Here is a 72,089-nt window from a genome sequence, read left to right as displayed (position 1 = left end):
GGATTCAAGTAGACACCAGTGATCATGAGTGAGTGCCATGATTGAGTAAACTTTTACTTAACACATCTGAGACCCTATCCTGACTGAGTGACAAGAAGACAATGTTTTTCAGTGAGACACATAATAACAGTTCATAAGGACGTAAATAATAAACTTATCTCTTATCAGCAGATTTGTGGACCAGGTGCTGCCAGAGACCAATTGATTGGCCAAATAGCCAAATCTTCAGGGACTTTTAGAACTCTGGAAGAGATGGGGAGAGCCGGAGATGAGAGGGTAGCTCGTTCCATCTCATCACTGCGAGGTAGGAGAAAGAGCGACCTTCGCATCTGCTACCTCAGATTCGGGGAGTGAGGATTTGAGGGTTAGAGAAAGGGAGGTGGAGCAGAGGTGTCTAGTGGGCTGATGGAAGTTCAGGTGGTGGTTAAAGTTGGCAGGTCCACATTTGTGTAGGGTCTTGTATACATGGGTCAAGAGCTTGGACTGGTATCTTTTCTGTACAGGGAGCCAGTGGAGTTCCTTGAGGTATGGGTGATGTGGGTTCTTTTAGGGAGATCCAGGACAAGTCTTGCTGCGGAGTTCTGATAGTCTGTAGTCATCGGGGGAGGTGAGCTGTGACCTCTGCGCAGAGAGCGTTGCCATAGTCCGATCCACATGAGAGGCAGTTAACCCTGCAAATGACAGGTCATCAGATGATAATGATGCAAGGGATTATAATTCTAATAAGGATGAATATGTTTTAGATATCTCTTATGATGCAAACATTGATGAAGTGTTGGAAGTTGCAAAACACTGAAAGACCAGATGGGTGATAACCTTTTTGATCCTCGTGACATTAGACACCCAAAGGGAAGTGATTTGTGGCCTTCAGACCACATTGCTGAGTATATTTGGCACTGGATAAGGAGACCCTTGGAGAGAGAGGAGCAAAATATTAGGCGCTCAGAATGTTCACGACCAATATTCAGTGATAAGGTCACTTTGACTCCAACCCTAGACCCGGACTTAATAACCTACCTATTTAAAATGGGAAGAGATCCCAGAAAAGGTTTGGAGAGAGCCCTTAAACAGTGTAAGGACAGATTGTTAGATGCCCTTGGTCTGTTAGCAAGAATGTTTGACTAAAAAGAAGGCACTTATTTGAAAAGGAAGGATCTGAATATTGATTAACTTAGAGGTTGTTGCCAATATTGGCAGAGAGAAGAATAGCCGTTTTGATGTGTATTAACCCAAAGTTGGGCAATTTGGCAAAGAAAGAGCTAAATGAAGATGCAAAAGGCCTTTTATTTGGTGAAGGAATTGTGAAATCTTTGAGCAAATTTGTTCAGACTTTTACTAGTATTGACAATGCTCATTTTACCATGAACAGAGTATTTTACAGAAATAGTTTTTCTTGGCAGAAGGGAAGGAGAGGGCAAATTATAAGTCCCAAATTTCCGTATGCAACTCCAACGGGAGTTAGGTAAAAATCAGAGGAAGCCAAGGAGTTTTCTATCCCCCAAAGGGAAGCTCTGGAAGATATTGTTCTAATAAAGGACAAGGACAGTCTTCCAACCAGGGTTCGTAAGTATGATTTTTCCAGTAGAGAATTAGGATAAAGGGCGGAGAAATTTCTGAAATTTGAATCAATTTGTAACTTACAGATATTTCAAAATTGAAGGAATGCATTTACTGAGGGATTTACTTCAAGAAGGAGATTGGATGGCAAAAATGGCTCTAAAAGATACATATTTCACTATTCTTATGGGGAAAGAGAGCCAGAAGGTTCTAAGATTCAGATAGAGAGGAGAATTATACCAGGTCCTGTGTCTTTCATTGGGGCTGTCTGCAGCCCCTTGGATTTATACAGAGCTTTTAAAGCCAGTAGAGTGATATCTAAGACAAAGGAGTATATGAATGTAAATTTGGTAATATCACAGGATGTGGAAGAACTGAAAAACCAATTGGCTGTGATGAAGGAATTGTTAGAGTATCTAGTTTTTTTTTGGGGTGAATCTGGAGAAATCTGTTTTAATTCCAACCCAACATTTGGAATTCTTATGTTTTCTGGTGGACATAAATTAATGTCAATTATTTTTACCAGAGAAGAAGATAAAGAAGATAAAGCAACAGGTATCAGTTCTCTTAAAGAAAGAGAAAATACAATGAGGGAATTAACACGTATAATTGGTCTATTACACTCTTCAATACAAGCAATTTTTCCACATCCGTTGCATTACCATGCACTTCAATGGTTAAAGACAGTGGGGTTGCCTAGAGGCCTTTGGTATTGAGACTAGATAAATTTAAGTCAGGAAATGAAGGTGGAATTACAATGGTGGAAAGAAAATTTGGAAGCATGGAATGGAAAGGTAATATTTGGAACAAAAGAGGATTTTGTTCTGGAGACAGATGCATGAAGTTTAGGTTGGTGAGCCTATTGTTCAGGACAGAAAACGGGAGGTTTATGGACTATGGAGAAGAGACAGAGGGGGTCATTCCAAGTCTGGCGGGCGGCGGAGGCCGCCCGCCAGACTTCCCCCCTCCGAAATACCGCTCCGCGGTCGAAAGACCGCAGAGGGTATTCTACGTTTTTCCCTGGGCTGGCGGGCGGTCGCCAAAAGACCGCCCGCCATCCCAGGGAAAAACTCCCTTCCCACGAGGATGCCGGCTCGTAATCGAGCCGGCGGAGTGGGAAGGTGCGACGGGTGCTGTTGCACCCGTCGCGTATTTCACTGTCTGCCAAGCAGACAGTGAAATACTTGTAGGGGCCCTCTTACGGGGGCCCCTGCAGTGCCCATGCCAGTGGCATGGGCACTGCAGGGGCCCCCAGGGGCCCGGCGACCCCCCCTACCGCCATCCGGTTCCCGGCGGGCGGACCGCCGGGAACTGGATGGCGGTAGGGGGGGTCGGAATCCCCTCGGCGGCGCAGCTAGCTGCGCCGCCTTGGAGGATTCCAAAGGGCGGCGGTACACTGGCGGGAGACCGCCAGTGTTGCCGGTCCGACCGCGGCTTTACCGCCGCGGTCGGAATGCCCTTGGGAGCACCGCCGGCCTGTCGGCGGTGCTCCCGCGGTCCTCCAACCCGGCGGTCATTGACCGCCAGGGTTGGAATGACCGCCAGAGTCATATAAATTGTCTGGAACTGACAGCAGGGTTGTTTGCCTTACAGAGTTTCAGGAGACAGTTGAAAGGTCATGCTGTTCTGCTAAAAATGGACAATGTTTCTGCTGTAACTTATATCAACAAGTATGGAGGTACCAGGCCAGATTTAGCATGAGAAATATGGGTATTCTGTTTGGAGCACCATACAATTCTGCAGGCAGAGTATTTTCTGGTTCTTTTCCAATGTAGTAGCAGATTGGAAATTTAGGAATTTAGTATATTACATTGATTGGACGTTGAAGGAGAATTTATTTCAGAGAATTAAAAGGACATGGGTTCCTTTTGGTGTAGATCTCTTTGCCTCCAGGCTGACTTTTCAATTATAGAGGAACATGAGCTGGAGACCCGATCCATGGCCGATAGCAATAGATGCTTTCATGCAGGATTGGAGGAACTTACAGGGTTATGCTTTTCCTCCGTTCTCGATGATTCAGAGACTGTTAGTTCATGTGAAAAGACAATAATGTCAGATTGTTTTGTTGACACCGTTTTGGAACACCCAACCTTGGTTTCCAACAGTGTTGGAAATGGCAGTCGACTTTCCATATTTAATACTTTCATGTGAAGGTCTTTTGATGGGAATAGACCTTGTGGAGCCCCCTTTGGTTCAGGAGGGTTTACGCAACCCTCTAGTATGGAAAGTTTCCGAAATTCAGGAAGATTGTCAGGTCTTTCGGGAGCAGCTACAGGTTTACTCAGTGAATCATGGACACCAGGTACCAAGAAAAGATCCAGAGAGGCAAGGTCAGTATGGGTACGTTGGTGCATGGAAAGGGATCTGGATCCTATACAAGCTGATGAAAAAGAAGTAACAACTTTTTTTAGAAAAGGTATATCAGGAGGGTCTGTCATACAGAACTGTTAACTGCTGTAGATCAGCAATAGCAGCTGGACACTGTTTATTTCATGGAATCTCTATTGGTAGAAGCCCCTGGTATCTAGAATAATGAAAGGAATTAACCTAAAGGGACCTCCAAGATCAAACTTTCACTCTTTGTGGGATGTTGATGTTGTAGGTAACCTTTTTCAAAGTTGGCTGAGCAATAAGTATTCAGGACTTCCAGAACTGTCTTGGAAATTGGCAACTTTATTATGCCTAATATCGTTCAGGAGGGTATCTGATGTTAGAGCTTTGGGGTTTTCTAAAAGATTTTCTCAACCACAAGGGATACTTTTTTAAATCTGTAGAAGAACAAAAACTATGGCCCTCATTATGACCCCCGCCAAAATCTGACCGCCTGGTTTCCGCCCGCCAGCCCAACGGGGATCTCGGCCGCAACACAGGAGCCGGCTCCAAATGGAGCCAGCGGTGTTGCGGCCGTGCGACGGGTGCAGTTGCACCCGTTGCGCTTTTCACTGTCTGCATGGCATACAGTGAAAAGCTGCATGGGGCCCTGTCAGGGGGCCCCTGCACTGCCCATGCCAGTGGCATGGGCAGTGCAGGGGCCCTCAGGGGCCCCGTGACTCCCCGTACCGCCAGCCTTTTCCTGGCGGTTCAAACCACCAGGAAAAGGCTGGTGGTCGGGGACTCGTAATCCCCTGGGCAGCGCTGCAAGCAGCGTTGCCCATGCGGATTATCACTTCCGCCGCGGTCAAAATACACAAGATTGCACCGCTAGCCTGTTGGCGGTGCAATCGCCAAAACAGCCCTGGCGGTCTTTGACCGCCAGGTTTGTAATGACCCCTTATGTCTAGTACAATATTTCATCCATATTTTGATCCCATTCCAGATTTGTGTGTGGTTCGGTGATTGAAAGAATATGAGTCTAGAATATTGGACAAGAGGTGAGGCAAGGGTGCGTGCTTGCCCCGTTTTTATTCTGCTTCTTTATTAATGATTTAGACAAATGCCTGAAAGAGGCAGAAATAGACTCCCCAAGGGTAGGCGTTAAAAAAACTCACCAGCTCTTCTTTATGCCGATGACTGGGTATTGATGTCAAGGACAGGGGCTGGGCTTCAAAAGCTTTTAAACAAATTTGTTTCCTTTATGAGTAACTTGGGTTTGAAGATGAAGTCAGCTAAGTCCCATGTGATGGTTATAGGTGATGCCCGTATGACCCTGAAATCATACCATATTCAGGGGGAAAGGTTGGCGTTGGTCCAAACATTTACATACCTAGGCCTCCCTTTTGATAGCAGAAGTAATTGGTCACATCTTCTTGATGCTAGGTGCTTGCGATTTGTTCAAACCATGGAGGCTCTATTTAAGTTTAAGGAAGTTGGGATCTAGGCCCTTGGACACCTTGCTGGCCGTTTATGAGGCACGATGCTGCTCAACAGTAACTTATGAGGCTGGTGTGTGGGGCTATAGGGATGTATTAAAGTTACAAGTGAAATAAGATGTCTTCCTGAGAAGGCCCTTGTCAGTTCCCAATAGTTTCCTAGGCTATCTGTGTCAGACAGAGCTAGGTATCTGCACTCTGCAAGATTGTATTGGGCTGGTCCCAGTAATGCTGTGGCACTCACTTTGGGCTAAAGATGAGACCTCTCCTAACCAGGAGATAGTGCAAGATTGCCTACTTTTAGAGCAAGCCCAAAGGATGCCATGGCTCAAATATGTGAAGGGACTTTTGGTAGCTGTGGGCAGGGATGACTGTTTTTTTCCCCAACAAATTTGGCACTGGTATCTAGACAGCAGTTTAAGCTAGATCTTTTGAGCCTGCTTTTAGCATGTAGAGTGTCCATTATGAGGGGTAAGAGAAGGACAGAGTTGTATTTCCCATTGGTCACTTCAGAGGGCATCAAGCCTTACCTACTATTTTCACTGGAACCTTATTAAAGGTACTACCCCATTAGATTTAGGTTTGGTATTGCTCACTTTTCAGTAGCCTACCCGAGCAATGTGTATTCGGAGTCTGCCCTCGATACCTGTCCCTGTGATTCTGATTTCCCTCAGTCTTTGTTGCTCTTTATTTTCTTCTGCACTTTATAGTCTCTCCCTCAAAAAAAGTTTTTAATACCGCTTTTAAAATATTTTAACATTAAGAGGTGCAGACATGTTATATTTTATCTTCAGCTTTTACAGTCTCAATATATATGCATGAGCATTTACAAGTTTATTTCTGCTGCTGTGAAACTCAGAGGCCTGGTGGGGAAGTGACTGCTGTTTGATTGTTTATATATGAATTGTCTGATGAATTTTAATTGATTTTCTGCTTCTAATATCTTAATTTTGTATTGTCTTTAATGGTAAAAAATGTTGGCTGATTGAGAAAAGAGGAGTGCAGTGGAAGAACAGTTGCTTATATCCTATGTTAAACCACTTAAAGGGGTTTAAAGTGCTACTACTGCACATTGGGTGAAGTCAATTATGAAAGAAGCAGATGTAGATTTAACAAAATTTACAGTTCATTCCACTAGGGGTGCGATGGCGAGCAAAGTATTCATGTCAGGAGGACGATTGGAAGATGTGTCAAAGGCAGCAGATTGGTCAAATGTTGAAACTTTTAGGAAATTCTATTTTAAAGCTGTGGAACATGTTTCAAGTTACGCTTTGAAAAGTAATGAACATGCACAATGCTAGCCTCTTGTTTTGACACAAAACTGTGATTATTAAATGTTAACTGAATAAAGAATCGAGATTTTATTAAAGTCAAGAAGGCTATCTTTAGCCTACCCACACTTCACAGTTGGGAGGGGGTTCCTAGATGGATGGGGAGTATAATGTATACATTTCTAATAGGAGGACTTGGTATGTGATTAATGTATAATATTCTAGGTAAATATAAATTGATTATCTGGAATAATAATATAATCATCTTATGTTTCGTATTTCATTATGGAAAGTTAATTTGAAGAAGAAAACTTGTTGGAATACTGTGAAAACTTGATGGAAATTCAAACAAAAGAGGAAGAAAATGGAGGAGAGGCTACTTTTGTGGAACTGAAAGTTCTTTTAATTGGGATGTTTCAAATTTCTATTTGACAAGATTAAAAGGGCTGCTCAGCAGCAGTAAATAAAAGATTTATGCATAGTGCATAGGACTAGCCTCCTTGTCGTTAATAAAATCTCAATTCTTTATTCAGTTAACGTTTAAGAATTGCAATCTCTTTCAAGATTTCCTGAAGCACATATAGGTCTGTCTTGTGCTCAAGGCTGAGGCCAGGGAAATTGACAACCTGGAGTTGGGGCTTCAAAGGTCCAGTATCCATACTTCACCCATTTGAAGTATCTATGGGTGATCAGATGTGAAGCCACTGACCACATGACCCTGACAGGCATGTACTGAGGAGCTCATCTCTGCAGATAGCCTGGCCATTTGCCCCATTAGGGCCTGTGTTAAGTGCATAGAATTTGTAACTTGAGCCTCATGTCCACTGAGAGCTGAGGAGTGCTTTGAGGGTCAGTAAAAAAATGACTGCCCATCCACTGTCCCAGGCACATTCTGACCACCTGATTTTAACTTTTCTGTCTGTCATTGAGTTTCTTTAGGAGCTTGGTGTATATGATGTTACATAACCTAAGTGTGCGAGTGTGAGGGTTCCTGCCAATTCTACCTGGTAATCACTGAAAATGGGCTTTTGTGTCACTGGTGTAGAATTGAAAACGTGCCTGCTACTGCTCAAGGATATGTTTCAAAGGAAGCAAATAGACATTGCAGAGTAGAAAGTATAGGCATGAAACTTGCGGCAGTCCACATAACCCTGAGCATGAGAACAATTCCACTGACTATACTCAAACTTGACTATGACTAAGGAACAGATCCACACTAGGGCAACAGGACAACCCATCATATTCCTCTAGTCTTCTCAACAACATGCCATGGCTTGTGGTGCAGTAGACTGCTGAGATTCAAGGAGAAGAGTTGATTTCTTGTTTCAATCCCAGTTAGTTAAGAGTTCTCCTCCAATACTACCCAAGACTAAATGAATGCCCCGTTGCAGTCCTGACCCTAACTGATGGTTTTGAAGAAAGCAGTTCAGTTCCTCGTATTCCAAATGCTTCCTTGTAACCTCCCTTTTCACAATCTTACTACAGAAAGGCCAGTTGAAACTTGGTTGGTAGTTAATGAATATCTTCAAATATTTTCTTGGTTTCTTTGGAAGTGTCATATGATGGCTTCGAGGCGGGAACAATTTCTTTTTAGTAGTAGGGTGGTAATCATGAATGGAAGTCAGTGCTGGCTAAATGAGTTTTTGCATAAAGGTTAACGTTAGATGTATATTTTTTAATAAACTTAGGCTCATATTTATACTCAGTTTGCACTGAAATGGCATAATTTTTATTTATGCTAATTTAGCGCAAACTTAACTCCATATTTATATTTTGACGCTGGACCTGTATAGCGCCAAAATATTGGAGTGTAAGTCATTTTTTGGATGTGTGAAACCACCTTGCGTCAATGAGATGCAAGGTGGGCGTTCCCATCCAGAAAATTACTCTAAGGCCCTTTTGTCTTATTTATCCTCCCGTGCAAAAATGGTGCACAGGACGGAGGCGGGCCTAAATAATGGCGCTAAGCCTACTTAACGCCATTATTTAACGCCTGAGTCAGGGCAGGCGTTAGGGGACCTGTGGTCTCATTTCCATGGTCAAACACCATGGAAAGAGTCCACAGGTGGCCTCCCCAAGCCCCAGGAACACCCCCACCCACACCAGAGGGACACCACAGGATGGGGGAACCCCATTCCAGGTAAGTAGAGTTTTTTTTTTTGTAAAAGTGCCATTGGGGGCCCTTAACTGGCCTCCCTACATGGCACTTGTACCCTGTGCTGGGCATTGAGGTGGTGGGCATGACTCCTGTCTTTTGTAAGTCATGTGGTATTGATGGATTTGCATCAGCAAATGATGCTAGGCTGGTTAGAGGCAGTTGTTTTGCCTCTAACCAGCCTAACGCCATTTTTTGGTGCAAACCCCCTTCTCTCATACCGCCACTCCCACCCGGCTACCGTCACTTTCTTTTTTTTACACTAGCCCACCCTTTGTGCCAGATTGCACCATTCCATTAATTTGGTGCCCGGCTGGCGTCCTGGAATGGCGCAAGCCAGCGCTATACTTTTTGATGCAAAACTGTGCAAAAGGAGTTTTGCATCAAAAAGTATACATATGGGCCTTAATATTGCCTCCTTGACCAATGGCTAAAACAAATAATATGCAGTCAAGGCCTTTTAATGGTGGGCACATGCAAAGGGTCAGTGTTACTGAACAAGAACATCAGATTCATAATGAATTTGGACACACAGAACATCAGAAGGCCTTTGAAGTGTTTGTCAGGCCACAACACAGTGTTTTTCAAGGTGTCCAGATTCACAAGCTACTCCTAGATGTAGGGCAAAGTTCATTTCTTTGGTTTGTGGACTCACCAGTGCTGTTAGCAAATCAGTAATTGATGGCTTCCCTACAAGCTTCATATAATAGTTTTTCATTAGAGGACCTTATTTTTGTTAGTGGTGGATTGGCATTCAGTGTCACAGCTAGTTCATTTCAGTCTTCTTAACATTTAACCTTACCACTCCATGGTGTTCTTGTTGCTTGCTTTTATTTCTTTTTATACACAATTGAGAGAGATTACATGCTATTAATTAATTGGTAACATTAAAGTAGCGTACAGCAGCTAAGAAACATACATTTTAAATGGTTCAACAGAAAAATAATATGAAAACTAAAAGGCCCACATTTGAATTTCAGTGAGCCATTTGTGCCTACCAGTCGTATTTCTGACACCACATTTAACAAAAACATTGTGCATTTATTTTTTAGTGAATTATTAATAAATATTAACATGAACGTTTTATTTATAAGTAGAGACAGTAGAAATAAAATGTATTTTGAGTAGTAAAATAAATTCGAATTAAACACACTTATATTTAATTAAATAGCTTTCATAATGTGTGAAAATAAATGTACGTTTAGAATTGCATTGACATAATATGAATGATGCTTCAATAAACATAATCTGTTTGCATATTTGAATTGAATTTATGGGTTTGCAATAGGTTTTGTTAAAGTATAAACTGTATTAAATGTGCTTAGGCTTTATTAACGTGACTAGACCTAAAAATCATCATTTTGCAAGCAGCAATGGAAAATTTTATTTTAACTTCAACTGTACCCCAAATTATTTTCTTTAGGCTGCAAAATGTAATGTTGAATGTTCCATCATATTCTAGGGAAATGCATGTTTCAGAATTAGTTATTTTAACAAGATTTGTTCTAGCTGCTGAATTGCACAGGATGATTCATGAAGCTTATGTGAAAGAATATTATCTTAGTTTATTGTGTGCCATGGGAAGGGAAGTGTATGTTGCAGATTATTAGAAAATGTAATATTTTAGTAGAACAGTTTGAAGTCATAGTAAAAACAATGGACATTTGCTGTGAACTTTTCATAAAGTATCAGAAGTTACGGTGTCAATTACAATGATTGGATGCTGAAATCAACGCCCAGTGTGTGCCTCCCAGATGGACCAATCAAAGAGATGTTGGCTATATTAATTAGTGAAGAACTTTGGAACAGAAGTCAGTCTTTCTCAGAAGCTGCTCAAAGTCAGTTCCCTTCTGAACCTGCTTGATCATTGTCAGCTCTCCTTAAGTCTGCTCTCTCATTTTCTTCTCTGCCTTTCTAGATGACTTTTCTCATCATAGCCTTAGCTGCCCTGTTCTGTTGTGTGGTTCAGTACTAATAAGGCCAACTAACTCTGAACTGCTAATTTGTCCTGTCTGCAGCTCCTGTTCTCCACTGTCCTGATGCTGCTGTCAACTGACGCTGGAAGAAGGTGATTGTTCCTGTGGAATCATTCTGTCTGCTTTCCCATGAGGAGAGGTATAAATAAATGTGTTTCCATGTTTCCCTTTTCAGTTAGCAACTTACACCAGCATAATTTTCATATTTGTCCTAGTCAGATGTTTTTTTCCAAATTATTTTTGTCTTCTTTTGTTTTTGCTTTTGCCCGCATGTGTTAGCCCGCTCCCACACATGCAAGTTTCAATTCTGGTTAGAGTTAGGAATGGCCCAGCTCTGATACTGATTGTTGAATCTGCATTTTGATGTTCATTGCTGTCACAATCATCTGCTAACAATGTTCATATTGTGTTGTTGCTAATCAACATTATTCTCTTGGAATGTTTAACTGTATTGATGTTGAGCAGGTTGAAACTTTTCAGACGTTTTGGTCAGCCTATAATTTTCATGTATGTGTATAACTTAGTTCTGCACACCATTTATGTGACATTGATTTTGGGACGGTAATAAAGCTTTGAAACTTCATTTGGTTTGGGGTTTGTTTTAGTGTTGAAATATTTATGGTGCTTATTATTGTTTATTGGGTTTATGTCATTCATTTGTGGGTCGTTTGATCCTAAATACTTACTTCATCATCAAATCCAAAGATTCAGTTGACCTTCAAAAGGGTGAGAAATTGTTCTAACACAAGCTTGTCCAATATGGCTGATATATTATGATAGGCATTCTCAAGAAAGACATTTGATCTAAAAGCATTCAAGAGATTTACACTATAGGTTGCTTTGAGTTCCTCATCACACATATTTTAATAGCCCCTGACAGAGGCGGATAGTGATATTGAGTTTTTGTGAGCCATATGAAGTTAGAATGAAGTTAGAATGATGGGATGAAATCAAAGAGTGATCTGAAGAGGATTACTGTTCACTGAATCATTAGAGGTTTTTGTATTGGGAGTGAGCACTGGATTCACGATATTGACACTTATGTGTTGGGCTTAGCAGTGCTGGATTATATCCAACGCCTGCATATTGTTCAAGGAGTTCTGTTGCTTGTTCGCTTTAGGTATACACACCCATGGGCTGAAATTGTCCCTGATCAGAAGTTCCTTGACATTGGTCTGCAAATGGAGGGTCAACCAAGGAATTCATCAAAGAACAAAGTGCTATGTATCACTACACAATGCAACACATTGTCAATCACCGAATTGTCAAATTCTAAGTACCACCAAAAAAAATCAAAAGCACTTACTAATGCTCCAAATATAGAGCATCAGATAGGATCCTATGGAGGAAGAATTATTTGTTTACATTTATAGATCACTCATTCTTAGGTACTAATCGACGTTGTTTGCCTGAACTCCCTACCCATTCTTTCAGGGTTGAATCTTCCCTGTATTCCTTTATCAAGAAATATTAGACTGGTCTGTTAGCACCGATGCCACATTCCATTCCTTTATTCCCTAAGTGACTCTCCTGCCTAGTCTTCTGAAAAAAGTTAGTTGGTGCTTAATGCAATGCAGAGAATTGCAAATATTTTTTAACATAAGTAAAAAATCGCAAGATGATGAGGATGCCATACTTAAAGAGGATCACAGCATAAGACTAATTGTCAATGGACACCTCATTTGTTCGAACAATTTCCTCATCTCTTCTGCTCGTCTTCCATGGGGCCAAGCAGATAAATTTAACAAGCATTGCCAAAACCAATAGGCTATGTCTCGCCTTTGGCAATAAAAAAAGGTTATGATGATGTCACTTTTTTCCTTTTTATTTGCTGACATGACAGAGAAGAATAGGGTGGGTGATGGAAGCAACATGGAGGGCATGGGACAGGAAGCACGACGGAAGAGGTTGGAGAGAACAAACAATTGGAGATATAGCAACATGGAGTGGCCAGGGGAGAACCATCTGTGTGAGAAAGCAACGGGGAGAGGACACGAGATTTAGAGCAACAAGGAGGGGCAGGGAAAAGCACACAGGAAACAGTGAGCAACACAGAGTGTAGTAGAAACGAAGTACATGGTGGATACAGCTGGACAACACGCTCTCATGGAGTGCTTAATCAAAAAGAAAAAAAACATTGTTTGAAAAGCAAGCAGTGGTTCCATAGATGTCAGCCTCTTCACCATCTCCTTTGATTAAAAGAGATGGTAAAGCGGCTATGCCCCCTGGAAGTGGCAAACACAAGGTCAGAAAATTGGGACACGAATAAGAGGAAGGCAAATGAGAGTGACAGAAAAACCAACCAATGGTAAGCAATTGCCATGCTTCAGGGACCTGTAGTTTCCTAGTAAACTCACAAAATGTATTTCGCAACCAGACAACTGCTCTGTTTGCTAGGCTCCACCTAAACTTCACTCAACCAGCTACTAGCATGATGCCAAGTTTGTGAGGATAAATTTCCTGTTTAATTTTGTGTTATCACTTATGGCTTGAAGCAGCTTACCTCAACACTTGATTTCACGCCAGCATTTGTTGGGAGGTGGTAGTGCTTATTTCTTTTTTGTGTTATGTTTCAATCACTTGTTAAAGCCAATGGAAAATGAGCATGAGCAATGTTTTCCCCAGAATTTGATAATTTCTTAGATTTATCATAATACTTTTATCCACAATGTTGAACAAGAAAGAGAAAGTTAAAAATAAAGTTCTGATAAATTACACTTTCATTTGTAGGATTAAAAAAAATCTTTTAAATTCAACTAAAGTTGATGCAGCACTAGAATGTAAGGTTGTGCCACAAAAAGAAAAAATGCTTTTTTGCCAATGCTGAGCTACATTTTAGCAGAAAAAATTGCAAATATGTATATGCACACATGGGTCATCATGCATGCTCAGTTATGGTCATGGAACTACAGCGGCCCAGGGTGATGACGTATAAACTTGAAATCACCACCACACATGCACATGAAAATGTACAAATTATTCCAAGATGGCAATTTAGAAGAAATAAATACAAATAGAAATTAAATGTGCATGGAAGCACATTTTACAAAATAAGTAGCTTGCTGCTAACAGCAACTTCTAGGTCCTTCAAAGAAGATTTTTTTAAGAAGCTACAATGAAAGACGGGGAGAAATGGTGATTGGATGGGTGGTGTGGGAAAGGTAAATGCCGCTGAGTGGCACGCTTAATGTGCAGTACAGTCGGTGGAGCAACAAAGAAGGGGCTGGGGGCTTAATTTAAAACAGGCATTGGCAAAGCCAAATGGGTTTCACCTTCGATTTTTAGGGTGGAGCACAAAGCGCTCTGCTCCTGGTGTAATCTCTCTGTGGGCTTTTAACCACGCCTATGTCAAGCCCATCAGTTTGGTTGGTTCGTGGGCTTGCCTTTTAAAATTAGCTTGATTTAATTAGTGAAAAGAATGCATACGTCATGCCTTTTCTGGTGTTTAGCCCGCCTCGAGCACACCGGCCAACTACTGAAACCATACAAGGCTCCAAGTTTTCCGTATGGTTTCTGCACTATTTTTTCTCTTTATTTCATAGGCAGCGTGATTTCGCTGGGCAGTAGTAGATGACATTGACCCTGTTACATGGATATTAGCACTTTTGCCAGTTATATGGATATTTGCACTTTTGCCGGTTACCAGGATAATTGCACTTTTGCCGATACGTTTCACTGTGAGCAAACTTCTGTTTCCTTTTGTGTGTTTGCTTTGCGTTCGTGGCGGCCGTCGGCTCGCTTATGTGAAACTGTTTTACTTTTCGGTTTATGTGGCAAGAAAAGTCCGGTTAGAAGTTTACAACTCTAATAGCTTTAACTCAAGTAAACACGAGACCCATTGCATTGCAAATGCTTGTTCAAATTGTGGTTGCTTTCGTTTTGTATTATAGTTTTGCTGTTCACTGGTTCATACTGGTTTTTAGGTTGAGCATAGCAGCGCGCAAGTGCTGCTTTTCCAACATATTGGTATGTATCTGGGCTTTTAACCACACCCACCACACGCCTATCGCTAACACTCTTTCATGGGCCTCCTTTGTTTTCGCTGGTAACTGCTTTACGTTTATCCCTCCTTAGGGCGGATTTGTTACCGCCTTCGCCATCGACCCTGTTACATGGGAAATTGAACTTTTGTCGATAACTTTGACTGCGAACAAACTTCTTTTTATTTTTGTCTCTCTCTTCTCGCTCACGGCAGCGCTTTGAATCATCTCGCTTATGTCAACTGTTTTACTTTTTTATTTTCCGTTTGTGAGGCAAGAAAAGTCCAGTTAGGAATTTACAACGTTAATAGCTCTACCTTGAGCAAACGTGAGACCCATTGCATTGCAAATGCTTGTTTCTTTTGCATTCAATGTTACTAACTAGATTGTAAATCTTAGAAAAGGTTAAAATAATGTTTCTTTTAAATTAGATAAACCGTTAATAGTTGTTTATGTTGTGATGTATGCTGAATTAATATCTCAGGGTTCCAAACCTGTAATTTGCACCTTTTTTAATATGGCATTGTCTTATAGTAATGTAATGTGTAGTTAGTAAAGTGCCACTGCACCTTCTGCACCATTCTAATCATGCCCCTTTTAACAGCAAGGTAACCGGAATTGTGACTGCCTGTTTAGTAGTAAAATATAGCAATATTTGGTGTTTGGAGGAGCTATGACAACTTTTTGCACCGGTGCTCCTGCACCTGCTACACCATTGAAATCATGACCCTATTGCATACAAGGTAACTGCGCTTATGACTGCCTGTTTAGTAGTCAAATATATCAATATTTGGTGCTTAGAGGAGTTCCAAGAGCTTTTGGCCCTGGTATCACTGCACCTGCCTCATTACTAAAATCATGACTCTAGTGTCTGCAAGGTATCTGCACTTGTCGCTGCCTGTTTCAAATCAAATCAAATCAAATCATTAACATTTATAAAGCGCGCTACTCACCCGTGCGGGTCTCAAGGCGCTAGGGGGGAAAGGGGGGGTTATCGCTGCTCGAACAGCCAAGTCTTTAGGAGTCTCCGGAAAGCGGAGTGGTCCTGGGTGGTCCTGAGGCTGGTGGGGAGGGAGTTCCAGGTCTTGGCCGCCAGGAAGGAGAAAGATCTCCCACCCGCCGTGGAGCGGCGGGTGCGAGGGACGGCAGCAAGTGCGAGGCCAGCGGAGCGGAGGGGGCGGGTGGGGACGTAGAAGCTGAGGCGTCTGTTGAGGTATTCCGGTCCCTTGTTGTGGAGGGCTTTGTGTGCGTGGGTGAGAAGACGGAAGGTGATCCTTTTGCTGACTGGGAGCCAATGCAGGTGTCTCAGGTGTGCGGAGATGTGGCTGTTGCGGGGTACGTCGAGGATGAGGCGGGCCGAGGCGTTTTGGATGCGTTGCAGGCGGTTTTGGAGTTTGGCTGTGGTCCCGGCGTAAAGGGTGTTGCCGTAGTCCAGGCGGCTCGTGACGAGGGCGTGGGTCACGGTTTTTCTGGTGTCGGCGGGGATCCAGCGGAAGATCTTACGGAGCATGCGGAGAGTGAGGAAGCAGGCGGAGGACACGGCGTTGACTTGCTTGGTCATGGTGAGAAGAGGGTCCAAGATGAAGCCGAGGTTGCGGGCGTGGTCTGCGGGGGTCGGTGCGGTGCCGAGGGCCGTGGGCCACGAGGAGTCGTCCCAGGCGGACGGGGTGTTGCCGAGGATGAGGACTTCCGTTTTTTCAGAGTTCAGCTTTAGGCGGCTGAGCCTCATCCAATCTGCGACGTCCTTCATACCCTCTTGTAGGTTGGTCTTGGCGCTGGCGGGGTCCTTGGTGAGGGAGAGTACAAGTTGGGTGTCGTCGGCGTAGGAGGTGATGATGATGTCGTGCTTGCGTACGATGTCGGCGAGGGGGCTCATGTAGACATTGAAGAGTGTCGGGCTGAGCGATGAGCCTTGAGGTACGCCGCAGATGATCTTGGTGGGTTCTGAGCGAAACGGAGGGAGGTAAACTCTTTGGGAGCGGTTAGCGAGGAAGGAGGCGATCCAGTCCAGGGCCTGGCCTTGGATCCCGGTGGAGCGTAGGCGGGTGATTAGGGTGCGGTGACAGACGGTGTCAAAGGCAGCCGAGAGGTCGAGGAGAATGAGGGCGACTGTTTCACCGTTGTCCATCAGGGTTCTGATGTCGTCTGTGACTGAGATGAGGGCGGTTTCCGTGCTGTGGTTGGTTCGGAATCCGGTTTGTGAAGGGTCGAGCAGGTTGTTGTCTTCCAGGAAGGTGGTCAGCTGTTTGTTGACGGTCTTTTCTATTACCTTGGCTGGGAAAGGTAGAAGAGAGATGGGGCGGAAGTTTTTCAGGTCGCTTGGGTCAGCCGTAGGTTTCTTTAGTAGGGCGTTGACTTCAGCGTGCTTCCAGCATTCGGGGAAGGTAGCAGAAGAAAAAGAAGAGTTGATGACGGTCTGGAGGTGCGGGGCGATGATGTCGTCGGCTTTGTTAAAGATGAAGTGCGGGCAGGGGTCCGAAGGGGCGCCGGAGTGGATAGAGTTCATGATGGATTTGGTTTCTTCCGTGTTGATGTGGGTCCAGTTGTTGAGGGTGATGTCCGGGGAAGCGGGTTCAGTGGTGTATGGTTGGGTCTGGTGTCCGAAGCTGTCGTGGAGGTCGCTGATCTTGCGATGGAAGAAAGTGGCGAGGGATTCGCACAAATCCTGTGAGGGCGTGACGGCGTTGGCGCTGGCGCTGGGGTTGGAGAACTCTTTGACGATGCTGAAGAGTTCTCTGCTGTTGTGGCTGTTTTTGTCTAGTCTGTCGGTGAAAAAGTTCCTTTTGGCAGTGCGGATCAGGTGGTGGTGTTCGCGTGTAGCGTTCTTGAGGGCGGTCATGTTGTCAGCGGTGTGGTCCTTGCGCCAGGCCTTCTCAAGGGCACGACAAGTTTTCTTTGATTCTTTGAGGGTGTCAGAGAACCAGAGAGGTTTTTTGGTGTTGGTCTGTCGATGCGTGCGTTTGAGGGGAGCAAGGTTGTCAGCGCAGTTGGAGATCCAGTTTGTGAGGTTGAGAGCTGCGTCGTTGGGGTCGGTGGTGAGGGTGGGTTGGTTGGCGGCGAGAGCGGAGAAGAGTTGCTCTTCAGGGATCTTGTTCCACTGTCGATGAGGGATGGGTTGAGTGCGGAGGTGGGAGGTCTCGCGTCGGAATGTGAAGTGGACGCAGCTGTGGTCGGTCCAGTGTAGGGCAGAGGTGTGGCTGAAGAAGACGTGTTTGCTGGCGGAGAAGATAGGGTCGAGCGTGTGTCCGGCGATGTGGGTGGCGGTGTTCACCAGTTGTTTGAGGCCGAGGTTGTCGAGCAGGGTGGTGGTGTTGGGGTCGTTGTTTTGTTCCAGATGGAAGTTGAGGTCGCCTAGGAGGATGTAGTCCGGTGAGGCGAGGGCGTGCGGGGAGATGAAGTCGGCGATGGCGTCGCTGAAAGAGGCGCGAGGTCCGGGAGGACGGTAGACGAGGGATCCTCTGAGGGTGGTCCTTGGGTCGGTGCGAATCTGAAAATGCAGGTGTTCAGCGGCGAGGGGGGGGTCTTCGGTGGAGGTGGTGACGCTGATGGAGTCTTTGAAGATGATGGCGACACCTCCTCCTACTTGGTTGGTGCGGTCTTTTCTGGAGATCTTGTAGCCTTCGGGGATGGCGGTAGCGATGTCTGGAGCAGAGGAGGCGTTCATCCATGTCTCCGTGATGAAGGCGACGTCCGGGGCTGTGGAGTCCAGGAGGTCCCAAAGTTCAACGGCGTGCTTGTGGACGGAACGAGCGTTGATCAGGATGCACTTGAGGTGGTTGATGGCGCGTGGGCTTGTGGTCGTGGTAGTTGCGTGGTGGAAGATGCGTTTGCAGGAGTTGCAGGCGAAGGGTCCATGGGTGCGTTTGGGGTGAGCTAGGAAGCAGGTTTTGGAGCGCCCTGGGTTGAGGGCGTGGAGGGTGGTGGGGTCGTAGCGGATCAGCGGGGCTTGGGGGAGCTGGGGACCAGGGGTCGTGGCGCTGGGCGCGGGCCAGGCGCGGACGGGCGCAGACGGGCTTGCCTCTGGCGCGCCTCCGGTGCGCCAGCGGCGTGCCCGCTGCGCGCGCCTGCTGCGCAGTCGCGCAGCGGCCGCCATAAGAGGTAGGAGGGAGGGGGGGGGAGATTTTGACCCCGGTGTCAGCGCACCTGCTCCACCATTCACATCATGACCCTAGTGCCTGCAAGGTAACTGCACTTGTGAATGCCTGTTTAGTAGTAAAATATTGCAATATTTGGTATTTAGAGAGGTTGCTAGAGATTTTGACCCCGGTGTCAGCGCACCTGCTCCACCATTCACATCATGACCCTAGTGCCTGCAAGGTAACTGCACTTGTGAATGCCTGTTTAGTAGTAAAATATAGCAATATTTGGTGTTTAGAGTTGTTCCGACAACTTTTGGGCCTGGTGCCACTGCACCTGCTGCACCATTCAAATCATGACCCTAGTGCCTGCAAAATAACTGCACGTGTGACTGTGTGTTTAGTAGTATAATATTCCAACATTTGGTGTTTAGAGGAGTTATGACAACTTTTAGCCCTGGTGTCATGGCACCTGCTACACCATTCAAATCATGACCCTAATGCCTGCAAGGTAACTGCACTTGTGCCTGCCTGTTTAGTAGCAAAATATAGCAAAATCTGGTTCTAGAGGAGTTCTGACTTTTGGCACTGGTGCCACTGTACCTGCTACACTATTCAAATCATGACCCAAGTGCCTGCAAGATAAAAAACAAGCTGGGGACAGAAGCAACGGATGAGCTTGAGGACAAGGAGAGCAACAAAAAGAGCTTGGAGGAGGTCGAAGAGGGGAGAGAGAGCAAGAAAATACACAAACTCTCATAGTTTGCTAATTGCTAAATTAAAAAGTAGCTCCCTGAATATGAGCTGTGGAAGAAGAGAAACCTCCAATTAAAAGAACAGTAAAGAAGAGGAGGGACAAATGCAAGAAGAGGAAGGAAAGCTATAAAAAATTTTTTTTTGCAGTTATATACAATGTAAACCTAACCCAAAGGCTTTAGAGTGCTTTACACGAGTCCCAGATTACAGTACACAAAATCTGATTTTATTTTTAGGCCCAGGAAGATTAAGGCCCTTATTATGAGTCTGTCGGTCCTGGGACCGCCAGGCTCGCGGTGGTTGTCGGACTGCCGCCAAAGCAGCGGTCCGGCCTTCACATTATAACCATGGAGGAGTCGCCACAGTCAGACCGCCGGCAACACCAGGTTGCCGCTGGTCGTCAGCCTGGTGGTGTTGGCGGTCTTAATATAGTAGGGCATCGCTGCAAGCAGCACTGCCCTGGTGATTACGAATCCCCTCTCTGCCGGCCTTTGTATGGCAGTTACACCACCATGCAAAGGCTGCCGGAGATGGTGTGCCGGGGGCCCCATAGTGGCCCCTGCACTGCCCATGCACTCAGCATGGGCAGTGCAGGGGCCTTCATGGACATCCCCGTCACGCTTTCCACTGCCTGAATTACAGCCAGTGAAAAGCGTGACGGGTGCTGTCACACCCGACGCACCGCAATTATGAGCCAGCGTCAATGTTGTGGCCTGTTTCCTATTGGGCCAGTGGGCGGAAACAATGATTCATCAGTTCTTTTGTTGGCAGCTCTACCTGCTAGTCCACATCTCACCCCATCACCTTGAAGCAAGAATAAGAAGCAAGCAAATGAGACTGATGAGAGCAGTAATCAATGATAAGCAATGGGCTGTGCCATGGCCCACTATAAGCATTATTATGCACAATAGGTCTTCGGCAACAGACAGCATTTACAAGACCCAACAATTCAAAGAAAATGAAATCAGAAATGAAAATGTAAATCAACAATGTTGGTATGCATGAAGAGAAATGTATGGATAGTATGGAAATTAAATTAGAAGTTATCAAATATGCATAATTGTATAGCTGGAAGTAAAAGGTTTATAGACCCAGGAGATATGGATCTGATAATTAACTGCGTCATCTTATTAAAAGCCAAGATTGTGTGCTGAAGAAGAAAAATATCTGAGCATAGAAAAAGGAAGGCACTCTGGTCCTCAAGACAAGTGGCTCAAGAAGTGGCCTGACATTTCCCATTCCCCCAATTTACGGAAAGCAAGGGTACCTGTAATTCTGGGGGCAGGTAAAATCTGCTACCAATCCCATCAGAATTAAGTGGCATTAAGAGACTGGCAGATGACTTGCTCCACCAGCCTTCCAGTTTTCCTGCCATATATGACAGAGTGCCTCCCCAATTGCGGAGGCGGGGCGTTTAGGACCCAGGGCCATTGCGGCCCCAGCCCCATAGGCCGACCCAGCATTGCTGGCCAGGTGACTTCCGCCTGCCTGTCTCGCGAGACGGGTGGGGCGAAAGCAATTCAAAGAAAGAGAAATCCAGGGGGCGCGAGGGAGGCGTGCCACTTCCGGACCGAGCTGCAACCCTGGGGTTTGGGGATATCTAAGTACCCCCGAGTAGGCTTCAGCCTTTCTGGTGGATGCAGTGTGGGCGGCTGGACGCTGACCGTTGTGTTCTCCCACCCTCCCATTCCTTAGATATAAACTTTAAAATGGGTGTAGTATGGCATGACAGGACATACTAAACACTCCATAAGCAACTGAGGGGTACCCAAAGCAGGGTACTCTGTATAACAACGAAGGTAGGATCCTTTAGTCCTCTACCAACCGACAGATGTACACACCAGCTTGGGGGTTAGGGGGCCCAGATCGCTGGGCTGGGCATGGGGTTCCCGCTACTGACCACCCCGCTGCACCCCCACGGCGGATTGGTGTTGGGGGGGTGGAACCTGGAGCACGAGGACAAGGTACGGTCAGGTGTTGGAACCACCACCCCCCCAAGAGATACAGGTGATGTACGGTTCACCTGTGTGGTCTAAAGGTGGGTTCGGGACGCGGCCGGATCCTTGGTTGGGTGTCAGAAATTGAGTAATGATTTTGATTTACAGGTTATGCGTTTTTTCCTTTTATGAGTTATGATATGATTTAATTAATCTTGCGCAGTGTGTATTAAGTGAGTGTAATCTTTTAATAAATTCTCCCAATGCCAAAGACAATCAGACTTCGTCGGTTTACGTTTGCCGAGTGTTGGGGCGGGGGCCTACTGGGGGCATCCGGGTCCTATAGAGTATCTGCCTCAGCAAGTTATGCCATCAGAAAAACCCACACCTGCATCTCACCGGGAACTGGGCCGCTGGCTTGTCGGTGTGAGGCAATGATTACATCTTCCGGTTCTGACATACAAGGCTTGTCAGTCTTGGGAATTAAAGAGAAGAAATGCCCTCAGCAGATAAGGAAAAAAAACTCAAAGAGTGTCAGGGGCATTTCTTTTTTGTGTTTTTCTGAAGCAACCTCCTGTTTGGGTGTTAGTTTCTGAAAAAGCAAAAACTGCTGAGCGGGCCACCATAACATTGTGGTGCAGGCCGATGGCACTGCAGTTTCACACAGTGCTTTAAATGGGCCGGTACTGTCCGGTACTGAGTACCGGCACTTTTTTATTTTGAGAAGGGAAGTACCGGCACTTCTCAAGAAAACCGTAATACTTTTAATTGGAGAGTACCGGTACTTCTCGGAAACAAGCAGGTACTCTGGCACAGAGTACCTGCACTTTATTTTTTCCATTTCAAGCACTGGTTTCACAGACAAAAGAAGAGTCTTTGAATTCGGAGGGGGTCTCCTGCTGAGCTGGTGGGGATGGGACCTCTTCCACTCAAGAGATTTGATGTCTCACCACTACATGGAAAATAGCCCCTTAGAACCTGCGAGGCCTGGAGGAAAACTGAAACATAACCTTTAGATGGATTTATCTTTAATAATTGAAAGGCCTCTATAGGCTCACAGTATGTTATTATCTGCAGCCAGCCTTAAACAGAGACTTGTGAGGCTCCTGGAAGACCTGACCAACCAACGAAGAGCCCCAGCACGCGCACCACGTTACCCACGCGCACCGCCTCACCCCACTCAGCTGGTAGAATGCTGAAGAGTTTCAGTCACTAACGGAAATAAATTGTCTTAAGACTCTTCAAAGAAAAAAAATCTAGTGCAACCAGATGCTTTTTTTCCGCTAACTTTTATAAGCCTCGGCGGAGCAGTCAGAAGAGGAATAAACCCGGAGCTCAATGACAGTTATGGTGTTTTTATTGCGCTTCCGGCTGTGCGCACGCTGCTCCAGAAATGCGCTTGGGCTCATCGCGGATCTGCAGTAAAAATCTGCATGGGGGGCCGGTGGGAGGGGGGCCTGGCAAGTGCTGCCTAATGAATCCTTTCGTCTCTTTCGCGCTGTTTTATATCTTCTGTAATCAATCACGCGCCAATATGAGATGGAACGCAGAGGCGACAAAAAGCGAAAACCGCGGCCCCCTGAAAGTTTTTATTAAGAAGTTGAAATAGAAATTGTATTTTATATAGCGCTGTTAACTACCCCCGGATGTTGCTTTACAAGAAACAATTGTAGCTATTTGTTGACAGTTTTGGCTTCATGTCACCATGTGCATGTCTATCATGTATTGTAGTGGGACAGGCAGGTTGCGGGCACAGATAAGTGTGTCAGATGGTGAGTATACCATATGTGCGTGGTTACATGGCCTACTGAAACTGTTTTAGATCACAAAAATGTAGTCTCTTTAGGGTGCACTCAAACTGTGCATTTAAGGTAGTTCCCCCGTGAATTGATGTTGAAAACGTATAACATGTCAGTACCAGGCGTGAGGGCTTTGAATGATGCGTGAATGCTGTAGGCATGCACGAGGTAACACATATCAGTGCACGATTAGGTGTGGGCAAGGCCTTGTGTGATGTGCAGGGTAGCATCACTTGTATATGAAATGTTGGGGCCGTTTCAACACAGAGTCTTTGTAAGTGCATGGCACAATTGGTTTGGAAGGGGCAAGATGTGTGAGCATCTAAGCAAACTTAGACGACTTTGGAGTTAGCATGATGTGTCGGCTGGGTTGGTTTGAACAAAGCCTGATGACTTAGTACCGAGATGGATGTCAATTTGGCACATACAGTGCTCAGTTTGTGCCAGTGGCTGCAGGTGGGGCACACCGGAACTCATTTTGGGGAATCATCAATTATTTTCCTTCAACAGACTTTGATCCAGAGCAAGAGAGAGAAAACACATAACAGGGGAAAAAAGGAGGAAGAGAAAGACAGAAATACAGTGACAAAGGGAGAGAGCAGGGATGACAAATAACCTGAAAGAGTGAGATATAGAGGGTGTGTCTGGCGGTGGATTAAAGAGGCATGATGTGGAATCAAGACTATGTAGCCTTGGTATTCTGCACATGACCTTCGATAGTGCTAGCTGTGGGCTTCTTAGCTAAACTTTTGGCCCAGCAAGTATTCTTTTATAAATTCAGCACTGGCTGGACACTATACAGTGCCCAGCCTTGAACCAACCAAAGCTTTGAATTTTGTATGAGAATCTCCACCACGGGCAGGCTTCTATAATCACTGGAAAAAGGGCTAATAAATGAAGGTCTAAAGTAGGGCTGCATCAAAGACGCTTGGGTCCAGACTGTTTCATAAAAAATCACCAAAAAGGATTCAAATAGATGTGTGGCACATATCTGTAAAAGGAGCTCTGTGCTAAGATCAGTTAAAGTCTTAAAATATTTATTAATAAAAGAAAAAAGAACCACAGAATTGGTCGACAAGGAGGCCCCCAACAACCATAGAAAAGGGAGAACTACTAAGCAAACACAAGACACAAATAAATAGTATTTTACAAACAGGGTTTCTTTTGGAATCACACTGTTACTGTATATGAAGTGAGTACACAGGTGCTGGCGACTGAGATTATGAAAACCGAAGAAGGTAACTTCCAGTTGTTACTATGTAAACTTTTCAGCTGAGCATGCTAATCAGCACTTTTACATCTTTTTTCCCAAGATTTGAAAAAGAGGCTTTAAGTGGTGTCATAGACAGACACTTCCCTTACGCAGTTAGAATGGATTAGAAAACATGGACGCAGTAATTATAGTTAAACTACTGCCATTTACCGTACCTCTCTCTTGGACTCTTTAAAGGCGTATTTAGTAGAATAGGCCATCAACTACTTGAAAAGATAGAAAAAATATAACCAGATAGCAAAACATACATTCTCCACAGTTTAAATCCTCTCACTTCACTGGAGCAGCACAGTATGGAATATTGAAAGAAGATTATCAATTAGCAATAAGCATTATAGGTTTTCCAAATGAAGTAGTGCACAATTACAGCTTCAACTTCGCCTAATGTCCACATTCCCCATGTCCAAAAAAAAGTTTCCACAAGAGTTTATACACTCTTTAATGAAAAGGAGACTTTGCTTGGTTTATCTTGCGAACCTTGTTTTTCCAAAATCATTTTCAAAGTTAGCAATGTCCTTGAAATTGGAGAAACTTATGAAAAAACTTTAGAAACATAAGCAAAGTGAACGTTGCCATCTTGTCTCACCCTAAAAAGTTTGCACTTGCAAACTCTGAGAATTATGTATAGGCCGCACCCCTTCAGATTTCGTGGAATTATGACTCAGAGCCTCTGTGGGCCTGTACCCTCCCCTGCTCTCGCAATACTTTGGCAAGGGAGCTAGCAGGTACGATATGGTTCCAAGGTGGGCTTCCTGACCCTTGTCTCGCCAGAGTGGGGCTGGGAGCGGGAAGCAAAAGGGGACTGTGTGAGTGAAACATCACTTCCAGTCATGGTGTCACAATGGCAACAGGCTAGGTCTGCACACGTCGGCTTCACCATGGCCTTTTTCACTTGGTCATTGCAACAGTGGGACCGGGACTGCTACGGGTCTCTGCACTCCTTTCTTAGGTAGCAGTGGGTGGTGGAGTGAGAGACAGCAAGTAATAATCTCAGGGATGAATAGACTCTCTGACAAAATATTTCATGCACAGCATGGGGTGGGTGTGAGCAGCAATCCCTATTCCACAAAGGACAAACACATCGGCTCCGAGGACTTAGGTTACACTTTACCAGCGGAGCCCATGGGGCTGTAGCCACTGGTCTTGCACCTTGGGGTACTTTTGGCAGCACGATTATACAGGGGTGGGGCCAGCAGCAGGGTAGCAAGCAAAGGGGGGGCTGGGACTGCCACTCAATGATGCAAATGGTTGCACCTGTGTTGTCCAAGTAGAATAAGGATAGTAAATCCTCAGTTCTGCAGCATTCATTCTTTTGTAGAAATCACAAGCAATTATTGTAAATATAGTTCTGGTCAAATGTTTGTACCCCTGTACACATGACTGTTTTTTTTCATTTAGATAATGTATTTTGTGTAATTGTCATCAACAATCTACTCATGATTATATAACATGGATCTGCTTTGCTATGCTTAAAACTTATGTTTGTGGTTTCTTCTGAATAAACATGACCCGTTATCCCAAGCAATACTTGTTTTGTCATTGACTCAGTTGAGTTTGGGACAGGGTGAGGTCCAAACTCGGGGTCTCTGGGTCCTATTAGAATTAAACAATTTATATATCCAAAGCATCACAGAACCATGACAGAGCAGGTACCTTGCTACTCTTAGGTTATCGCAATATCCTGAAATGGATACAAAAATCGAGCCAAAGAATGAGCTATAAACTGAGACGAAACAACCAATTCTAAGCACAAATCTTAAAGCAATAAATGAGCTGCAAGTGATACTGCACCATCCTAGACTAGACTAAAAAATGGAACAGACGAATGAGCTACAAGTTTTGCTGTAACATCTTACGCTAAACACAAATATGGAGCAGACAAATGAACTTCAACTGGTATTACATGCTATACTAGTCACAAAAACACATCCAATTAAAGAGCTGGAAACACTGTTCATGAGCATTAGAAAATCAGCACCTCAGTCTTTCAACTGAAACTATTCACCTTACTTTCAGAATTTGTCAGACCTAAGAGGTCATTTTGCACCATCTATAGGAATAAATTAATTAATGGTGCATATCAGGGCCCAGATTTACTAAGGCTCTGCACAATTGCAAAATGATGTGATGTGATTCAAAGCCATACAAAGAGACTTGCTGGAATTTACTTAATAGCGCAAAAGGTATTTTGAGTTGGAAAGGTGGATTTTGAAGCACTACATTACTTTGCATTAAGGGGGATTTACTCAGGCGGATCTGTGCAAACACCAATATGTCTTGACGCAAAGCCTGATTAACTAAGATGGTCGACTAGGCTTTCAGTCTTTCAAAAACAAATGGTTGCTTGAATCTGGCATTAGCAAGGGGAACGTTTTCACTTCTTCAAAAAGCCTACTCCTGGCATAAGTGCCTTTGTGTAAAGCACACACCCAATGCTTGGGATTCTTCTGAAATGTGTCTGGACATAGGAAATTGTGCTTAAAGTGTATGCTTACAGTACGAATCCTATGCTAGAAAGCACACCCGCTGCTCATCACCATGGTACAAGGCTCTGCATCGCGCAATGCAGTCTAAGTAGAGCACTAGGGGATGAAAGCAGCAGCAGGCCAGACTTAGCAGATATGGCTCTGTGCTATGTAGTCCACCTTGTGCAGTGCATCAAATTCAGTTACTGTGTTGAGTGAAAAATCATAATATTCAAATGCTTTTATTCACTATAATACTTCTTGCCCTGCAATATACTGAAGCACTAATCCTCTAGGTAGATGAGTGATGGACACCGGGCAATTATCTTAACTCAATATTCAGCTGCAATGGACTCAAGACACCATCCGAGTTCAGGTGACTAACTGGACCCATCATTGTCATTGAATTAAGTCCTGCGGATGTGACATTAGTCCTTGTGCCAAGCTGGAGGCCATAGATTCACTGACACGCTGTAAACATTTGTGTTTGTATATTTGTTTTTTGATTCTCCCTGATTTACACTATTCATTTGTTCTGAACAGCTGAAGAAAGACGCCTCCGACTTTGAAACCGTTCATTTTTCCTGTTATTGTCTAATATTTACTTTTCACACTGCACAATTTCTTCCCTTTGCTCTTTCCTATCACTCGCCTCTTTGCCTGAATGTTCCCTTCTTCCAATTAATTTTTCTTTCACTATTACGTCACCATTTTTTCTTCTTTATCTCTTTTGCCTTTTACTTTCTCTATTTTTAATATCTTCCTTTTCCAAATTCCTAAACAGTTTTCAACTTTATATTTTCTCCTTTATATGGTTTCAGAATGAGATTGCTCTCTGGCCTCTAAGACCATGAGAGACCTGTGGGGAGGGTTCTTCATCGTCTCCTCCAAACAGGGCACAAATCGGGGGTACATGTAGGTAGACGGCATCCGCCCACTATTTTCACAAGGTGGACGCCGTCCACCCTGCCTAGAAGTTGGGCCCCATCTAAATATGCTGAATTCATCCCGGTGTAATTTTCAGACATGGGGCAAATTCGGCAGCACCTGTACATTGTCTGCTTTCGTTCTGAACAGCAACCTGCAAGTGGGGAGGGATCTTTATTATTTTAAATTCCAGCTAGGCCCAAAACAAAGGCCAAAGTTAAGTTATCCATCATGCCTCATTTTGTTTGAGTATCCTGTCTAGGGGCTACTTGGAGCCTCACACCTAAATGGAATGGAAGGGAAGCAGAAGCACACAGCATGGTTTTGACTTTGTTCAGTCCCTGCATATGAGAGACGTGCATGCATTGTAAGAATGTCAGATGTGTTAGTCTGCCCCAATATTTACACAAGTAACAATTTAAATACTTCTATTTCTTTTATAGCGCTATTCATCCCAATGAATGGTGTCAGAGTGCTTTACATCGCAAGTACACAATATACATTGACAATAAATCATACATGTGTAAATAAATGTACAGGATGTGTTACATAAAACAGTGAGGGTTACAAGGTGTAGAAGTCACATGTTCACGATAGCCCACTGTGCTACCTTAGAAGGATTACAATTTATGATCTGCAAGTAACAAAAAGATCTTTATGTTAAAAGGAGTAACCCACTTAGCTAGCTAGATAAAATGAAAAGCTGTCATCTGCATGTTACATGATGTGCATTGCTGGAGACACATTATGCCTCTATGCTACTTTGATTCAAAACTGGGGCGAGACAGAATACAAATCTCTCTAGCAAATGCTTTAACCTCCGGAGATATCTTACCATTATCACTGCTCCCTGAGATTTACTGGATAACCAAAGATATCTGTAGCAGGGGTTTAACCCCAACAAATATTTAAAAATGCAGACTTTAGAACCAATCAAGCAGAACAGATTTATTGCCACATTTCTCCTTCCTGACAATTTCTTCATGGCACAGTTTTTAAAAATAATGACTTCATCTATGAGTTTTTGATGCAGGGCAGCACACCAAGTCACTTTGCTGTGCTGCCCTGCATCAACAGAAAAGGGCAGGAAAGTGCTGTATTAAAGAAATACTGCACATTCCTGTCCCTTCTGCCGGTACACAAATTGGTGCCTAGTGCCAAGGCAGGCACCCTTGCATCATGGTGCAAGGGTGTCTGTCTTGTTGGCACAGTAATTTTTGTGCAGGAAAGGACACCTTCCTGCAAAAAAACAATAAATTGAGGCGTTTTCCTCTTTCTATGTGTGCTGAAGAATGCTGCAAAATGTAGCACACATAGAAAGAGGAAAAAACGAGGAGAAATAAAGACATTTCTCCTCGTTGAGCCTCCCCTGGGGAGGCACACGTTTTGATGCATTCCCGGGTTTACAGATCCTTGTAAATCTGGGAATGTGTCAAAACCTATGGGTGTTGCATGAGAATGCCCACCGCAATGCCCATGGAACACCTCCTAGATGTAGAGTAAACCAGCGCAGCGCTTTGCTCAGCCTTACCTTACTCCATATCAATGAGGCCAAGCAAAGCTATGCAGAGTGGCTTTGTGTCGCCTCATAGATATTATTGAGAGGCCTGCATCACTGGAGCATCATTAAAAGTGAGGCTCTGGCGGCTCTGGCATCTTTTAAATGATGCCCCAATTGTATAAGGTGAGGCCCAGCTATGGTGTCCCTTTTTTGGCACACCCTCGATGCAAAATCTCACTTTTTCAATCTCGTAATGTTCTCAAATGTACTCATGATAGAACTACTTAACATATGCTTGAGGTTTTAAGATCTGATGTCACTTCCTTTGAGGTCATGGGGTGTGATGCCGCTTTCTGTGATGTTACTTCTTTGATGCTATGTGCAATGTTACGCACCGTGATATCACATGCCTTGATGTCACTTGCATACTGCCTAACTTATTTAGTACCCCCCATTTCTTTCTTACGCAGTATTTGCTCTTGTGGACAAGGCGGTAAGATTTAAGGAGCGTCATTTTTCTAATGATTCACTGTAACTTCTGTTGTATCTTAGTTTTCATATCCCACGAATTGGCAGCAGTGTCGTGTTTTGTTGCTGTTTTTTCAAGACGGCGCACATAAATTGTACCCGAGAGACGAGGTGCGATGTAGTAATGTCTTGGCTGTGGGAGACGGATAGAGAACCAGAAAACAGGTAGACAAATGTTGTCTACCTGATGTGACTTAACACTGTTTTGGGTAATTGAAAAACTAGGCGAGAAATGCTCCCCTATTGCATTATTGCCCTTTTCAGCGATGAGCTTCCTGTGCGTGTGGAGACTTGAACTGTATAACTCTGTAAACTAAAGTAGGCCCTATTTTGCGGGCAGGGCTCGGGTCGGCAGGGCTGCATCTTCAGTTTCTTTTTGAAGGACCAGGTAGTTTGCACCCGAGTACTTCTACGGGGTGTGAACCCGTAGGCTGGGTCTTTATTTATATGTGAGGGGAACGTGGGGTATAGCATCACCACCTCCAACAAGGTCATCTGTGCACAACGTTTCACGCCTTAGATGTTGATATGATAAAATGCATACTGGGTGCTGTAGTCTTGGTTCGACTAATTGTATAGATGCATCTGCTAGCTATCATATACCACTCCGCCCCCTACTGGAATCGTGGGGTCATGACAACAAGAAGTGAGGTGCAAACCGTGGTGTCTTACTGAATTACCGAGTTAGTCTCGGTATAGTCAGTGCTTTAGATGGAAAAATAGAAGTGCGGGTACTCTGTACCAGAGTACCTGCTTGTTTCTGAGAAGTGCCGGTACTCTCCAATTAAAAGTATTAAGTTTTTCTTGAGATATGCCGGTATTCTCCCTCGCAAAATAAAAAAGTGCCGGTACTCAGTACCGGCCCATTTGAAGCACTGCAGTATAGTTTGTTTGAGCAGCAGGATTTCTTCATAATTACCCAGAAATCCACATACGCCAAAGAAGCTTTTTTCCCCCCTTGCCTCAAAGTCCCATTTCAGCTTAGGCAAGAACAGTAGAGCTCGTGCAACAAAGTTACTGCTGATGTCACACAGTGACACATCTGGAGGTATTTCTAGAATGGCACCTCGATCTCCAGTACCCTTGTTTTATGATGTAAAGCCTCTGCTGGGTACTAATGCAGCACTTGAGACATTGAGGTTTGTTCCTAAACTCGGATTACAAGTAGAGGGGCGCAGGCATCACTATAGAGTAGTGGTTTTCAAACTTTTCAGTGTCGCGCCCCGTTCCCCCAGTTGAAAAATAAAAATCATTGGGGCCCACCTTTACCGGGTGAAAGGAGTTTTGAAGTCACTTGAAAGAGGTACCTTGCTATTCGCGTAAGTACATTTGGTCTACAGTTTCTTCTGAACTCAGTACTCTCCTGTGAGGTAGTTCGATCTCAGTTTAGAATCATTTCTTAATCAACACACATACTGTATGAATCCTTGGTGATGGGTCTACATATGTACTTTAACAGCATCCCTGTTCCCGAGTGTAGATTTAGCGCCTTTTTGTTATCAAGGGTTCACCTTCTCGGCAAGACAGAAGAGACGCCTCGCTGTTTCTTAGGGAGGGACGAAAGTCCCCAGGCTGGAGGTGCTTTGTTCACAAGGGTGCTAAGGGGTGATGGGGCCTTTTTTCACCTGAGCATTTCCTCATGGAAAGCAGTGGTTTGTCCTGGGTTTTTAATACAGTCTCATCAGTTGTCCCAAAAGTCTGTTGGCGACCAGTACTTCCGGGAGCAGCAGGTTGGAGATACTGGTCGTGCTAATTGCTGGTCATTCTGGTTCTAATGTGGATATTTGCAGGTGAAAATTCAATGGTGAGTGTAAGGGGAGGGAACAAATAAAATGTTCAGTTGCTAAAGTCATGCAGGTCATGTTAGCACTGGTAAGGAACCATGCAGGCTCCAGCTGGGGTGCAGTAAGTGAGCACAGGGGTACACTGAATCCAACGTGCATTGAATTCAATCAAGGGGTAGGTCTTCCTTGTTAGCAAACTCTAATTCGGAGAGCATGTAGGGGGCTGGTTAGCAAACTCTAATTCGGAGAGCATGTAGGGGGCTGGGCTTGGTCGCGTGCAAGCATTAATACATAGCAATAATGTATATCCCCGTTTCCTGCTTTAAACTAGGGGCAGGGACGAGGTCAGCGGTTAGGCCTCACAAAAAGGCAATGGCGGCGCCATATACTCCCTTGGCACAGGAGCAATTTTCCTCAGCAATAATTGGAGGGGGCATTACATATAGGTAATTTAGGGTGCCGAGTTAACATGGCTCACCGCAGGATTTGCAATAGAACATGATGCTACTCTGCGTCTGTCGGTGTTCTCCAACCTTTAAAGCCTGGGCGGTAGAAACAGAACCCCAGTCATATACGGAATTTCTAAAGGGGCTCCTGGGGTTGGGATAGCTTGACCAGCTAGGGTTTGCATTATTACCTGTAGTGCACTTCCAGCATTTAAGGAAGGTCTGGCAAGAAATAGGGTGGGAAGGCTCCTTAACACCCTGATGGTGCCACAATGTCTGCATCTTAGGTAACTAGCAATGGGAGCTGGTAGATGGAGCTTCTGTTGTCCTTTGGTTGCATCGCGGGGTGAAAGGCTGATACACGAACATATTTCATTGCCTTGGTGGCTCGAATTGAGGGGGATGGGGGCTCCTGCCCCGGGCCACCCTATCTCTCACCTATGGCGGGTGAGATACACAATCATTTGGGAGCCCATCCCTTCATCCTTTTGAGGTCAGATCAATGAATACCAATTTTACAGTAACCAAGCTACTGCGAGTCCGTAAATGACTCGGGCAATTCAAAGAGGTACCCGTATGATACCTAGTTAGTTCCTTGTCCTTGGGTTCATCGGTATGTTTGGCAAAAACATATCTCTTCGTTCCGTGAATGGGCACTGTTTCATCATGTGGTGTTGGCAGAGAGGCACCGATGTGCACCAGCATGACTGCACTCACATCTCATGTGTAATTGCACAGCTTACACGAGCCCCTCCCTTCTCGAGCCTTGGGGCTCCTTTCCCTGCCCAATGCAAGCCTAGCGGGGGGCATAGCAAACCCTCGCTGGGTCAATTGCAGGTTGTCTCTCTCTTCCTCATCTTAGCGGGTCGTCTCTCTCTCGCCCTGTCACTGGAACCCCTGTGGTCCCACTCCCTAGGAGGCCTGTTCCGGCCAGAACCCTATGATGCTTCAGCAACATTCTGCTGGGACCACGGCAAGCAGCTGCTCACTTGACTTATAGGCATCCTGTTGGTGGGCAGTTGAAATCTGTAAGGCAGTAACCCCCATTTCCTGTGGGAGAGGGGTGCACTTCCTCAGCAAAGGTTTTCCTTCACACGGGTGAAGATGAACGGGTTCGGTATTAGCTCTCTTCAGACAGGGCGGCGGACTCAGGAATAACTGCGGCTCCCAACTGGTTATTTGGCGGTCATTTCTTCAAGGGGCGGATGCCGCGGCGGCAAACGCCGGTATGTTCTCAGGGGAAGCAGGAGCAAGCGGCTAGGGGCCTCCCCCTGTTTGCTGCTGGCGTTGTATGCAGCCGGTGATGCATTGGAAATTACTATTCTGCTTCGCTTATGCCTCGCTTCTGTTAAACACACTCATGCTTGTTTTCTTCTGTTTCAGTAGCAGGATGGTTTATGAGTGCTCAGTCACTCCTTTGTCTGGCAGGCGGCTTACAGGTTGCCTCCGCTCCGTAAGCCCATGCCGGCAGGGGATGCGCAGCATACACTGTGGTGATCGCCGGGCTGAGAGTCGCTCACCTACAGCGACTGGTCCTGAAGGTGAAGGGGGGCGGGGGACTTCTGTTCCCAGACCTCTTTGCCGTATACAGGTGAGACTTGGTCAGCCCCCTTTTTTTTTTTTGGGTGGGGTGGGCGAAGGACCTTTTGGGCCCTGGTCGCCCTTGTGGCGGAAATTGAGATAAAAAATTTGACTAGAAACAATAGGAGGGGTTCCCCAAGGTGGGGCCCCCAGGAGGACATCTGGGATAGGATCCTGAAGTTCTGAGCCAACCAGCGGATGTACACACCAGATCAGGGGGTAAGAGACCTCAGATCGCTGGGGGAGAACATGGGGCTCCAGCTCTTGGCTCCCCCCATTACACCCCAGGGCTGATTGGTGTTTGGAGGGGGGGCGGAACCCGAAACTGGAGGACAAGGTACCGTGTAGTCGGGGTAACCGTCCCTCCTAGGGATACAGGTGACACATGGGTCACCTGTGTGGTCCAAATGGTGGTTCAGGACAGGAAGGGATCCTGTCAGATTGGTTATGGTCACAAGAATTTCTCAGTAACATGTAAATAAAAACTGTTTTCCCTGTTGACTAACCTTGTCATGCTTGCTATTTGATGTTTGGCTTATTGAAGTTATGAGTCATTTTGAATTATGTCTTTTTGAAATAAAAGATACTTCTTCCAACGAGTAAAGCTTGTCGTCTCGTGTATTCCTGGCGGGGGGAGTGTGGGCCGTTTTGGAGGCCTCCGGATCCTAGGGAAAAGCGCCCGCCCCGCAGTGGGGGGGCGCGTCCCGTTAGGAGACGGGGCCTCCAAGGCCCTGGGGCACTCCCCCCCTTTCCTTCTGCCGGGGGTGCCGGAGTTCGGCCGGATTTCCGCCCTGGCGCCTCGCGAGGCGTTAGGGCGGAAGTCAATCCTGCAGGGGGCATGACGTGGGGCCGGCGTTCGCCGTGCGCCGGTTCCGGCCGGCGCATACTGGTGGGGGGCTATTTAAAGGCCCCCCCAAGAAGGCTAGACCTTCTTTTCCTGTGTGCGGCGGCGGGACCTGGCGTGCGGCCCGCGATTGTCCCACCCACCCTCTCCTTTATGTTTAGTAGTTTGGAAAGAAGTTGGGAAATTGAGATAAAAAATGTGACTAGAAACAATAGGAGGGGTTCCCCAAGGTGGGGCCCCCAGGAGGACATCTGGGATAGGATCCTGAAGTTCTGAGCCAACCAGCGGATGTACACACCAGATCAGGGGGTAAGAGACCTCAGATCGCTGGGGGAGAACATGGGGCTCCAGCTCTTGGCTCCCCCCATTACACCCCAGGGCTGATTGGTGTTTGGAGGGGGGGCGGAACCCGAAACTGGAGGACAAGGTACCGTGTAGTCGGGGTAACCGTCCCTCCTAGGGATACAGGTGACACATGGGTCACCTGTGTGGTCCAAATGGTGGTTCAGGACAGGAAGGGATCCTGTCAGATTGGTTATGGTCACAAGAATTTCTCAGTAACATGTAAATAAAAACTGTTTTCCCTGTTGACTAACCTTGTCATGCTTGCTATTTGATGTTTGGCTTATTGAAGTTATGAGTCATTTTGAATTATGTCTTTTTGAAATAAAAGATACTTCTTCCAACGAGTAAAGCTTGTCGTCTCGTGTATTCCTGGCGGGGGGAGTGTGGGCCGTTTTGGAGGCCTCCGGATCCTAAGACTTGTGCCCTGCCCCAAATCCTTGGTCCAAGGTAAAATTCAAGTTAATTGCTTAGTTTGAGCAGGAGGTTGCCGTGGAGGCCACCAGCACTTATTTTTGGGGACCTGCATTATTTTTGGGGCATTAGATATTTCCCGAGAGCAAGAGAAGGAAAATACACACATCGGAAAGATGGAGGAAGAGAAAGGTGGAAAAACTGTCTCACAAGGACAAAGCAAGCACCTGAAAGAGTAAGATAAAGGGGCAGCGAGTGTCTGGTGGTGAATTAAAGAGGCCGACATGGGTCTCGGACATCTGAGCAGGTGGTTTGGGCCCTGGCATGCTTTCATTTACAAACTAAGCACTGTGCTCACACACAAGGTTTCGTTTCAGGAGTGTTGAGGTGTCCTACAAGTTAAGGCATGTGTAAAAATCAAACAATGGACTGACAGATTATAAATCAGAATTAATGCTTTAACAGCTGGGGCAATAGAAGGAAATTTTACGAATGACCTTTGTCAGGAGTTCACAGGGCTGAGTAAAACGATGAGTGAAGAGTAAAAGCAAAAAGCACAAAAATAGAAAAATTGCCTGCCTTTGAGGCATAATGCGACAACAGCTAAGAAGTAGCTATCAACAGTGCAGCAGGTGCAGAGGCACAAGGGCCTGATAAATGAGGAGTCCACTCCACCCAAGTTAGAGATGTTTGTGTTTGCTTCTATTAACCAGGTGATGGATGGTCGTATCCTTGCTTGCTTCAGATCTCCCCGGACCCCTGCTATGCCATTTAACAAGAGACTTTTTTTGGGTTGCTGCAAGGACCTCCTTCTACATGCTGAAATATTGTTATTGCACATCTTATCTCCTCTAGGTTTATGAGTGTGGGTTAAAATGCTTGGGTTTGGCCAGTAACCCATGAAGGAGAAGGCTAAAGTCAGTGGTGTAAAGAAACTTGAGGGTGCCCCTGCAAAGTATATGGAGGTGCCCCCCTTCTCCTTCCCACCACCCACCACTTTTGCTGAGGGGCCCCTCTGCCGCACTGCAGGGACTCTGGTGGCTTAGGTTATGACAGAGTCCAGGTTGGACCCTGTGTCTTTCATCCAATCTTGTTTTATTCAACTGTGTTCATTCCATCTTTGCTCATTGCTATGTGACACTTCTTTACTCCTATCAGGAAGCAGATACAGCACATGATTAGTTCCCAGTTCTCACTCCTAGTTAGCTTCATTCTTCTTACCATGGCTCGCTATTGCAGGATGTCATAACTGGATTGTGATCTGTTGTGAGGGTTAGGCCAATGGACACATCTGCTCAGGGAGAGCAAATTTGCAGTACTTTATTATTAAGGCGTGCATGCATGCAAGGTGAGTGGTGAGTGTAAATAAAAAGAAATAACCACTTACCTTGCTTGCTGCATGACGTCCGATGTACTCCTAGCTCAGGTCCATGCTCTGCTCTGTCTCCTCGGGCGCCAGTAAATTCCCCTAACCAAATCCTGGTGCTAACCAATCCTGTGCTTTCTCTAACCAGAGATTTAAAATGCACAAGTCTGGCTGGCCGTTGCAAGATGTCTGGCCAAAGACACATGCGCACGTTTAAACCTGGGCACCGGCAGCCCACCACTCCTTCCTGCTGCAGCAAAGGCCCCGTCCCGTCCTGAGAATCGGTTTAGGATGGGTGGATGAAAAATACAATGGTAATAAATTAACTTTAGTAACATTTTATTTTTCATCTCTGGGGCGTTTCTGGGGGGCATTTTGGCAGTGGGGCAACACTCCTCAGTCCTAAGGGAGGACCTGCTCCTACCTCATACTCGGACACCCAAAAGCCCGTTAAGGGATCATCAGCGAAATAAGACTCTATACAGATTCTATAAAACATACCATTAGTCCTCAGATTATGGCTACAAATCACCAGTTCTAGGATGATGACACCCATTGCTCTCTCTATGGCTCTCTATGGAAATGTTTCCAGATGGTGGGAGAGGAAGGGGCCTCTCACTTCATAGATGGGTTGTGACTCAGGTTAGTAGTAGACATGGCACAGGCGGCTGTTAGAACTTCTACAAAAAAGCACATTGTTTTGTCATCGGAAACAGTTGTGGGTGTGGGAAGTCATGTTTGGCTACCAGGACTTAGTTTTCATCACCAGACTTTGACCCAAAGCAAGAGAGAGCAAGGTAGACAAGCATTTGCAATGCAATGGGTCTTGTGTTTGCTCGAGTTAGAGCTGTTAGCGTTGTAAATTCCTAACTAGACTTTTCTTGCCACATAAATTGAAAGTGAAAAGAGAAACAGTTGACATAAGCAAGCCAATTCAAAGTGCCATGGCCACCATGAGCGTGAGCATGAAGGAGAGACACAAAATGAAAAAAAGAAGTTCGCTCACAGTCAAACGTATTGGCAAACATACAATTATCCATGTAACATTGTCTGTCCATGGCCAAGGCGGTAACAAAACTGCCCCAAGGAAGGACAAACCTAAACATTTACCAATGATTACAAAGGATTTTTGAAAGGCAAGCCCATGAACAAGTGATAGCGATGGGCATGTTGTGGGCGTGGTTAAAAGCCCACACGTCAGAGCGCTTGTGCACTTGACCTAAAAAAGGGGGGGGAAGGAAGCGAAAGATAGGGACACAGTGCCGCATGGAAAAAGCAGGGATGAAAAAGAATCTGCACGGGGGAAGAAAGGGAGAGGAAGTGGGGGTGGTGCAAGAAAGAGGCATGAGGCGGGAAGAGGGCTGGCAGCCTTGGTGTTCAGCAACCCCGGGCTTCGGCAGCCACGCTTAGTTGGCGGGCTCTTAAGAAAAGCTTTGGACCCCTGCAGAAAAGCCCCCTAGGTGTGAGGTACGCGGGGCCTTCTCCGTCTCCCGAAGTCCGCTGGCAGGACGCCTCGTGCTCGCCACGGCTAGTAATTGAAAAACACTCTCCTATGCAAATAGCGCAGCTGCAGATGTTCTTTTCCCTTTAGGCAGAACTGTATTGGGAGGACATGGAAATAACGTTCTTCGACAAGTGCTGCTGTCATTCCACTGCAAACTCTCTAATGGACAGCCGTTGACAGGCAGGATTCCCGCCGTTTGCAAACGGGGCAGGAGAGGAAGCCATCGGCGCTGACGAACCCTCGGAGCTACTGGGAGAGGGAACCTCGGGGGAGAAAGAGACGTCCCTGCAACTGGGGAAGAAAGGTCCAGAGAGACCCTTGGAAAAGAAGGGTCCAGCGAGACCCTTGAAGAAGAAGAGTCCAGAGAGTCCCTCGGTGACCACTCTGCCTACCCAGGGTGCAAGGCTGGGGCGCAGGGCGCAGTCGGGGCTATGAAGGACGCGTGGTACAGCCATTATATCGGTATACACAGGCAATTAAAAATTACAGTGCTCATGAATGTTGGGTGCGTGTATATCACCGGGAGGCCCTGTACACGGAAGATGCAGGCTTCAGATGCGACCTTGTGCACAGGAACGTATGGAGGATATGGCTGGGCTTAAAGTGGTCCGCGTCCCTTCGAGTCTCAGACCCGGCAGTAATTAAGAACGGACAGAGTTTCTGGCTAATGAATGTAAAAAGTTGGTTAGATTAATGATATAGCTCTTCTTTCATTTCACGTGATTTGCTTACTCTTACAGAATGTTGCTTTTTGTCAATTCTTTTATATGCAGCATGTTACTCTTTTATAGCCAGGGCCACTGGAATGACGTGGCAGAGGAGGACCAAATATACGCAGCAGAGTTGACTAAATTATCTGGCAACAAAAATTATGCAGCACATAGCAGCACATCTTGATACAGTATAACGACAATATTTTTTCCATTACTACCCATGGAAACAATCTGGGAAATGATTCCACCTTATTAGTACCAATTTAATACCCAAACACAAAAATAAGCCATTGAAAAATGACCAGTCAACTTTGCAAAGGGCCTTCCAGTGCGAAGGAACACCCGTCGACCTGTTTTGAGTAACTTTTCATTTGTTTGAGCGACATTTTTTTTTGTTAAAATCTGCAGATTATGCAGTAGATGATGGATTACATGGCAAATGCAGAAATCCATAATTATGCCAAAAACGCCCTTTCACGGAATCGCGAATTTGCGGTGGCCCTGTGTATACTGCATATCTTTTACTGAATAGCCTCTTTGTGTTTTTTAACATATCATGATTAAGATCTGAGAAGCTGAGGCACAAGGCAATGTGAGTGTCTCACATTGCCAATCAGTGGGTAAGAAAGGTGTTCAGAACACAAGTTGACCTAATCATATGCCTCTGCAGAGCTCACAGGGAAGCAGTCACCTGTACCAATTACAAATGTGATACTATGCGAAAGTCAGTCATATGTAGGATGCTGGGCAGACACAGGAAAAAGCAAGGCTTAAGAAATATGCTTATAGTGCCGTATGCAAAAGTCAGGCATAAGGGGAATGCAGGGAAGACAACAGGAATGAGCTAGGCCTAAGAAGGACAAAGCAGGATGGCATGCAGAAGTCAGGCATATGGAGACTAAAGGGTGAAAGTGACAACAGGGCTAAGTTAGGCCTAAATAGTAGGCACCACATGCAAATAGCAGATGCGTACAGGATGCAAAGTGGACCAGATGAGGACACAAGGTCAAAGGAAGACACAGAATGTACTGCAAACACCAGCTCAAATTAACCACTGGGCTCAACCTACTGGAAAAAAATAGTAATGAGCAGCAATCCACTACCTGTCCTGGTCCTTTTGAGAAACAAACACCATGGCTAATAATGTAGGAAGCAATGTACACAAGCAACATTCCTTCATCCGTAATATATATTTCGGCTTTCCGTAGCAGTAGACTAGAATTCCACCTGGCTACTATCTCCAACTTTGTGGATCTCTTTCCTTCTTCACTCTCGGCTTCTTAAAGTTGCTAACCTTCTGCCCTCCTTCCACTTCCCAGGTACTCTATTAAGATTTTTGTGAAAATCTTTTGTGTTCCGCAGGTTGTGACCAGCACATCTTGAGTGTGTTCCTAAAATGGGACACTCAAAGTCTTTCACATTCCTTTTACTCCAATCATTTAATTATTGTTGTAGTATGAACAGGGATGTATTTACGTACAAACTGTTGTGCTTTATAAGACACATGGAAAATAAATTGTTTAGTGCAGGTTAAGCTGCTTTTTCTTTGCATGTACATAAGAGAGTTGCACAATCCAGCAAATTAAGGGAAAGCTGAACCGGGGCTCTGAATTGGCCCTAAGAGACAAAGCATTAGCTGAGCCATTATATTATTTGGTAGATAAATTATGCAACGAATAATCTAAATTATGATAAAGACATATTTTTAAAAAGTGTGTTTTTTAAAATCACTTCATTCAGTGACATTTCTTAAAAGTGAAACTTTCTAAACATGAACTTAGCAACAGTCATCACCTGCAACAAGCCATCATTAAACCAAGAGACGTCAGTTGTCTTGTGCCCGTTACATATGGAAAATGTAATGTAATAGATGTTGAAACATTCAGTGGCGGCTGGAGTCGGGGCATAGTGGTGGGGCGGGGGGTACAAAACAAAAAAGGTACCTGCTGCATCGCCGTCAGTTTGCTGCTCTTCTGGGTCCCGTACTGAAGGCACAGGCTCCCAGCCTGCCCTACGGCCAATCCAAATGCTGCTCTTATGCTACTGGCAGCATGAGAGCAGCGTAAGGATTGGCCTGAGTGATCCTAATTTGCACACCCATGCAGAGTAGGAGCCTATGCCCGCTCTCTACAACCCAGCCACATAGTGCCGGATTGGAGACAGCTCAGTGCGCATATGTGTTTGGCCGTCCTGAGACAGCTGGCCAAACACACATGCATACTGAGGGGAGTGCACCTATCACTCCCGCTGGTGCCTGTCATCACCCCGATGGCCTGCCCCCCAAAAATAAAACAATAATAAACATAGCTTATCATCATTTTATTTTTCAAGTTTGCTGCTGCTGGCGGTGGGGGGGTGACGCTCCTCCGCCATAGCGAAGGACCCGCCACTGGAAACATTATAGTTTATTTATTATAGACAACTGAGATTTTTTCACCTGACCTATAATACATTAAGGTGCACTCAAATGGGATGATCAAAGAAAATAAGATACGGAGGAACAAAGCAATTTGCGTTACATCACAGAGTGTGATTTGGGTCCATGTTTTCTGAATACACAGTGGCATTGACTTAACATCATGTGATTTTGGGCAAATCAATTAATTTCTCCATGTCTAAAAAAAATACTAGTATGGCTTAGTGTAAAGTAACTGGTGCTCATGTAAAGTGCTCCAGTATCTTCGGGTGAGGTTTGAGCTACATAAACCTGCAAAAAAATACCTTGCAGAGACATACCTGGACTCAGTCTGTTGAAAAACGTTCAAGCTCAACGGCACCCTCTAGGATGTTATGTTTGAGCTCATCTGTCTGCATTTAGCAGTTTTTTTAGGTTAAAAAAGTAAATTGAAAAGAGCAGTTTATGGGAATGCTCGCCCAGTAGTCAATGCCGAAAGTGTGAACCGCGGCTAACAACTTGGACTGACCCCACCCCTCTCCTCTCTGTGACAGCCCCGCTCAAAGTTTCGAAGAAACGAATGCTTGGGACTTCCAGTTTCTAACACCCTCGTTTAATAAATACTGCTCTCCTAGCACCCAAGGAAACCCCGTTCCTCAGTTTTCTTTCTCAATAGAAGGACGATTACAACTCTCTGCAACCTGAGAGAATGCTGAATGAATGAGTGAGTGAATGAATGAAGGAGCATTTGATAGAGTGCACAGTGGCCTCATCAAGGTAACCCAGTGCTAGATCGCACAGCAGGTGGTAGCAATGAATAGGAAAGAGAGGCAATTGCCATGCCGCAGAATTGGTAAAAATCCAGATTTTGACTGTTTTGTGAAAGATGAGTGGGCAGAAAGAAATCGAATACCAAAAGACCCAAAATTGCACAGTTTTAGGACCAGGAATCTGAAAGATCGGCTACCAAACCTGGCCTGTGACCAGGGGATCACAAACGTACTGGTTCCAAGAAAGCAAAGTCTGCAAGCTAGAATGCATCTGCTGACACCCTTGTTGTTCACTGGCCTGGCATGCAAGTCACTTGCCTCTACTTGTTAATTTGAACTGTACAGGTTCTCTTGTTATTTGACTTAGCCCATTCCTCATCTTTCTCTAAGTTCTGCTTTGGACTTGTTGCCCTTCTGGGACTGACTTCCTTTGTTCCTGACTATGTCCCTGACTGCTTGTCTCTGAATTACATTTCTTGTTGACTCTGTCTGCGCTGCTCAAAACTCTCTGTCTGTTGGTTTGCTCTGGTTGCTTCTTGTGACTTGGTTTCTTCATGCCCTGCTTACCTTTTGAGTTTGGTCAAATCTTCCTCCATCATCGTCATGCTATAGCTTTGGGGGACCTGCTTTTGCAACGCCCTGTAAAGAAATCCAAATGATGTGGCCTAGATTAGAACTGCTACTGGTCTGCATGTAGATTGTAATGAACTGTCCGTCCCTTTGTCTTTTCCATAAGGTTCTTTGTTGGGTGTTTATTTTACTCATCATGCGTTTCCTTGACAGAGGCTAGAATTCTAACATTGCAGCCGTATTCTTCTTTGGTGATATCGCTTATTGCAACCTGTACCCTTTCTTTTTCATCTCCTGGATAGTCTTCTTGCTAGACTTCCCCTTTTCTTTTCTGTAAAGCATTGGATAGCCATGATCCATCTTACAATATTCTCTTTGATGTAGTGGGTGGGGCTTGGCATGCTGGAGCAGCAAACTTGACAGGCAGAGTCATCCTGCCCTATCTCTCTGAATGCGTTCTTGCATGTCATCTTTCCTACAGGCCCAAGAGCACCCAAATATACGTTCAGCAAATCAAGGGTTTTGTTTACCATCGGGTGGGTGCAAGTGAGGACCAAGGTGAGGCACAATCATTGGCAGTGCCTCACTTGGCGACTGCCCCTTGAGTGGGAAATAATGCCTGTTGGGATTGGAACTTTCCCTGCAAGGTATACAAGCACCGAGTGTCCGACTACATATATCTGGGGATTTATTATGCATAGTGGGCTGGGGGCATAATGAGCATGCACATCCAATTTCTACCTCCCTGTGGCACTATGGTATTACAGGAAGGGGCTGCAGGTGCATGTGCAGTTCCTTCTTTAATACTGATAACACTGGGGCACTTGTAGTGTCAGCACTATCTTGAGTGGGCATTCCTTCATTTGCATGGGTGTGTAGACCAATGCAAATGAGGGAATCACTTTGCCTCTGCACTCGTGCCCTATCACTGACACAGATGAAGAGGTAAACATGCACTCAGGAGGTGCAATGTCAGTGCCCTTCTGAGGGTAACCCTCTGGAGTAGGACAGGGGGTCCCATAGACCTTCTAGAGATTTCCCTGCTGGCAGGCAAAGTCGTCACTGCTTCCACATGCAGGGACTGCAGAGGGATGTCTTTGTCATATCTTTAAGGAGCAGACAGCTTCCGTCTGCACTGTTAAACATGAAACGGCTTGGAAGCAGCTGCTCCATATTTCACTGAGCGCAAGTTTGCAGCTGCATTCATCATAATAGGGTGCACTAATATGGTCTGTGCCAAACACACATTTTGAAAGGTGAGCCATGGCACATAAAGATATAGTGTGCCCTATGTATAATATGGGCTCTGGTATCTTAATTTTGAATTTTGTGACCCATCTATATGCTAATCTAGCATGTGTATAGAGGCTTAGGCCTGTCCCTTAGACGAGTAGGTCTTGGACTTGGCTTATGACCTTGAAGGGTGACCCAAGCATCCGTTCGTTTGGTATCACTGGACTTTAGTCCCCGTCATGGCTTTTGAACATAGTCCGATGGTCGCTAGTAGTCCACTTGTGTAACTTTCAATTCCCTGCACTTGGCTCAGTTCTTAATACTTACATGCAGAGTGCTGTTTAAGCCTGTTGAGATGTGCTGCTGTGCAGTTCATGTATAGTGTTTGTGAGCGAGGCAGAGTAATGGAGGCCAGTGGGCTGTGCTGCTAGTGGAAGTGTATTTGTCACAAATCTGAAGCTGGAGGGAGGAGACCATGACATTAACTCAAGGGCAGAGGAGACAGGACTCCCATTAGGCCTTCCATACGGCATTTTCTTAGCCCTCTTGAGATTTGTCATTTAGTGTATTTTAGGGGTGAGGAGTGGACTGCAGGATATGTTGAGAAACATGAGAAACCTTTAGGTGAAGCGTGCTGTATTGTCTTTCTCTGTTTACTCCTTCAGTTGGGCTGATGACAGCCAAGTCTAAAAACCTCATACCTCTGTGCCTCTGCTATTGGTTTCTAGGATGTAGATGTCCCTTATGCTAGAAGCATAACTTTATACAAAGTCTGTATCAGGAGAACTGCCTAGAAGGGACACTTGAAAGAACCACCATAAACTGGTTCTCCAATTTTAGCCAGTGGATCTATAGTTCTTGTCTACGATTTGTGTGTAAAAATGTTGTTGTTCCAGTTCCTTGTCCTTTATGGCCAAGGAGGGGAGTGCTCCACAGAATACTTAGGGGTCTTCCTGACAGCCAGTCCCTAAAAGGAGAGGGGATATCACCTGAAATCTGTATCTCTTTCTGGAAGAACCATGTAACGATCCTGAAGCACCTAGAAGCCTGCCTACCTGCTGTTAGAATAAAGGAGCTGCTGATCCTGTAAGAAAAGAGACTGTCCAGGAAGAAGCGAGGTTCAGTGCATCTCCAGAGGCTGTGAGACACCCACAGAAGTAGATTACGGGAGAGCAGTCCAGAAGAACCCAGGCACTGGTGGGCCCCGCCCCAAACCCTTCCAGATAATGACACTGTGTTTGATGAGACACAGTCTGGGGTGTGATTGTGTGTTGTGATCAGCCCGCAGAACTGCAGAAGATTCTGATCATTCCTTCCAGGACCCTAAATGCTGAAATGTGATTGGCCTATGCAGTGCTGCAATGGCGACCATGTGAGCGTCCATGTGCAACTGCTGAAGTTGTAACCAGCCTCTGCGAGGCTACATGAACGAAATTTGTGACCACTCATGTGGGGTCAACCACTGCCAAGTGTTGCATGGCCCGGTCATCGGCTTGTTCCATGGTCCACCCAACCCCTGCATGGGCACAACCACCATTTTAAGAGGCTCATGACACAAACCACCAGTTCAGATGGGACAGCTTCATCTCAGGTCTGCTGCTTCTCATAAGCAGAAGGGTTAGAGTGGGTACACCGACTAACGTGGCCCAGAGTCTGTGGTGGCAGAGATATGAAGATTGATAGCCAGAGTGCTGCCACACATCGCAATGTGCAGGTGTGTAATAGAGTACTAGGTGGTCTGAGTGAGATCTGAGACGGCTGAATTTATCTGTGAGCTGGTAAGAGACATAAACAACTGAGTGCACATATTGTTTAGGGTGAATACACTGCCCCTGTGCAAGATTCTCTCCTGTTTCCGCTTAAAGATAGAGCAGGCCACAGATAACCAGGGAGAGTACCTAGGTACAGTGAGGCAGCATGGTGGGCATAGCACCTGCCAAATACAGCCCAGAGACATTGACTTGGTTTCAGCTTCTAGTAATGTATAGTGTTGGCCATCAATGTCTAATTAAGTACTTTCTTTCTTGAAAAGGTAAGCACTGGGATTAACATCAACTTTTTGGGTTGGTGAATTAGTGTTGAGCTTTGAGCTCAAACACCACCACACTACCTCCTTGGGAAGCCTGACTGATGACCCTCACTGCCCTGATAGTTAATTGTGGAAAATGTTGTACTTGGCTCCATTTGTAGAGCCACAGTAGAACTGGACCCTGTGACATCAGAAGCAAATTACCTCAACCCTCACAGTTGTATCAAGTGGCCCCTACTTGCCTCATGGTCCCTGAGCAGGATCTGACAAATCCCTAAAGCTAAACACAGATAAAACTAAGATTCTCTTTTTGGACAGCCGAGAGGTCATTTGGTCCAATCACTACCGGCCATCAAGTTTAGGGTTGATTTCCATTCCTGTTGCTGCAGCAAGGGTTCTTGACAATGCTCTGAGCCTTGAATCACATAACAATAAAGCCATGTTGAGATGTTTTATGAAGAAATTGAGAAAATGTGCCCATTCCTCATCAGCACTGTCAAAAACATTTTTTCGGGTGATGGCATTAGCTATACTCGGATTACCTCAATACACCCCTGTTGGGATCCTCAAAAAGACTAGTATCTAACTGCAACTGATATAGAATTTAGCAGCATGGCCAGTGCTTGAATTATAAAAATATAAGTGCTAGGACCCAAAGTTTTGGAAGCCTACAGTTCGGCTCTATTGATGGTTGGAGTTCCAGATAACATGGGTGCACAGTCTGGATTCCATTTCATGCCTCTTTAATCCACCATCAGATGCTCCCCTTTATCTCACTCTCAGTGGTTCTATTCCAACCCTGTTTTCTCACTTTGTTACTGTTTCCCATCTTTTGCTTCCTCCTTCTTTCCCCTTTTTTTTGTACATATAAATCAAAATCTGTTGAGGGAAAATAAGTGCCAGTTCACACAAATTAGTGGTGATGAGCCTCACTTGCAACCACCGGTTCAAATTAAGCACTGGGCCTGACTATATTCGGACTTCAGATAAGTGCTGTGTTTCTATTTTCTTGGTCATGCTACATTGGCTGACTGTGACAAAAAATCTGATTAAAAAGGCTCTGTTTTCTACGTCAGTGTGGACCATTCTATGGATAAGTAGGGGTGTGCAAAACTAACGTAATTTGCTCTTGCCTATCAGCAATAGTACAAAGAATTATGCATGGATATGCAAAACTTAAACCCATAAATAAAGCTATATTTTAGCACTAAATGCATCCTCAAGGACCCATTTGGAGCTAAAAAAAACAGTGCTGAAAAACACAATTGCCCGAACAACAGCCTCTTGTGTTCTCGTTGTTCGTGTTGTTCCTGGCTACTGTGCCATAATTTTGCCATGAACTTTGGTGTAATTACATAACAGGGCATAATTTCAGGAATTTCACGTAACAACGGTAATACAAAATTTCTGAAATTATGCTAATTAAACAAGCCTAATTTAAATTTCGCCTGGGCCTATCTACCAGCAATGTTTCAACATCACATGTCAAACAAACTTCTTTGTTCCTCCACAGATTAAGACCTTTGATTTCGCAGTACAGAAAAGAAGACTCTGATAAGTTATCTTTCTTGTAAACTGGTGTTTTCCCTCATATACTGAAGTCACTTCTTGTTTCAAGTATTCCTTCCTATTCATTCCTTTCTTGGACCAGGCAGCTAAGGAGTGGAATACATTGCCACCCGCTCTTAAACACCAAATCAGCTGACCTCTAGGAGATTCCTTAAGACCCTGCCTTTTTGCCACAGTAATCAGTTGGACATATGCTTTGTTGATAATTGTCAGTCTTAGCACCAGGACAACCCCTGAGTAACAACCTTTGGATAACAACCTTGCCCTATAAAAAAAACAGCATAAGATTTTTGTGGCAATTAACCTTTTCTACATGATCTCCCCAAATGTTTTGCCTTTTTCTGGACCCTAATTTTGCTGGATTTAGGCCTCTGTGCACTTTACCACTTTTAAACATTTGTAAAGTGCCCATGCTTCCAGTTGCAGCTCGCAAAATAGGGGCAGGGTGGCGCGTCACCGGGGGCTGGGGGACACACACACAAATTATTATTTTTTTTTTTAGAGTGCACCTTACTCGCAGCCTCCACTGTGCCGCTCCTCGTCGTTGGCACAGCAGGCACAGGCTCTCAGCCTGCCTTGCGGCCATTCCTAATGCTGCTTTCATGCTGCTGGCAACATGAAAGCAGCACACGGATTGGCTGAAGCCCCCTGGCTTGGCACTCCAAGGCAAACTGGGAGCCTCTGCCTGCTGTCTCCAACCTGGCAACACAGTGCCGAGTTGCAGAAATCACAGTATGAATGTGTGTTTGGCCAGCCTGAGACAGCCCGCTAAACACACATACACACTGAGGGGAGTGCTGGGCACTCCCCCTCCATGTTCATCATGCCAATTGCCCGCCCCTTTAAAAATAAATCAATAATAAACATAATTTATAATCATTTTATGTTTTAAGTTTTGCAGCTGCTGCTGGCGGTGGGGTGACACTCCTCTGCCATAGCAAAGGAGCAGCAGTTGTGTGCTTCCCCTGTAAAACATGTGCTAGACACTGGAAATCCTTATTTCGTCTAAATAGCTTCCCTATAAGTCCATTGTAGATGGGCCTCAAGTCCCTGTGATGTGTAACTTTAAATGGCATATGTGACTTGGGGTACATATTTGCTCCACCCACTTGACACAAAATATATTTTTGCTACGAGCAATAGTGTGCTCTGGATAGGCTGTAGTTTAAATGCACTGCAGTGACACTTGGCAGGGAAAATGTCTTTGCCACAAAGGAAAGTACTATTTTGATACATTCATAATTCACATCTAAAGTGATCCTTTGCTGGGTGTGTTGATAACCCTTACTCAGAGGACAATGACTTGCTTCTGGGCCCAGGAAAGACCAATGGATGTTAACTGCTGACTGCTCAGTAGGGATTATCTATTTGAGAGTGGTCAGGAACAGTTAGCACAATAAGGGACATCTTTAGCACTACATATTTTAACTTAGAGATGCCAGAGGGGATTCTCCTATTCACCCCAGGACCCTTCACAGTCAGGCTCCAACCACAATAGGAGTGAAATCTAATTTTGATCCTGTCGGTAACAAATCTACCTGAAATATTTATTGACCACCCATGCTAAAGAAACTGCAGCTCACATTCAAAACACTTCTGCTTGTGTTCAGATTTGTAGTTTTCCTCTCGAAAATTACTTGAACGGTATGTTCAGGTAAAAAATCTACCTGAAATACTGCTGTACTTTAAAATTATTCCAACAGTACATACTGTGTTATAATTTCTCTCTGAAATTATGCAATGTGGTACAATGGCTTAATCTTGGTAATTACTCAGTGAGTAAGTCAGATGGTAAAACCTTTAGTCAGCCAGTACAACCTGCTTGGTGTATTGCCCTCTACTCCACTGTGATCCGCCTGAAATTACACCTAGATTTCAGTATAGCACCAACTGATGTTTTTCTATAGTGCTTTTCTTTTTCTAGGCTCTTTTTGCCTTAAAAATTCATACATAAATATCACTTGTCCTTTTGGAAAAGCGCCCTCCCAAAATGGGGGAGCGCGGCCCCTTAGAATTCGGGGACGCCGGGGCTCAAAACCCCTCGCACTAGTTGTGCGTGGGCTGGCCCCTTGCACTTCCGCCCTCACGCCTCGCAAGGTGTCGTGGCGGAAACTAGTTAGTGGGTTAACATCTGGACTGCGTTCACTGGGTGGCTGGAATCGGCAAGTACAGCGTTGGAGCATCGCATTTCATTGTACCTACTTGGTTCCTCGCAGGGATCGTTATCAGGACCGGGTGGATTCCAGCTTCACATTTTGCCTCAACCAGAGCCCCGAGGTCGACGTTTATCGAGGAAGCACCTGGATCATCCTATAGAAGGCCCCGTTACCTGTGCTGAGGGTCGCCGAGCTTGCAAGTTCAGGGTGGGGTTCCCCCTTCTAGGGTGGGGACAACGGGTGTGCATAAGAGCGTGTTTTAGTTAACGATTGCACGCAGTCATTCTAGCGCAACGGTTTTGTTTTTAAAAGTCGTGGGCATAAGCGTGTGTTTTATTAAAAAATTACGTGCAGTTCATTGGCCGGGACTTCTTCCCTATGTGACTTTTGGTACGCGTCTGGGCTGGTTCTGGCACAACGGTATTGTTTTAAAATTGCGGCATAACACGTGTGTTTCATTTTCAAATTACGTGCAGTTCATTGTCGGGGAATTCTTCCCTTCGCGATTTGTGTGCGCGTCTCTGTTTGTTCTAGCCCAATTGTATTGTTCTTAAAAATTGCAGGCACATAGGAAGCCCATTATTAAGTGGGGTCCTTTCTGGGGCATGAGCCCTCGCTGGATAGTCATCGCAGGGTGAGTAAGGCGGCAGTCTTACACCATTGGGTCCGGTCTTTCACCATTGTAGTCTGCACGTACAGAATTCAAGTCCCCTGGGTACTGATTCCTTTTTCGTCAATTTCCCTCGTGCACTTGTTAAACGTGCGCCCATAATTATTTCGCATGTTGGTTTGGCTGAGCTGTGCACGCTCTGCGCATGTTTAACGTGTCCTAGCGCGATCGTCTCTTGATGTGCTTTTTTCCATCATTGTCACGTGCTCACACGTTAGCATTGAAATATTTGCAGTGAAGTTAAAATTGTGCTCACTACAGCTGTGTTGTGCTTTTTCCCCTCATTGTCACCCGCTCGCACGTTAGCATTGAAATATTGGCAGCAAAGTTAAAAGTGTGCTCACTCAAGCTGTGTTACTCGTATATACGACGGGCAATTTGTCGGGCTGAGTCAAAGAGTTTAACTTTGTTATACCTCTCAATTTGAAAAACGTTAAATGGTTGCTTAATTACGGGGTTATAGTGCTAGGTTCTGCTGTTATTAAGTTTTTTATTGTAAAGAATCAGTCCTAGGGCCTGCTCCATTTGTTAAGAAGGAGTCATGGTGCCCAACCGCATTGGGGCTGACAAAAGGAAGAGGAGAGACCCTGAATTGGCCCAATTATTAAAACTGGTTTTGGCAAAACTAAGCAATGGAGACTCAGACAGTGGAGACTCAGGGGGTCATTCCGACTTTGGCGGGCGGTGGAGGCCGCCCGCCAAAGTTCCCCCGTCGGAAGACTGCTCCGCGGTCACAAGACCGCGAGGGTCATTCCGACTTTCCCGCTGGGCCGGCGGGCGATCTCCAAAAGATCGCCCGCCGGCCCAGCGGGAAAGCCCCTGCAAAGAGGAAGCCGGCTCCGAATGGAGCCGGCGGATTTGCAGGGGTGCGACTGGTGCAGTGGCACCCGTCGCGATTTGTGGGGCCCCCAGGAGCCCCATGACACCCGTTCCCGCCAGCCTCTTTCTGGCGGTGTAAACTGCCAGGAACAGGCTAGCGGGAAGGGGGTCGGAATCCCCATGGCGGCGCTGCAAGCAGCGCCACCATGGAGGATTCCCTGGGCCAGGGGAAAACCAGCGGTAAACCGCCGGTTCCCCTTTTCTGACCGTCAGAATGGCCCGGGAAGCACCGCCAGCCTGTTGGCGGTGCTTCCTCTGCCCTACACGGAATGAGGGCCTCAGTGTCTGACGGTGAGGACAATAGTGTTGCGAGTGGCCGCTCTAGGAGGTCGCATGTGGCCCCCGCACTGCTTTTCCCACTGTGAGGCGTAGGAATAAAAAACAGGCGTCAAACACACAACAGCCAGCTGTCTCCTCGACGGTTATTCCCAGCGTTGGGCAGCCCATTACACCAGGAACTTCAATGGGACAGGGAAGCACGGCTACTGAGACTCACCTGGGGGAAGAATGTGCAGTATCTGCTCCAGGGTTAGGGGTGCCAGCTATGTTGGCAGATATTCGTAAATCACTGGCAACTTTGGGAGCACCACCAGCAGTGACAGTAGTTCAACCGCCACCGCAGCCTCATTCTTCTGCACCAGTCAACCCCGCTCCAGTGGTAAATGAGCAGGCTAGTTCCACTTTACAAATTACCACGCAGGACCCTACCACACAGGCTTTATTAGCAGTATCACAATTATTAGCTAACATTAATACACCGGTTTCTACCCAACTTCCTACAACCCCATGGGCAACAAATGATGTACTCCAGTACTCGGTTGAGGAGCTCAAATGTCAGGTAGAAGCAATGACGGCTGCTCGCTGGAGTATTCCTTTGCAGACTGGGGCAGTGATTACCTTTGGTTTCAGGATCCCGGCTGTCAACGTCCCATCGATTGGACATTGCAAAAATGTGGTATCTGCTTTAAGGTACCAGGGCATAGTGGCCAAAAAGATTGAGAAGGAAAGGGCTCTAGGCAGGTTGGCTGGCCATTTCCTTTCCCCCCCTCCTCAGAGTTTGTTTGCTCTCCCCTAGGAGTAGTTCCCAAGAAGGAGCCAGGCCAGTTTAGGCTGATTCATAACTTGTCAGCACCTAAGGGTTCATCAGTTAATGAGGCGATTGACCCTCAGTTATGTTCAGTTCGCTATGCGACTGTGGACCAGGCTTTGGTGAAGTTGAAAGCCTTAGGTCATGGCGTTCTTTTAGCAAAGACAGACATTGAATCTGCTTTCCGACTTCTACTGGTTCACCCAGATGACAATCATTTACTAGGTTTCCAATTCAAAGGGTCTTATTTCTATGATAAATGTATGCCTATGGGTTGTAGTGTGTCCTGCAGTTACTTTGAACAGTTTAGTACTCTGCTGCAGTGGGTTTTCACCAGGCGCACTGGCCATAAAGAAGTGTTGCATTATTTGGATGATTTCTTGGTTCTGGGGCCTCCAGGGTTGGCAAGATGTTTGTGGGCTCTCCAGGCTTTGACCACTATGTTTAGCGAGTTTGGGGTCCCTTTGGTCCAAGGTAAGACGGAAGGTCCCACTACTTGCATTACGTTCTTAGGAATTTAAATAGATTACGTGGTCAGTGAGTACCGCTTACCAAAGGAAAAGTTACATGTATTTGAGGAGTCCATTCGAACGGTTTTGTCTCAGAAAAAAGTCACCTTACACCAACTACAGGTTTTAGTGGGTCAACTCAATTTTGCTTTACGCATTATCCCCATGGCTCGCCCCTTCTCCAGGTCCATCGCTAGATCTATGGTGGGCCTGACTGAAATACACCATCACACTAGACTATCCCTGGAAGTTAATGAGGATTTAAGAATATGGGATTCTTTTTTTAAAAACTTTAACGGGACGTTATTTGGCCGCATCCCCCAGTTTCTAGTCCAACTCTGGGTCTAGTCACAGACGCTGCAGGTAGTGTAGGCTTTGGCGCCATTCTGGGTCCGTGCTGGTGCAGAGCCAACTGGCCCTCGGACTGGGTTGATAAAGGTATAACCAAGAATATAGCCTTTTTAGAACTGTTCCCTATCATTGTCGCCATTACCATTTGGGATAAGACTTTTAGGGATAGATCAGTAGTTTTTTGGTCAGACAACATGGCTGTAGTGCAGGCGATCAATAGTCAAAAGGCAACATGCAAATTGGTACTACGCCTCCTGAAACACTTGGTACTAACCTGTTTAAACTTAAACATCACTTTTCGCGCTAAACATGTACCTGGAGTTAATAATAATGCTGCTGGCGCCCTGTCTCGCTCATTGATGCAGGATTTCGTGAAGTTCCACCCTCAGGCAGCAGAGAAGATGACAGCGTTCCCCACATATCTGTGGAAGATTGGTGTCCCGACCTCCCAGTTTTAGTAGCAGCACCATTAGCAGCCCGCACAAAGGGTTCTTACGAGAGAGCTTTTCAGCAATATAGACATTTCCTAAATACTCAACGAATATCAGAACTATTTTCAGCAGGGGCCATCTGTGCCTTTTTACATCATTTGAAAGAAAAGGGGAGGCCAGTCTCTGCGCCAAGGCTTACTTGGCTGCCATTCGATTCTTTGCTAGGCTTCGGAGTCAGGAGTCACAGTTAAGCTCCTTTTTAATAAAGCGGACGGTAGCTGGGTGGGCTGGAGTAGAGGGTCCAAAGTTGGACTCCAGGTGACCCATAACTGCATGTCTACTAGGGAAGCTTTTGACCAAGGTTCCCGTAGTGTGTTCATCACCTTTTGAGGTGGCATTATTTGCCGCAGCATTCTCAGTGGCCTTTTACGGCGCCTTTCGCATCAGCGAATTGGTAGGGGCATCCAGGGTGGACCATTTGGGAGGACTCCAGCGATCGGACGTCCAGGACAGTCCGGAGTTGTTAACAATACAACTGCGGAAATCTAAGACCGATCAACTGGGTAAGGGTTCAGTCATTGCTCTGAAAGCTGCGCAGGAGTCTACCATATGCCCGGTGGGTCACTTGGGAAGTTACCTGCTAGTACTCCCACATCCGGGTTCTTCTGCCCTCTTTCTACACGAAATCAGGGAATGCCTGTCACGTTACCAATTCTCTGAAGTTTTGAGGGTTTCACTTAGAGCAGTGGGGGTGGACCCACAGGGGTACTCGCCACATTCGTTTAGGCTTGGCGCAGCTACGGTAGCGGCAAGTGCAGGGTTGTTGGTTGCAGAAGTAAAATCCATCGGGAGATGTTCGTCAGATTGCTATAAACGGTACATTAGACCAGAATAGGTATGACCAGCGATCCCTCATGCTGCAGCTGTTGTAATTTTGTGTGTTTCTCATTCTACTTTCTCTCATTTCAGTTACATGACACCACACTTGGTTTGGGTTTTTGGACATTCGTTTGTTCGACGGGCGGCTTACAGGGTGCAACAGCGCCGTAGGCCTAATCCGTCCCACGATGTAGCTTTTCGCTGGTGCTGGGTTGGTGGAATGGGAATCTCTCAGCTACAGCAACTCCTCACATTGGCAAAGAGATACGAGGGACTCCAGTTCCCGGATCTGATTATTATTCACCTTGGAGAAAATGACTTGGTACGGATGGGTCGCAAGGCACTCAGAGAAGCAATATTTATTGAAACTACCAAATTGGCGAAGGAATTCCCGAACGCAGCAATCGAATGGTCACATATGGTGCCTCGCCGCTGGTGGGGTCCAAAAATTAAGTCTAGGACAATCAATGTATCGGTCCGGAGGCTCAATGCAGAAATGGCTAAACTTTGCCCGGGTCCCGGTCGATTATGGAATATCCCACATAAACTTTTGAAAGACCCTGTCATGTTCCACAAGGATAAGGTGCATTTGTCGGACGCAGGAACTGGTAAATTTATTTCAGATATGTGGTTTTTCTTGCTTGGTTTGTTCTCTGGTGGGGAGGGCGAAGGACCTTTGGGCCCAGGGTCGCCCTCGTGGCGGAAGAAAAACTACTGAGCTAACCAAAAGCAACAGAGGGGTCCCCAAGGCTGGGGCCCCGGGTTAACACAAGAGGTAGGATCCTGAAGTCCTGAACCAACCTGTGGATGTACACACCAGATTAGGGAGTAGGGAGCCCAGATCGTGGGGTGGCCATGGGGCTCCCGCTCCTGGCCGCCCCGTTACACTCCTTGACAGTTCGGTGTTTGGAAAGGGGGTGGAACCCTGTGCATGAGGACAAGGAACGGAAGTCAAGGGTGCCGCCCCCCTAAGGATACAGGTGAGGTACCGTTCACCTGTGTGGTCCAAGGGAGGTTCAGGACAGGAAGGGATCCTGTCATAAGTGATTTATGGTTACAGAGTAAAACTTGTGAAATGGTTATTATTATCTTGTAAATATGTTTGGAAATATCTTTGCAGTGAATTATCAATATTTGATAAATGAGTGTTATAAAATTAACAAATGAAAAGTTGAATAAAATAAACTTCTTCCAACAAATGACTTGACGGTCTGCGTATAGCCAGTGTTGGGGTGAGGGCTTACTGGTGGCCTCCGAGTTCTATTAACTTACTTTAATGATCCTGGTGCATTTTGGTTCATTAATTGTTTCTCTGTTTTCCTAAATATTTTGGGAATTTTCCTGTGTTGTGTTCTTTACTTTGAAATAGTTGGTACTGCTTAAATTTAGCATGCACTTCTCTGGTGATTGCCTGCTGCTTTTTTCCTAGCTACCAGAGACTGAGCAGAGATTCTCTTAGAACTTCTTGACCTAACCAGAGTGGGTTTATTGAATTGGTGGGGTACCCCCTCCCAAATGAATAGTCCTGTTCCTTAAAATGTTCCATTTGTTTGTTTTAATTGGATTTTCTTTGATTGAACAGCCACTGGCATGGCATAATCTACCCAGGGAATCTAAGAGTATTAGGCGCACAGGGTGTCTGTCTGTCCATTGGGTCTGGTTGCAGTACAGTCATGGCGCTGCACAGTTACACTGTATCAACAAATTCTGCCCAAGTTGAACATCTCAGCGTTTCAGAACAACGCAACTCATCATAATCAGTCTGCACTGGGGATGCTCTACATAAATAAACGAAAAAGACTTACTTTAAGTGCCTCGCTTTGGAGAGTAACCATCGTCTGTCACTGAGACACAAAAAAATGAGACCTAAAGGAGGAGAGTTGCAAATATATGGCCTTGCTGCATGGGGGAGAAGATCCCGTTGTCTAGGAGTGAGTATGGTTTCTGAATCTTGAGGTGGAATACCTTCATTATAAAGGAGTCAAAAAGGGAAAAAAGATTTGACTTCTAATGAGGTTGCACACATTTAAATAGCTGTAGACCAGACGGGGATCAGCCATATAACCTTCCAGGAAGCCGGCCTACTATGCGCTAGCCAGGTAAGGCTAATGGCCTGTCTGACCTTGAGCACCAGTAATGATAGCAACAGTACTGGCCCATTTAAAGGACTGATGAAGAACAAATTGACCTTCTGACAGATAGGGCATGTTTTTTGATTTGTGTAAGCGTCAGATGATTGTTGTTGCAGATGTGTACTTCAAGGAGCTCAAAAGACATTGGATTAAAAGCTTTCTGACACTGCGCCTGCGCCGTATACCAGGAGGGGTAATAGGAAAACCCGAGGCTGTGTACAGAATGTATTTTCTCTGTAATTCAAACAAAGACAAACTAGGTGAGTTGGTGGGACTGTGACTAATGACCCGAACTGAACACAGGTGCGAAGCAGCGCACAGGTGCAGCCAACGTGTTCGGTACCCGGAGGAGACCGACTGTGCTCTTCAATGTGCAAAGCAAGCAGACGCCTCCCTCAACACACATCAATTCTTTGCCACTGTTATGTTACAAAAGAAAATGAGGGTTAAAAACTAAATTGATCGTCAAATTTGCTGCATTTACTGCGAGAGCACACAATGTTTTGACTATAGGCCATTCGCCGTTCCCTACCCACTGGCTTCTCCTCTGTGGAGAGGCCTATTCCTCGGCTCGGGGGCTGGCAGCCAACTCAATGGCAGAGTTTATAGATGCGGCCGGGCTTCCATTACATTCCCAGCGTGGCTCCGGCTCTGAACGGAGCCCAAATTGCACTAAATTTGTCGGTAATTGAAAATGCCATCCAGCCCGCCCCGCCTCGCGTGCCACGCCAGAGCGCGGCCGTGTCCTGCGCGCGTGCGTGTGGTCTGCCGCTCCCGCCACGCAGCCCATTCCGCTTTAATTGAGTCAAACAATTGGGCCCAATTACGGGCTTGGGAAGGGAAGGGGCCGCGGAGATGGCTTTGGCCGCCCCCCCGGGCTGCGCATTATCGCCTCGACGCCCAATTGAAGAGTCCAGCCACCTCTCTTCCAAGGCAGGAGTGAAGGGGGAAGACAAGTACACAGATAGATTTCATTGATTTTTCCTTGCAGTTATTTTTTTTGAATTTGCAGCGTGTTTTCATTAGAAGTTCTCATCTATTGTCTGTGGATTTGGCAGAAGAATGAGCACGGAGATTTTTTTTCTCCACCAACCAAGGGTAGCTGAGCCCGTGTTGAAGATGTGAAGGAGAGTGGTCCACGCCACCCCCGGGAGCCTCTTTTTCAGCGTAGAATACGTGAGGGTTGCTAAATCTCCATGTCGGCACCACACGGGCTAGATTCACGGCCATTTGCATGCGTACGTTCAGTTTACACTGGAAAATTGCTTCATGTTTATGTACTAGTGCAAGGTAGTCACAAAAGGCGATTTTGTACTCTTAAACCGATTTACCTAAACTTAGTACAACACCACAGTGTTCAAATATTACACATTGGTAAATCCTTCTATAGGGACAGTGGACATTCCTGACAGACATGTCAGAAGTTCTTGGGGGCGGCTAGGTCATGATGTTGAAACGAGCCCTTTATGGGATAAAGGAGTTACCCAGTGATGAGAAAAAAAGCTTTCTTGACCCTGCCCTGCCTCTATAACAATCACCAACAATATGCATTCTAGGATGTTGCCTTCTTTGATGATGGCTGGAGTTTTGAGATCAAGTGTAACATCATTCAATGATTGACTCATTTAAACGAGCCACAGGCAAAGTCTATAGGTTGACAAAGCCTATAGGCCTCGTCTTTTCAATCTATAGGCTTTGCCAGTGTTTTTTGCTGTTGCTGAACATAATCGGCAAAAAGAAATACTTTTTGCCAATGCTGTGCAGCATTAGAACATAAATGTGAGAACTAGTGCACTCACATTGCAACATGGTATTGCATGTGTTTGCATCATGACACTATGACAACCCCGCGTGGGGATGTATGCATACACGTGTCACACACATATGGTATGACATAGGTGTTTTTTATGGGTGAGCGCAAAGCGCTCCTTCCATTCTGTAATCTCTCTTTGGGCTTCAAACCACGCCCATTGCACGTCAGTCACTTACATTGGTTCGTGGGCTTGCCTTTTAAAATCCGCTTGCTTTCATTTGTGAAAGGCATGCATACGTCATGCCTTTTCCGGTGTTTTGCCAACCTACAAAACTACTAAAAACATACGAGGCTCGATGTTTTCAGCCTGGGGTCCGGACTACTTTCTCTGTTTATTTTCCACGCAGGGCGATCGCGCTGCATTTTACACAGTGTGATTGTGCTGCGTTTTTTTTCTTTACAACGCTAATAGCTCTAACTCGAGCAAATGCGAGATCCATTGCATTGAAAATGCTTGTTTTTGTTTACTGTTCTAGGATGGGGGATGGAAGTTTTAGAGTGGTAAGTAAAAACAATAAACATGCACAAATATAAATTTGAAAAAAGAAATATACTGACAGCGAATGGCAGCTGCCAGGATCTCTTAAAAAAAAAGTAAAAGCAGGAGGAGAAGAGGGGAAGGAGCGCTACAGAGGTGCGTTTGTGAGAGAAGTGAGTGCAAGGAAGTGAAGCAACAGTGAGTGAGTGATCAACAGAGGCACTTGAGGTGGGGAGGAAGAAATAATAATTAGAAACATAAACACCAGAGTGCTTTGGGGGAACCAATGGACAAGCTGTGTGGTGGAAAAGCAACACGAGCGGCATGATTTAAAAGAGGACGCAGCACACAGACTGCTTAAAGAAAAATGAAAAAACAGTTCTCTGACTGTGAGCAGTGTAAGTAAATGTCAGCCAATCAAAAGGATGTTAAAAAGCTACTCTCCGAGAGAGAAACGAACAAAAGAAGAGGAAGGAAAGCAATTGAATAAGAAGCAAGTGAATGATAGTGAAAACAAAGCCTGCCGATTGTAAGTAAGAGACTGGCTCTACGCTCTCTGTAAGTTTTTTGTATGGTCCACAAGAGGTCTTTCAACAACTGTCCTGTTCTGAAAGAAAAAACAGAGTAGATCAGCATCAGACAAGATTTTGTGGAATTAACCTGCCTTAGCAGCTTTGTTATAAAAAAATATATAAATAGGATATGTTGCAGCATGAGTGTGTGGCCCCAAAAAGAAGTAAGCCTGGTGAATAATGACCCCCCACCTCTTTTAACAGTCCTGATTTCAGCTATGAAATAGTGACCAAAATGTGTGGTATCAGCATTATCTCACGTAGTTGAACTATTGTGAAAGTTCTCTACCAGCAAATGACTGCTCAAAATGAGAAATGCTGAAAAAGTGCAGTAACGGTCATTTTCACCGGTGTCAGCTGGAATGATAGTATACTTTGCAATGATTTGTGTTCAGTGGTCCCCCATGTCTCGAGGGCCAAGAAACCAGTGCATCTGCTTCACCACCAATAGTCATGCCGCTGGTTAAAGGTAATTTATTTGTCCAAATTGCTAAGAATAGAGGTGACACAGGCTGATAACATTATAGTTGGGCATGGGACCAAACGGGCTTGTGAGAGGGAAGGCTGAGTAATGATGGTGAAGGTGATAAGAGATCAGGTTTTGTACCAGAGTTTTGCATGTACACATAATGTGTGTATGTTTATCATCACTGGGGCACATGGGCAGATAGGCCATTCTGCCACTCCTGCATTTTCCTGGTGAGCTGCAAGCTATGGGGTTGCTTTCAGAGCACAGTGGGCTGCTGCGACCCAACCATGTCTCCACAGCCCCATGCTACTCACAGCGTCGAGCACAAACATTTTTATTCATGGGCTGATTTTATTTTCAGTTCTGACCCTGTTGGCACATAGTATCATAGAAAAATGCTTATGGACTTAGTCTACATCTGTTCTTTGGTCATGCCTTCTCTCACAGTAGCTAAACTTCGTAAGGCCCTGCATGGCTAGCTGCTCTGACCCGGGTTTTCTCTTTGGATTCTGGGACCTGTAGTCTTGGTTATCGTGTTCCTGAATAATAAAAAAAAAAATCTGGTCTGGGGCGGCTAGTCATGTGTGGCTCTGAGACAATTAATATACTGTTCTGTGTCCCTACATTCAATTCCTACAAGTCTTCTGATAGCAAGAACATGACCACCTATGGGGCACAGCAGTGGTGGAAGGCCGCTAAACAACCTGCTTGACTCACTTCAGGCTTGACCATTGAATAATATCTGTTCTGGATGGCTTTTATGTATCAATATGTGAGTCCACTCCCTAAGGGAGTTTATAGAAGGAGTTATTTATTAATCCCTGGGTCAGACGAGAAAGGCGTTTCCCCCTGCTATGTACACCTGTTTCATATATTGTCATACATTTCCTTTTCTACTTTGGAAGGTGATGGCGCTGAAACAAGCCCTCCTCAATTCTCAAATGCACCTCCATGCTCTGGAAGGCTGCTGAATGGTCAGAGGGACTGGAATAGGACAGATTTATCTTTGCTATTTCCATTGATGGCATCTTGCCCGATGCCACAATGGTGACTTTCAGCCAGTCCTGGTTATTCTTAACGTCTTTGTTTCTCAAATAGCTAATTTCATTTAGTAAATATACAAGCTTACTCTCAAAAAGCCAGCTAGTCAGTTTAATCAGACATGTTCATGTACTACTGTTCTACACAGATGGAGTCTGCCTCACATGCCATTGGTCATAATAATTTGTCAAGAGATATGCATCATATTCTAGTGGTAACAATGCTTTGCCACCAATGCTCACCTTAGCCAGGATACCTCTAGAAATCAAAGGTGGTCACTGTATGCCATAGGTAGATTAGTGTCTAGATTCCAAGTGTTCATAATCAGACAACGAAGGCCATTCTAATACCAAAAATGTTCATAGCAGGCAAATAAAGCCACCTGATGTCAGTGCCACCAAGATGCCAGGAATGCACATATTTTGTCAAGGAAGGCAGTCATATATCAGGACCACCAAAGTGCCAAAAATTTCCATAATATGCCAAAGTGGGCCATATTATTCCTGAGCCAGATGCCTAGAAGGCCCATAATCTTCCAAGAAGAGATACCTTACGCCAGAGCTACCACTATGCTTCAATGCCTATCATATGCCAAGGACAGTGGTATTATGCCAGCACCACTCTAATTCCTTGTTTTCCTGTAATATGTTAAACAGTGCTGGTTGTTTCCAGAGGCCAAATAACACATAGAACACCCACAATATGTCAAAAAGACACAGTATGTCACAAAAGACAACTTAAGCATTAAATCCTGATGGGGACACAACTCCATCACTGTGATGGCTATTTTCATAACTGTATTCCAGCGGTCAACAAAACAGCCTAAAAGACATCAGCCTATCTGGAAATATCTGTTATCTTAGTTGAGTCAATCAGTGCCAGAGGAAAGCAATGTATCTATTGCTATTAGCTTCTCTCCCTTTTGAATGGATGGCTGTGCACTGCTAGAAGGCATGATGCCTAGAAATCCTGGGAGCAGAAATGCACTCCAGCTAGGAGTTTCTTGTTTGTGCCAGTTCTTACCAGGAACCCCACATGTGGTCTTTTTTGAGAGGCAATGGAATGGGTTTTACACCACCCATGAACATCTTTGACCACAGGCCTCTGGTGCAAGGAAATTTTGGGTTCAAAGTTCCAACAACACCACCGACAATCAGCAACCACTGTGTACCCTCCTCATCATAGTAATGTTAATACTCTGAGAGGAGCAACAGGTCGGCCCTGTCAAACACCTCCATCTTTTTCAAAGGAACAGCATATTACAGCAAAAGGTTACCAGAATCTGCAAATACCACCTATGCGCACTAGTGGTCCAAAGCGTTAGGAGTACAAGTGCATTTCTGAGTATTAGTGTTCTCATGTATGAGTCGTTTGTGGTAGTGTATCTTGTTTGTTGAGTTCACAATTCTCAATTCTGTTCCAGGCATAGGAAATAAACCTGTGTTTATCATCATTCCAAATGCAGATTAATGCACCATGGGTTTCTTTTGCATTATTGGTGCATTGTATGAGTGCCAATGTTGTGTTTACCGATATTGGGTCAAATGTCGAGATTTTTGATTGATTACCTATAGGCACACACTAAAGAGTGCCTAGAATAGTCATTAAAATAAACAGTCTATCTATATTTCGGTGGGAAAAGGTTTAGGGATTAACAGGAATGTTCACCCCTTGAAAGGTTGCGTTGGAGTCAACCAGTTGACCACGATGAGTCTGGAGGTAGAGTTGGAGTAGGACATTTTTGTGGGTATAAGGGATATTTTGTTTGGAAGCATAGTTTCTTAAACTACGTTTTTCTGAAAATAGCGAGAGAGGGAGTACGTTTGTAAAGGAATAATGCCTTGAGCTAGGGAAATGACATATGAGCTTTGACTGTGAGCTTTACAAATTCAACAGACAAGGCAACGTTGAAAACGTTCAGAAAAATTATGAGTAGTATAGAATGATGTTGTGTCTTGTGCATGTGTTACACCAGCGTCAAATAGATTTTTCTCCGAATCAAAGGTTTCATGGATAGTAAAAAATTAAGGGCAAGGATGAGCCAAGACACGTTACAAAAACATTCATCGCGCGGTTTCTTACAAGTGTGTCACGTGACGTGAAGGAATATAAGTACTGCGTTTTCAAGACAGAAACTTGTGTATACGATAAACTTTGCACCTAAACCTATGGTGTCGGAGCTTTTTTTGTTGTAGCAGCGAGGCGCACCCCATCTTCGTACACCCCATTCACAGGTAGTGGGCCCTGCTTCTCCTCTTCAGACAGCGCAACAAGAGGCCTGGGCACTTGCAGTATTCCTTCTGATGACATCACGGACAGCAGCCCATGCTTCATCTCTTTAGACGTCTATTACAAGCAGCGAACCCTTGTCCTTCATAGACAACCATTACACATGCAGCAGCGTCCCCAGGACATCCATCGCAGGCTGTAGACACAAAATACTGTTGACTGGAACTATTACTACTTGCTGGTAGGAAAAGCAATGCTTGGTGGAAACAAAATTTACCACCACATTATCAAAGCAAAGATGATTGTGTGCTAAGAATATTTTTGCATACTTTATGTGCTGCATTTTGTTGTGGTGATGTGTTCTGTTGCTGTATTATGCAGCTGTGTGAAGCTCCATTTTGACTGTTTTGTTGTGTTATTCAATTGTTTTGCTTTCTGTTGTGTTATTGTACTGTGTTCAGTTGTGCTCTGTAATTAATTTAGAGATGTTACAACTGATGCTTCATGTAAAGCCCAAAAAAGTGCATTCCGTTAAAGTTTCATTGACAGTCACCCAACTTACTACTGTCTGAGGACGCTAAAGTACAGCTGATCGAGCTCTTCCTCTATATAAAGCATAGACCTGCTGCAGAGACCATGTCTTAAGTTAGCACTTCCAGTGTTCACTTTAGGGGATAAGACCCCTGCACTCTCTCTGCAAACAGAAAACGCAGATAGAAACTCATTGCACCCTGTCCATGGGCATCCATTACAGACAGTTACTCCCTCAACACATGGTCAACACGTACAGCAGGCCAACCAGCGGCGGCCGCTGCAAATCTCAAGGGGAGGGGTGGGGAGACGAGGGTTTAGAGTGGGGTCTGGGAGGGGATAAAAAATAATAATTAAAAAAAACAATAATAACTTACCTCTTTCCGTCGCCGCCTCCATCCCTGCCGCCTTGCTCATCGCTCCTCTTCTAGTGTCCCAGCGTTCACTACTGGGACACCATCACAGGCTCCCCAGCAATCCTGGCGCTGCTTTCATGCAAAACCTTGCATGAAAGCAGTGTCAAGATTTGTCTGAGCGGCAGTAACCGCCACTCAGACACAGCCCTGGGGTGTGTGCTGTTTCTCCAGCCTGGCTGTTAAACACAGCTGGGCTGGAGAAACCTATATGCGCATTTGTGTTTGGACGGCCTCAGACGGCTGGCCAAACACACTTGCGCACTCCCACCTCCTGTGGCCCAGCCCCGCCCCTCCCTGCTCCGCTGTGCCAGAAGCAAAAAAATAAAACTATAGAAAACTATCATTTTATTTTTCTGCTTCCGGCACAGCTAGCGGGCGATGCTACTTCACCATAGCGAAGGAGACGCCCCTGAGGCCAACACTCACTCTCTCCAGACAGCTTTTTCAGGCAGCAGACACCTGCTGTCTCCAGCAGGCATCTATCGAAGGCAGAAGGGTCACAGCTAACTTTCAATGGAAATCTACTGGAGGCAGCAGGACACAGCTGTCTATCAGTAGGCCTCTACCATAGTAACAGGCTTCCAGCTAGCTTTTGGTGGAAAGCTATTGCAGGTAGTAAGCCACAGCTCCAATTCTGAAGGCATCAATGCAACCCACAGGCTTCCGGCGGCCTGTCGGTATCTATCACAGGCAGTACATACAAGCACTCTTTCTGAAGGCATCAATGGCAGGCATACGGCCCAGCAATCCTGCTACAAACATTTATGTTTCTTTTCGTCCCGCTGAACTCTTAGCAACAGCCTCTTTAAAAGTTCATGGTTCGTACCACAGAGCTAGTGTGTTTGGCCAATTTCTGTAATCAAAACAAACCAGACCCTATTCTTAATTCTTCCTTCTCATTAGAGTGCAGAGCAGAAGCTCCGACTGGAAATCTGTCCGCACACTCTCTTCCAAGACTAATTGAAACTCTGGTCACACTCCGCCCTGAACAGAATCCAGAAGCGTGGTGTGTGCCAGCTCTTGCACAGAGACTGTGCCACGTCCCTTCGTGCTCGCATATGGGGTGCTGAATAATCTGGCAAAAAGATGTATTCTACTTCTGAGAAACAAATGCAGAACTAATGCAGCAGCTAACATTCACAGGACCACGAGGATGCATTAAGGACCATCGCAGCTCTCTCGTGTTCTAGGCCATGGTCCCTAGTCAGAGATTTGGGCCCATATTTACACTTTTTTAGCGCTGCTTTTGCGTCATTTTTTGATGCAAAAGCAGTGCAAACTTACAAAATACAATTGTATTTTGTACGTTTGCGCTGCTTTTGCATAAAAAAAAACGGCGCAAATGCGGCGCTAAAAAAGTATAAATATGGGCCTTGGTGTTTAATGTTTAACATTAGTACTCACTATTATTCCTCATCAGGAGGGCCGGTCTGCTCTTCGGGACTCGAATAGGACATTGGCATGTAAACGTCCATGCTATCTTCCTCAACACGAGTTGTGCAGACTACGTTTCAATCAGAAGTGAACAGTCTTCATTAGGGGCACTGTTCTTTGTTCTCTCCCACAGCACCTTTTAGGTTTCAACACAGCAGGGTCTGGATCCTCGGAACCGGTGCAAACAGCCCACAGCGTAGGTAAGGAGGCAGTATGGAGGAGAAAAGGCATAAGATGGTTGTCCAGCATACTAAGACTTTTATGTGGAGCAGTGTGGTAGAGACGGTGCTAGAAAGTAAGGGGCATATTTATCATTGAGTTGAGTCTTCCTTGTGCCCCCTTGCATGGCTACTATTACTAAGTTAGTTTTATCAAGCCACGGAAGGCCACCTTGTGTGGCCCTGCATGGCTTGATAAATATAGAGCAATGCAGCGCAGATCTCTGTGTTACAGAAGTCTGCCCCAGGGAGGGGTTCCATGGCGGAAAGTGGGTGTTTCCATGCATCAACCCACGGAGTTTGTCGCATTCCCAGATTTACCAACACTGCTAAACCTAGGAATGCGTCACAATGCTAAGCCTTCTTAGGTAAGGTGAAATGAGGAGAAATATCTTCATGTCCCCTCGTTGTTTCGTCTTTCTAAGTGTGCTGAATTCTGCATACTTAAAAAGAGGACCATGTCACTGAGGATTGTTTTTGTGCAGGAAGGTGGCTCATTTTGCTTAAAAAACAGTCTTGTTTACAACCTTGGCACCCTGTCACCACAGTGCAATGGTGCCTGCATTGGCGCTAGACAGCCAAAAGGGCACAGGTGCAAAGAAAATACATAAATGCTCTGTATGATGTTAAATACAGCACACTCCTGTCTTTTCCCTTTCATGCAGTGCAGCAAGATGTCTTGCTGTGCTACGTGAAAGTTTGATAATTTCCACCTAAATGTGCATGTGTTTCTGTGTCTGTATTTAGTACAGCCAGTGTCATGTAATCGGGACCAGAGGCCCTTACTCAAAAGAGGCCTTCCGAACTCGGCATTATGGTGAAAATAGATTGAACAAGTGGACAGAGCACTTCAGGTGTGGCTATCTAACAAGCATATACTGCGTACATGAGGGTGGTTAGGCACTATCCCACCTCTTCTGCGTGGCTCTTTATCCTCGAAGTGACTTGAAAAAAGTTGAAAATACACCAGTCTAAGCTAAGTCCACCTACATGCACAGTTTGTGTTTCATAGAGTGCTTGTACACAGTGGTCTTTTAGAGAAGTGGGCTATAAACATATCCGGCAGATTGCTAACAAATTAGGGATGGGTTCATTCTGATTGTGGCATCAATCTGCGAAACTGAAACCCTGCCAAAAGGCTTCCACCAGCCAGAAGTGGAAAACAACTGTGAGGCACTTTACAACTAACCAATATGTGCCGGTTCATAGATAGTTTGGGCATTTTTTGCAGATTGTATGGTTCTTCCTGGGCAAAATAGAGAGAGAACCCCACCCATGGCATGCTTTTCCTTGAACCATGTTTTTCGAGGTGTGGTTCTCCTGGAACCGTTTTATGAGCTAGACTCACAACAGCCATGTGGTTCTCCATGGGCCATTTTTCGCTAGAGAGACCCACACCACTCTAACTGAGCAAACGGAACAAAATAAACCAAATCTGCCTGTTTATGGTTCTACACGGTGAATTAGGGAAAAGCGCCCGCTCCGCAGTGGGGGGGCGCGGCCCGTTAGGAGACGGGGCCTCCAAGGCCCTGGGGCACTCCCCCCCCTTTCCTTGTGCCGGGGTGCTGGAGGTCGGCCGGATTTCTGCCCTGACGCCTCGCGCGGCGTTAGGGCGGAAGTCAATCCTGCGGGGGGCATGGCGTGGGGCCGAAGTTTGCTGTGCGCTGGTTCCGGCTGCCGCATACTGGTGGGGGGCTATTTAAAGGCCCCCCCAAGAAGGCTAGTCCTTCTTTTCCTGTGTGCGGCGGCCAGACCTGCGTGTGGCCCGCGATTGTGCCTGTGTTGGTTCCTGTTCGTCATCTGGATTCCGAGGTCGAGGAGGCACGCAGGCGGCGCAGTTTTTTGTACCAGATTGGAGTGTCCTTCGGTCGTGCCTGGGATTGTTCCAGTTCGGACCGGGTCGTAGTTTCTCCATTTTGGGTGAGTCTTGCGCTGTTGTGTGTGGGTGTAGGGAAGTGCCAGTAGCTCATGTGATAGCGCGGTCCTTTACTATACGAGAGATAGAGGAATCGAATCCGGATTTCTCCAACTGTCTGCCGGTCACGGGTCGCATTCTTCTGGTAAATGATCCAGCAATTATATTGTTAGCTGTGCGCAGTGGCAGTAGCGTAGCTAATGAGGTCTAACCAAGGTTATTTGAAACTGAGTCTCGGCAGGCGCGCGGTAGCGGGTGCGTAGTGTTTGCCTTCCTCGTCGAGTCTATAGCTCAGTGGCAAAGTTTAGTGCCTTTGGCGCAGGAAGCAACCCTGGACAGGGGTTCGAATTCAGCCACCGCCATTAAAGTATAAGCGCTTTGCGGGGCAGGTCGCCGGGGGGGCTTTCAGGGTCGCATTGTGGCGCCCCTTTTGGTTTTAAATTTCTCTTTTTGAAGTTGGGCATTGTGGGGTTGTCAGTCCCAGTGGCGCAATCGGTTAGTGCGCGTTACTTATACAGCAGTATTTGCACCTTTAATTAGGACTTTGTGTGGGACTCTGCCGCATTGATTCTGGGGCAGTGTTTAGTAGATATTGCCTGTATTTATATCAAGGGGCTCTATTCGTGGTTTCTTCAGGTCATTGATTTATGTGGGGTGGCACACATGTCTAAGGTGGGTTCAATTTGTGGACATTTGGGAGAGTGTCTTATTGATCCTTGTGTTTGACTGTCTTGTATTTGAATTCTTTTCAGGTCGTACCCCCCCCACCCCCCAAAAAAAATATTTATATATATATATTAAATAGGGTGGGGTTATACTAATAGTTAGACAGTCCTTTAAAATTGTTAGTAGCCATAAGAGCAGGTCAGCATGCCATCTAAGAAGGCTGGCACCCAAAAAGGGAAGGAGCGCGACCCAGAGTTATCCCAGCTGCTGAGATTAGTCTTGGAAAAATTGGGGAGCGAGGAATCCAGTGTGGCCATAGAGGGTCCTAAAAAAGATGGGGGCAGAGAGAGGGGTTTCCGCCCTAGGCGGTCCCATGTGGCCCCCAGCGCGGCTTTCCCCCCGGTTAATCGCAGAAGGAATTGCAAAGCGCAGGTGCCGGCCACCATCGTTCTAACGCCCCCCGCAGCAGTCCCGGCCACCATCGTGCTGTCGCTCCCGGCAGCACTTAGCCTGCCAGCACAGCTGTTCGTGCCCGCTACCTCGGCCCCGCCCACAGTGCGACCCCGCGCCTCAAGTTCTTACCACGGGCTCCACGGCTCCTCTCAGCATGGGTATGGAAGGGGTCCTGGCTGATATTCGGAAATCCTTGTCAGCCTTGGCACCTACAGTTCAGCCCGGGCCATCACCCATCCCTCTCCAGGGTGTAGCCGTTCCCGCGCCATTGGGTCCCCTGCCAGTGGGCTTGCCCGAATCCCAGGCGCAGGAGCAGGACCCATCCAGATTGGCGCTAATGGAAGTATCTAAGTTGTTGGCCGGTATTAAAGCTCCTGCTACCACCGCGCCACCACCCACAACACCATGGGGGCGGATGTCTCTTGGCAAAATACAGTAGCAGACTTAAAGCGCCAAGTAGATTCCCTAGTTGCAGCGCACTCCTCAAACCCTCTTCAGACCTCGAATAGTAGCCCGTGTGTCGCCCTGGCACCGAGCATCTCTCTCTCATCACCCCCACTGAGTCAGAACGTCCTGCCCAGCTCAAGCAAGCTCCCGGGTCCGGACATCCCGGCTAAGGAAGGGACAACAGACTCATTATTATTCAGACCAGGTAAGCTGGCAGCCCACGTTAGCACAGAAACGAGGGAAAAAATTTGGAAGGGGGACTTCGTGAACATTTTCTCAGGGCAAAAAGAAGGGAGATTGAAGCGAAGGAGAAGGAACCTAAATCGTATTCCTATGTTGAAAGAAAGCCAAAAATAGAGGAGAACATCACAAATTGGTTGTTTGGCTTTAACGTTTTTATGTCAATCCTGTTGGAGAAAAAAACAGAGTTGGGCACCTCTTTGATTTATTATGCCAATAAGATATTGAAAGCTCAACACACGTACAGGGGGTTGGCCTGGTTAGAATACGATAGGGATTTTCGCTGGGCTAAAGTAGAGGATCCCTCCATTGGGTGGGACCAAACAGAGGTAAATGTGTGGCTCGAATGCGTTAACAACAAGGTCCCAGGGAGGCAGCCCTTTCGGCCCCAGTTGTCCGGTGAGAAGAAAGGGTCTTGCTGGGCGTTTAACAGAAAGACATGTTCACGTCCCGCTGGAACATGCAAATTCAAGCATAACTGTTCCTTTTGCGGACACCCTTCCCATCCTGAATCCAAATGTATTAATAAATCTAAAGAGTGGGGTCGTGACCCCAGTAAACCATCAAATTGACCCCCCTCTCCCCTCCCCGATCAGGTTAGAAGCGTTACGCCCTTGGTTGCAGGCCTACCCTTCTTTGGACTCAGCTTCAGTACTTCTTAACGGTTTCTCCTTTGGCTTCAGGATACCCGCCCCTAATGTTCCTCCTGTAAATCACTGTAAGAACCTAATATCCGCCTTACAGAACACTGCAGTAGTTGCCAAGAAACTGGAGAAAGAAAGGCCCCTGGGCAGGCTTGCTGGTCCTTTTAGGTGCCCTCCGCTATCTGGTTTTGTGTGTTCCCCGTTGGGGGTGGTTCCAAAAAAAGAAGCAGGTCAGTTCAGATTGATCCACAATCTTTCGGACCCTCGGGGGTCATCAGTCAATGATGCAATTGATCCGCAGCTCTGTTCGGTCCGATATGCGTCAGTGGATAATGGGGTAGATAAAGTCAGGGTGCTGGGCCGGGGGTCTATGTTAGCAAAAACCGACATTGAGTCGGCCTTCCGTCTGCTTCCCGTGCACCCCAAGGACTCCCACCTGCTGGGTTTTCAATTCAGGGGGGAGTATTATTTCGACCAATGCATGCCCATGGGTTGTAGTATATCATGCAGTTATTTTGAGCAATTCAGCTCCTTTCTTCAGTGGGTGTTCTCGCAGCGTACCGGACACCGAGAGGTCATTCATTACCTGGATGACTTCCTGATCCTGGGACCCCCTAATTCTGACAGGTGCAGGTGGGCCCTTCAAGCTTTAATCACTTTGTTCGAAGAATTTGGTGTTCCTTTGGCGCCCGAAAAAACGGTCGGCCCCTCTACTTGCATCACTTTCTTGGGGATTGAAATTGACTCCATGGCTGGAGAGTGCCGCTTGCCTTTGGATAAGCTGTTGGCCTTCAAAGAGTCCATTCAGGCTATATTGTCTCAAGAAAAGGTGACCCTGCACCAGCTTCAGGTACTGGTGGGCCAGCTGAATTTTGCGCTGAGAATCATCCCCATGGGCCGCCCCTTTTTCCAGGTCAATAGCTCGCTCAATGGCGGGGCAGAAAGAAAAACACCAACACACGGCTGTCTAGAGAGGTTAGAGACGACCTAAGGTTGTGGGATCTGTTCCTAAGGACATTCAACGGGTCGGTCATTTGGCCGCAAAAAGCAATATCCAGCCCTACGCTGGGCTTATACACTGACTCCGCGGGTAGCATAGGCTTCGGCGCAATTTTGGGCCCACTGTTGTGTAGGGCAGACTGGCCTAGAGATTGGGTCAGATGGGGATGGACCAAGAATATAGCTTTCCTGGAATTATTCCCAATTGTAGTCGCTGTAAACATCTGGGCAAGGGAGTTCAGGAACAGGGTGGTAATTTTCTGGTCTGATAACATGGCGGTGGTAGAAGTTATCAACCGCCAAGGGGCTTCCTGCCCTTTGGTCTTGCGCCTTTTGAAACACCTGATTCTGGCTTGTCTTCAGCACAACATCACGTTCAAGGCGAAGCACGTGCCTGGTGTGCATAACAACGCAGCTGACGCAGTGTCTCGTTCATTAATGCAGGATTTTTTGTGGTATCACCCCCAGGCGAAGAAGAAGATGACAGAGTTTCCAGAATCTTTGTGGAAGATTGGTGCCCCTGCCTCCCAGACTTAGTAGCGTCATCCTTGGCTCCACGCACAAAAGCAGCTTATGAGAACAGTTTTTTCCTTTACAGGCGATTTTTCAGTTCACGGCATATTGCAGATACATTTTCTGAACCTGCAGTTGGGGCGTTTCTACAACATTTGCAAAGCCTAGTTCGTCCTGTGTCATGCGCGAAGGACCACTTGGCGGCGATATGTTTTTTCGCAAAAATACTTAAATTGGAGAGGCCTCTGAATACTTTTATTATAAGACAGGCCTTGTTGGGGTGGGCCAAGGGATCCCCAGGTAGCTCTGATGCCAGGCGTCCCATCACCCCCCCTCTGCTTGAAAGG

Source organism: Pleurodeles waltl, chromosome 6, assembly GCF_031143425.1.
Source record: "Pleurodeles waltl isolate 20211129_DDA chromosome 6, aPleWal1.hap1.20221129, whole genome shotgun sequence".
Classification (NCBI taxonomy): Eukaryota; Metazoa; Chordata; class Amphibia; order Caudata; family Salamandridae; genus Pleurodeles; species Pleurodeles waltl.
The sequence above is the reverse complement of the archived record's forward strand: the minus strand, read 5'-3'. Positions refer to the sequence as shown.